This window comes from Tachypleus tridentatus, chromosome 9 (genome assembly GCF_004210375.1).
Source record: "Tachypleus tridentatus isolate NWPU-2018 chromosome 9, ASM421037v1, whole genome shotgun sequence".
Classification (NCBI taxonomy): Eukaryota; Metazoa; Arthropoda; class Merostomata; order Xiphosura; family Limulidae; genus Tachypleus; species Tachypleus tridentatus.
Genome location: NC_134833.1, coordinates 157,903,670 through 157,956,486, shown reverse-complemented (window position 1 = coordinate 157,956,486; position 52,817 = coordinate 157,903,670). Strand labels below are relative to the sequence as shown.

The window sequence follows — 52,817 nt, the reverse complement described above, 5'->3', positions numbered from 1 at the left end:
AAAAATATCTGCATAATATATAGCAAATACCAAATAAGTTTAAGTTGACCAGGAAAAAAGAAAAAGAAATAGTTGCTAATTGAAGTTATTTGACTTTAATGATTTAAATATAATTGTTTTTATACAAATTAAAAACTAATATAATTCGTAGGTGTAGAAAATCACAGTTATGATATCGCACTGAATAACATAACTAAACCGTAAGTTAGTATTACATTATTAAAGATATTAGTTCATGCGATATATGTGACTGATTTTATTTATCAACGACATATTGAATTATGATAGCATATGATATCATATCAAAAAGGCATTTATCGTACTCATTTATATCGTTCATCATTATCACAAAAGAATAAATCTGGACTGTCTGCTTGCAATTAAGCAGAAAGCTGCGCAATGGGATATCTATGCTGTGTCCACTACGGGTATCAAAACCCGATTTCTAGCATTGTAAGTCCGCATAATTACTGCCGTTCCTCTCAAGGGGAGGGAATCTGGATTAATTCCAACGTTTAATTCAAAATCAGAAAAAAAGTAAGAAAAACACAGGCACTATAGTATTGGTTTTAGATTTAAATAGGTTACCTGTACTCGACCACTGCGGGTATCTAGCTCCAATCTCTAGTGTTATAAACTTATTTTGTTTGATTGTTGGAAAGCTTGACATTAGGTTATCCTTGATCTGCAGGTGGGAAGCGAATTATGACCGCTATTTTTATCCGGAACTACGACTGAGTTGAGAAAATATGAAGTTAAAACAAAAAAAAAAATATATATTTAATTAATAACATTTAAGAGTTGATAAAAAAACTAGTGTGAGACGGATTAACAATCATAAAATTGAATAAATCACAAATCTGTGGATGAAAGTGTAGTTTTTGTCGTTTAACAAATTAGTTTCATCATGAATACTCTGCTTAAACAATCTGTCAAAGTAAACGTTTACTTCTATTGTAGTTGGGATAAAAACATTAGATTTCTGAGTTCAAATCCTAATGTTCTACTTTGGGAATTTTTTTTCCTCTTTAACGCATTCCGAATATTTTAAATTATAAAAAACTCGCTTATTAGTTCCAACTACTTCGAACTAGATTATTAACATAAACTCTGATGAAACCTCATTACAAAAGAAATTTACAACTAAGAGGAAATATATCTATGTTTACTCAGTAGATGAGTCTTATAAAACCACTCACGTCTCTGGTATCTCATGTTATCAATAGCTTCTATCTTTGTTGTTCCAAGACATAAAGAAAGTGTATATAGCCCTCGTGTAACTTTGCGCGAAATTTAAAAACAAAACAAATATATAAAACAAAGGAAATGTTGAACGTCACCAGAACATGTACAATTACACTAATCATGCGTGTCACAACAGGTTTTGTGTTTTTTATAAACCTTTTACAATTTACTTCTAGGTGGGTAAAGTCCTTTATTGAAAGGTTTCACTGGTAAGAAAAGTTTCTTTCTCTTCAAAGTCCCCCAGTGGCTCAGCGGTATGTCTGCGGACTTACAACGCTAAAATCCGTGTTTCGATACTCATAGTAAGCAGAGCACAGATTGCCCACTGTGTAGTTTTGTGCTTCATTCAAAACAACAACAACAACTTCTCTTCAAAACCTGTGTTCTTGTAGAATGAAGTAAACTCACATCAGTTAGATGGCACTGCCTTAACTGAAGTTCCTTAACAAAGGTTAATGATTTTTGGGATAATTAATACATGATCAAAGATAAAATGTTAACTTTCATTACGTATCACTAATTTAAATATTTAAAGATAAACAAAGGGATTTTTATTTCGTTTTGAATACAAGAAAGGGTGGTTTTACAAAACACAAAACATTGTACAGTAGTTTTATGTCCCTTCTAGTAGTACACTCGATATTGTACAGTAGCTTTATGTCTACTCTAGTAGTACACTCTACATTGTAGAGTAACTTTATGTCTACTCTAGTAGTACACTCTACATTGTAGAAAAACTTTATGTCCATTTATGTGGTACACTCAACATTGTAGTGTGACTTTATGTCCATTCTTGTAGTACACTTGATAATGTACAGTAGTTTTATGTTCATTCTAGTGGTACACTCGACATTGTAGAGTGACTTTATGTCCATTCTTGTAGTACACTCGACATTGTACAGTAGCTTTATGCCCATTCTAGTAGTATACTTGACACCAGACATTGTAGTGTGACTTTATGTCCATTCTTGTAGTACACTCGACATTGTGCAGTAGTTTTATGTCCATTTTAGTTGTACACTCGACATTGTACAGTAGTTTTATGTTCATTCTAGTAGTACACTCGACATTGTATAGTATCTTTATGTCCATTCTAGTAGTACATTCGACACCAGACATAAGTGTACCAGTAATAGAACAACTAAATAGTTTCACTGATAGTATGGTTGTACACTCGACTCGAGATGTTAGTCCACCGTTAATATAACCACCAACACAGTACAGTAGGTTACATTAAACAGAATGAATAGGACTTCTTTAATATAACATTACATATATTCAGGTAATAAAGCAGCAAAGGTAACAGTTATTCCGCTGAAAAGTTCAAATAACTAATTCTCAGTTTCATTTCACTTCAGTAACCACGATAAAGTTTCGTTTTGTTTGTTTTGAATTTCATGCAAACAAGGTGGTGAGTGAGTTTGATCTTTACATCAGTTTCGCTGTTTAAATGAAATGATATCTTAGCTTTAGGCTCAGATACGTTCGTAATCTATAACTTTATATGAAAAATGTGTACTGGTTCTTTCTTAGTTAAACCTCTTTCATTGCGTATTAACCTTCGATTGCTCTCCGTTAACAGTCTCCATGAAGTAAGAAAAACATTATAGTTCGATGTCTGATGTGTTTCAGTGGCACAGCAGTAAGTTTGAAGGCTTAAAACGTTAGAAACCGCGTTTATATACCTCCTTGCGTAGCATTATGATTATCTTCAAACAAACCATTCTCTTCTAAACGATTCCTATTTTTTATCGTAACAACAGTACCTGACATCTTCAGATATTTCTATCTTCATAAGAAATATTACTTACTTAAATTGTACACTATTTCTATCTTCATAAGAAATATTACTTACTTAAATTGTACACTATTTTCCATAAAATTGCTCAATTAGTAGTAGCATTTGGTATTTGTGTCAAAGCTATTAACATTACATGGCTCTATCTATGACTTTAGACTACTGACCAAACAGATTAAGGACTGGTTGTCACTCTTATTACGCATCAACATCTTAAAGTGCGAACAGATTTGAACCACATAGGTGAGCTCCCATATCTTTAACTTTACCACAAGGACAACCTACGCCTTTACTGAATTAAAATATAATCCATAGAGAATATCTAACCGTTTCCATCCGCTCATTCCACAGACCTGACGCACACGTAGTAAGAGGCGGACACGATTGAGATATTCTACTGGGAAAAAGCTAGACTAGAGTAGGTACAATTATATAATGGAAATAACCAAAATTAATACCTAAAAATATATGTAATTTGATATTAAAACAATAAACAAACATAGTTCACATGATTAGTAATTTTGAAAGCATGGAAGAGTCCTTCACAAAATAGGATATAAAGTCTTTAACAGAAATTGTTGTCCAGTATTGATTCACGTGTTTATTGGTATAATCAATAGATGTGTTGATTAAAATATTAATGTGATGGCAACTGGCAAATAACTACTTCACGACTGTCCAGACGGGCCAATAATCAGTTACTTTTCAAAACAGTGTTACACCCCCGCCTTCAATATTCCATTTCTCAGCACAAATCTGAATTTATGTGGACAAAAATTCTATCCTTATGTGCCTGGTCTATCTGTGGGGAAAAATAAATAATTTATTGTTGCGACAGCTTTTCAGATAGTTAGAACAGGTAGTCTGCTAGAACAGCTGTACGTTTTACTGAAACACATACAATCAGAACAAGTATCTTCTAAGATACTTCTAAGATGTATAGTTTACTGAAACATAGAGAGTCATAACAGATAATTTATAGTTCAGTTGTATGGTTTACTAAAACACAGATACAATTAATACACTACAGACTGGTTCTCGGTAAAAGAAAAGTGATACACTTCAGGTGATACACATTACACACAGCCAAGATATCGTTAACACTTATGGACCAACTTTATTAAGAGCAGTTTCTAATCTGGTACGTAAGAAACATGTATTTAAATTAGCTATGCTATAATCAAAACGTTGACATTATTTTAGTTTCACTCTAAATAAATATGTAGCTTGCTGTGATCTCAAATTAATATTAAATAATAGCTTTAGTGTGACAAGTACAATTAATTTTATCTAATATTTGTTTATTGTTCGCCTTAAGTACATTTCGGTCGTCGGATTTCTACATCAAGAAATACAGCCTAGGTGTCGCGTGTTTCGCTGTTGCAACAAAAACAGAGAAAACTGTTGCACTCTCTAAAACTTCATCCACGTGCATGGATATGTAATTAAGAACGACAGATGTTTTAGAGCTGCACGTGCCGCATGCAGTAAAACGAGGGTATTGCGCCTCGTGTTGCAGTGGAGTCCTTCAGCTGGGGACAACCTGCTTCCAACGCAGCAGTTGAGCGCAATGCGACAACACAGACCACCGGATTTCGTGGAGAAAACCGTAAGGGGTGACTCTCACCTTGGAGCCGGAGGAACAAACACAGAAGCGATCGTAAAAATAGTGACATTAAAATGCGCTCAACGAGTCAATGTCACGTGCAGCTAAACAAATCAACTAATGTACAGTAAATATTAAAATAACTTCTGGTTTCAAACTTGCAAGAAATAAGCGAAACATTGTTGTGAGGTCTTAAACAATTACTCAACAAACAAAAGAATGTTTGTTTTTGGTTTTAAGAGAAACTGCAGGCAGCGATGAATATTTTCCAATGAACTGCCCTCTACCTTGCACACCTCACTGGCACAGCATAAATCTGCGGACTTAGGACGCTAGAAACCGGGTTTAGATATCCGTAATGGGCAGAACACATATAGCCCATCGTGTAGCTTTGTCCTTCATTACAAACAAACAAAATCTACATTATTTGGAGACGGCATCGTTGTTTATTCCACGTTAGTACAGAGTTCGAAACATCGGGACAGAGGACAGGAGCAGTCCCTAAGTCCAAAATGGTGGGCTAATGTGGGCTTACCCGATTAAGTGGGTAAACTTCATGTTATTAACCATTTTAAATGCATGTTACGTTACAAATATAAACTTACATAAAACAAATCATTACGACAGAAATATTGAGCTTCCACTACCCTAAACTGAGTACTATGTTTAGGATGTAGGAGTTTCTAACGTTGATTTCTGATGAATTTATTTTAGCTGCAAAGCTGTATGCGAGGAGAAATAATATGTTACCGAGCAGCTACAAAATATATTATATATACGCGTATGTTTCATGTTTTATCTTCTGTAGTTTGACAGATTTTTGAGGTACCAGCTAATTCATTCCTGACGGGCCTTTCATCGAAATGATGAGTTAATTCTGCCGTATATCCTATAGTTCACCTCTCTATTTGTTAAGGAAACTAAAACCGTTTTCACCTTGTTAACTCACATCTTACTCTTATCACCAAACACCTAGTATCGAATTATATTGTTTCTCAGTTGCACCACTAAGGTATAGCGATCCAATAAAAAAACAATAACATTCTCGTGACATTAGTTGTTTTACATTATTTTTGTAGCTCACACCTTTACCACTGGAGTCACCTTGGTTCAGTTCATTCTAAGTCGTTAAACGTGATTCTACAGTGTAATTCATTACTGACAAAAAAGTAATGTTTTCAATGTGTACTTCCCTCAGATTACAGATTCACATCAGAGTTATATTACAATATCGATATTAGGCTTAAATCACAATATCGATATATTTACATCAGAGTTATATTACAATATCGATATTAGGCTTAAATCACAATATCGATATATTTACATCAGAGTTATATTACAATATCGATATTAGGCTTAAATCACAATATCGATATATTCACATCAGATATATATAACAATTTGATATTAGGCTTAAATCACAATATCGATATCAGGCTCAAACAAAACATTGATATCAGGTTTAAATCACAATACTTATATCAGGCTTAAACAAAACATTGATATCAGGCTTAAATTACAACATCGATATCAGATTTATATCACGAATAAGTTCCACGTCATCATTATAAGCTTCATGAAAGGCTACAAATTTTATATTTATTTGTTTATTTTGTTCTTAAGCACAAGGCTGCACTGCATCCATCGTGAGTATCGACACCTGATTTTTAGAGTTATAAGCATTCAGATTTACCACTTAGCTACTAGGTGAGGGGAGGATACACATCATTGGTTTGGTTTGTTTTGAATTTCACTCAAAGCTACACGAGACCTATTTTTCCATCTTCGTTCCTAATTTTGTACTGATAAACTAGAGAAATGCTAGATAATCGACAACACCCACAGACAACTCTTGTCTTATTGACTAGTATGTGACTGTCACTTTCATAAAGCGTGACTCCAAAATGCAAACCTCATTTTTGCGGCAACGAATCACAAATGTTGAGGATCCCCGTTATATTGTATTAAATGAAAACGTGAAAATAATTTTACCATACCAGTTTAATTAAGAACGGTGCCTAACCCTCTGAGCCAATCAAAATACAACATTTATTTAGTTAAGGGCAGTTGGAGGTTATTATTGGTTAGAGTTTATAGTTTTTGTTAGTTAAACAAGCGAGAGTTTTAAATCGTGTTGAATCGAAATATTTTGAACTAGATGTATAGATAAACTTTAAAAACTGTCATTAAACCGTAAGAAGGAAACTTTCCATCACAACAGAATCGTTTCGTGTATAGTATTCCCTAAAAAGACAACGAAGTACAACACAAGACATGAAACTACGTCACATGGCAACAAAGTAGGGCAACAAACATTAATTTACTGCCACTTTCGGATTAATACGTTTAAGGTAATTAATATCAGTTGAAACACAAGCGTACCGGCCACCTATAAAATGGTATCGATGTCTTACAGTAACAACAAATTGTTAACAACATTAATAAATATTGTCTCTTCTATGTTATATTGGCCACTAAATATACTTCTAGAACATTGTTAGCATTGTTTAAGTATTTTTATTTTTGACTTTCCTTGAGCTATCTCTCTACTATCCTCACACATAAAAGTGACTCTTTTAAGTTCTTTGTTTCACGTACGGCGAATTAAGTTCGCATTGGAAAGTATGCAGTCAAGAAAGATGTTTTTCCAGGAATACTAACCCTTGTTCAGTTCGCTGTTATACAAATGATTTGTTATCATCTCTCGTGGCTCATTTAATCACCTTTTGTATTTGAGGTGATATAATTTTTTTTCACTGTGTTGGAATCGAACCTTAGACCTCGTGGACACCATCTGGGATAAAAGGGTTAACCTACTAGTCGTTGTTAGTAACGAGTCCAACTGCAATATTCTGTCCCTCTCTTAATAAACGGCCCGACATGGCCATGTGGTTAGGGCGTTCGACTCGTGAGTTGAGGGTCGAGGGTTCGAATCGCCGTCATACCAAACGTGATCGCCATTTCAGCTGTATTGGTGTTATAATGTTACGCTCAATCACACTCTTCGTTGGTAAAGAGTAGCCCAAGAGTTGGCGATGGATGGTAATAACTAGCTACCTTCCCTGTAGTCTTACACTGTCAAATTAGGGACGTTCAGCGTAGATAGCCCTCGTGCAGCTTTGCGCGAAATTCAAAAACAAACACATGTATAATATTAGCAGTAACGTAGTAGAAATAGTCTTCGGAGACGGAGCTGTTGGACAAATCAGGGAAACGTAAGAAAGTTATACAAATAACCTTTTGTGAAATATTAAGAAAACATTAATAACCAATAGCCTGTCCTGGCTATATTTATGGTTATTACAAACCCGGTAAGACACAGAGTAATGCATTTTCTTATATAAATATTTCAGAAAAATCTTTTTTAAAAACCCAAATCACTTTGGTAATTTTCGAGTTTGTAAATCTGCCACACTTAATCCTGTTAAATCTGCAGTTATCTAGAAAACGCGTTAAAATGTAAATAAAAGTATTTGTTAGCAGATACAGTATGCATACATGTAATAGTTTAAGATGTTAAAACGTTTCTTACTAGAAAACGCCAGTAGCAGAGTTTTGAATTCCATTCCAAACTCGGAAGCTGACCACTGAAAGAATGACTGTTCCAAAACTCTAAGATAAGGCCCGAAGATGTTTTTTTAAGAGTTTGTTTCTAAGCAGTTAGCCATCACCACTCACCGCCAACTCTTTGGTGTGTGTGTTTTTCGTATAGCAAAGCCACAAAGGGCTATCTGCTCAGCCCACCGAGGGGAATCGAACCCCTGATTTTAGCGTTGTAAATCCGGAGACATACCGCTGTTCGAGCAGGGGGCAACTCTTTGGATTGATCGTCATATTACACGCTTCCACGATCGAAAGGGCGAATATGTTTGGTAACATGGGGATTCGAACCCGCAGATTGCGAGTCAAACGCTCTAAGCACTTGGCTATGCCGGGCCCAGTGTTAGGGAGGGGGCAGGTAGTTATCTATGTATGTTTGTTTAATTGTTAAAGCAAAGTTGCATAAGAAGCTATAATCTATGCTCTGTCTCGATTTTTAGCGTTAGAAACCTATAGACTCACCACAGAGCCGCCAAGGGGTGGTCTTGCTTTCCATGAAACGTGTGTCACGTGGAGACAAGATTCTGAAGACAAAATATTTCGGGCCCGGCATGGCCAAGTGTGTTAAGGCGTTCGACTCGTAATCCGAAGGTCGCGGGTTCGAATCCCGGTCGCACAAAACATGCTCGCACTTTCAGCCGTGGGGGCGTTATAATGTGACAGTCAATCCCACTATTCGTTGGTAAAAGAGTAGCCCAAGAGTTGGCGGTGGGTGGTGATGACTAGCTGCCTTCCCTCTAGCCTTACACTGCTAAATTGGGGAGGGCTAGCGCAGATAGCCCTCGAGTAGCTTTGGGCGAAATTCAAAACAAACAAACAAAATATTTCCGCTCGGAAAAAATTTACTCTAAACCATGAAACACAAATATTAACTCTCAGATTGCGAGTCGAGCGTCCTAATCACCTGGCCTTACACTAGAGGGAAGGCGGTCCTTCACTAGCATCTACTTCAAGTCCAAGGATTCTTTTTTTAACCGAATAGTTGGATTTGATAGTAAATATTGTATTACATTCACGATTCCAAAGTGTGGAGTACGTTTTTGCATCAACAACAGTCAAATAATGAATTATTGGATTGTTAATGTGGATCAAACCAAATAATAAAACATTTAATTTAGAACGTTATTTAAAACTATATTGCGGGTATGCATATTAGGCTTAATGACTAAAATCATGGGATGCTTTAATAAAAGAAGAAAACAACTCAATTCCAACAACACCTTCTATAGGTTGGAATTTCGAGCGCTCGATTCGAAATTTGTGGGTTCGAAGCTCATCGTAAAACGTGCGCTTGGGTAAGTTATAATGTAACGATCACTTCCACTTTTTGTTGTTAAAGAGCAGCTCAAGAGTTGCCTTCCCTCTAAACTATCTAAATTAGAGACGATTAATACAGATAGCCCTCGAACTGGTTGCACGAAAATCAACAACAATCAGAATTTGAAATATAAAAAAAATCTGGTTCTGGATATCTCAATAGAAACAGAAACTGAAATGAAAAAAAAAAATGTGTTCGGGTTCTGGCCAGAGATTGGATTCAAAACTTTTAACAACCGGTTCTATTTCGCTTTGCACACCCCCATTTTTTGCAATGAAAAAAATACAAGAATATCTTTCTGCATACTTTAAATATTTCCGAATCGTCACTTGAACCCTTATTCCTTCCATGTTTGACACTGTTGTCATCAGCTGTGTGGTTTTTTTTTTAGCCGTGTTGAAATTGAAAAAGTGCGATCCCATGAATCCAATAGGAGGCGAATCAAATTTACTGTCATCAGGTTTGCCACATTTTCAACTGTAATGCGGCTTCTTCTATCTGAATATATGATATTCATTAGTGAAAACCCCCCTTCTGCCTCTGCAGAACTAAGATCAACAGTATTTATGATATTTTAACCTTTTGTATAGTTCTTGGAATCTCGTGATCATGACGATTTCGTGGGATATTTTCCACACAGTCACGGAAATCATTAATGCTGATTTCGTGATGAAAGAACTTACTGAATTCATACAATTTTTCTTCAACAGCTTTCCAAGGGACAATAACATCACCAATATTCCAATGTTTACCAGTTCATAGATGTTATTGTCATTTTCTTGTGTCTTATGTTTTGAATTTATCATAATCCATCAATCTGACTTTAATATTATTTATTACTGCTTCGTTTTGCTACATTGTAGATTGTATTAAAAATATTACATGCAAAACTGATATATTTTTGGTTTATTTTATCCAGGCATTTGGTAACTGCATCATCTGCTCGATCTTTCAATTGCATTGCGCAAATATTGTGTGCCTTCGATGAAAAATATTCATTCATTTTTTTCTGAGAGATTCTTGCTGGATGGTTTTATTCCTTCCTGATGTTTCAACACACGTGAATTGCCTTCATGTTTATGGAATTAAATTTGGCACAGTGATCACAACCAAGTTTCTTGCCGCGAACAACCAAACCATCATATTTTTTCTAGGCTTATTTCATACTCCAGCAATCTGGAAGAGCAGTTGCTGGATCTAGTTTGAGCAGAATTAGAAGTGGAAGTTTCATCGCTTCTTGAAGTTGTTGGTGTTAGATGTTTAATTGGATCTTGCTTTGAAGTTTCAGTTCTTGGGGTTTTTCTTACAAACTCCAGTATATCATGTTGCCGTTTCATTTTAGGGGCTGAAGCCTGAAATGCCAAAATTCCTTTATTCAAAAATAAATGTATTAATATAACTTCTTATTAAAATTTCATCACAAGGGCTAAAGATATACAATTATTTTTATACATCTTCATATAAAAACTATTTTTATAATCGTCTTTTAATTTTTTGGCGGCATATAAACAAAGAAAATTAACTTAAAGTTTAACTGTTTTGGCAAATATTATTTTTAGGTGATTCTGTGCTGCTTATTGTGGCCCGGCATGGCATAGCGCGTTAAGGCGTGCGCTTCGTAATCTGAGGGTCGCGGGTTCGCGCCCGAGTCGCGCCAAACATGCTCGCCCTCCCAGCCGTGGGGGCGTTATATTGTGACGGTCAATCCCACTATTCGTTGGTAAAAGAGTAGCCCAAGAGTTGGCGGTGGGTGGTGATGACTAGCTGCCTTTCCTCTAGTCTTACACTGTTAAATTAGGGACGGCTAGTACAGATAGCCCTCGAGTAGCTTTGTGCGAAATTCCAAAACAAACAAACTGCTTATTGTATATGATAAGTATGTATCAACAAACATAAATATAGTGAAATATTGTTTTACTGTCTCAAAGAATTATAACACAAATGTAGTGCTATGATGTTATGGTTCATGTTTATATCTATTATTGGAATAGTTTTTTTACGTGAGTACTAGCCCACTAAGCCTACTATCCAAGTTTCGTATCCCGCCAGTATGAAAATACAAAAATCAGTATTCCCAACAAAAACATGAGATGTATTTTATTCCCTTACACGGTCAGACGCCATCATGTACTACGTTTAACATTTTTGGTAGTATGCATATTAAAAGAACTTGTCCGTGTCTGAATAAATTAAATGTTTAACTGGCACAACTTGGCTTTATAAAGGTGAAAAACAGCAATATCAGCCAACCAGTACTGAAAAGATCGACAACGAAAACATCAATCTAGGCTAAACCTCCAATCCATGAACTTTAATTTTGCTCTAGAATAGTAAAACTTACAAAACAGCATTAAGCCTCGCAGTATAACGTTAATTTCGTACAAGTCTATGTAGATTAAATCATTTTTCAAACTCACCTTTTTTTCTCTGTCTGCTCCAACTATGGCAAACGACTAATATGTTCACACAGGAAAATGTAGGCCTACATTAGTCTCCAGCAGTGCTCTTCGTCTTTCGTCTAAGATGGCTGATCAAATCCGGCCTCAAACGTTATCGTACTAATTTACAATTATGTTATTGTGCGTGACTTTACGTAGCAAGAATCCCCACAGTGACAGTCAGTTATGTAGCATGGATTCCCATAGTAACAGTCGATACATTGTACATCTAGCATCAGAGGGCTAAGAGCCGGTAAGAACCGATTCGGCGAACTCGTTATATTTTAAGAATAAGTTCTTACGAACCGGTGCAAAACGGCTGAATCCCACCACTAGTTTTGGCTATCTCAAAAGAACCAGAAACTGAAATGAAAAAAAAAATTGTTCGAGTTCCGGCTATCTCAAAATAACTTGAACCTGAGATGAAAAAAAAAGTTTGGGTCTCGGCTATCTCAAGAAAATACAGAAATTGAAATGAAAAAAAAACCTTTTCGAGTCCCTGCTATCTCAACGCTAGAAACCGGGTTTCGATACCTGTGGTGGACAGAGCATATATAGCCCATTGTGTAGTTTTGTGCTTAATTTCAAGCAAGCAAGTGAAAGGCTATTTCGAAACAACCCGCAACTGAGACGAAAACTAAAATTATTGCGAATACGAAAATCTTAAAAAAAAATCAAAAAAAATCGGGTTTTGGCTGTCTGAAATAAACTATAAACACCATGGCTGGCTATTAACTGATTACTACGACATGTTGTAGCGAAAATTCTAATAAGTTTGTGAAACTTGTGTTTTATTAATTTTGAGACATTTGTATATATATATATGCATATACATAAACCACATACAAATAATTTCATGAGCATACAGTTTAGAAAATATATCTGTATTAGTGCCAGTTATATTTATTTCTCCAATGAGCGCATCAGTTTTGAATTTTATTGTTCTTTACCTGTCCGTCTGCGCCACCTGTCACCACACCCAGAAATTAAGAACGTTAGGATCCGTTATGTTATTCTAGCTTAGATAAATATATTGTCCTTATGTAATCTTCCTTTAATGTTGTAAATTGTACAGAACATCTAATTATTCAGTGAGGGAGTTATGAACAATCATATTTACAGTAGTAAATTATTATTCACTAAATAAATTACAAACTAAATCACACATTACTGAAATTACGTGGCCTGTCCTATATTGCAACTTTATTATAATTTTCAGAAAACTCAATTATATAAGTAAAAACACAATGAAAGTGACGTGTAATACATATTGCAACTAAAACGACTAAAAGCCAAAAATTTGTTTTATCAGTATTTGGAAGCACTTTGGTTTGGAGTTTCTTGAATGCACAGCTAGATGCGTTATGGTTGTTTTGAGAAGAAGCTGAAATTTTATATATATATATTTTCTAATGAAAAGCCACCAAGCAATATCAAAGTACTTTCTGTCGTTCATTAAGACATTTGTTGTGTGCTCATGTATAGTTACCCAGAGTAATTATTATGGATATATACATATGCAGTCTTGTCGTAGTGAGCAAACCTTACTTAACTGTTGCAGTATTTTATGATATATTTTCTTACTTTATTTATTCCTCCTGGAAAATTTCATTATAAGCTTGCCCAACTATTAACAACGGTTACGACACTTCCTGTAAAGGAAATTGCTTCTCTGCCAAACGTCATCCTGCACTTGACGTAATCGTTTCTTTATTTGTTGTTCAAGGTTTGAAACATCAAATAATCACAAATACGACAGTATGAGGTGCATCTCTTGATTAAGATTCTCAGAAGACATGTGAACGTTTTATTAATTTTACCGCATTCATTGTAGAATAACGCTAAGGGCCTCATACTACTATTATACGTCAACACTTACTTAAGACGTACATGTATTACACATTTTTGTTTGTTTGTTTTGGAATTTCGCACAAAGTTACTCGAGGGCTATCTGTGCTAGCCGTCCCTAATTTAGCTGTGTAAGACTAGAGGGAAGGCAGCTAGTCATCACCACCCACCGCCAACTCTTGGGCTACTCTTTTACCAACGAATAGTGGGATTGACCGTCACATTATACACCCCCACAGCTGGGAGGGCGAGCATGTTTAGCGCGACGCGGGCGCGAACCCGCGACCCTCGGATTACGAGTCGCACGCCTTACGCGCTCGGCCATGCCAGGCCTGTACTACACATACTAGACTATTTTGTTCTATAACAATATTACTATTAATTTCTCAAGCATACTGTGAACGTTTTGAAAATAATCATTCACATATAATATGCTTCACTTTTGAACTTCATATCTTTTAGTTACTTTAGTTTTTTGACACTACATCAAGCTAAGTAATTGCAGACCAGTTTTCGCACAGTGTCATCCTCACAAAGTGCAATGTATCTGTTATTTCATTGAAAAGGAGCTTACTGTTTCTGATTAATTAGTTAAAAAAAATCACATGACGAAATGATATTTAACTTACATAAAAATCATGTTTTTAAAGATAATTAGGAACTAAAACACTATATTTAAACATTACAAACACTAAAATGAACAGCAAACTCTACCACTGCTTCCAAGTCTAGATCTGCATCAGGTTTAGTACAGGCGCATTGCAGTTACTACGGGACCAATCGTGTTTCTCAAGTAAGAGGCTGTTCTATAGTGTTCACCGCGACCAGTAAGCCGTGGCGCACCTATAAGTTTGTCACCACTAGGGTTCTCCGCATTGAAATAAAATTCCCTGTTTCATTCGAATACATAACAGAGGGACGAAGTACACTAGAAATTAGTGTGAGTGTTGGAGTATAAAGTATTCAGAGGGCATTCAGTGTCGAGACTTCTTCGAGATTAACTGTTTTAGTCGATGAGACTCGCTTTCGTGTAGGAATACACAGAACTGAGTGGCATCTGTAGTTCTATTTAGAATTGTGTGAAGTTGTGAACCTAAGAAGGTCGAGAGCGACTGGTTTTGTTGAGATTGGAGTGAAATTGCAGCAAATAATGGTATGTGTTTATACAATATTTTATCATGAAATGAATAGCGACTTGTCTATAATTTCGACGTGATTAAATTTATTGTTTAAACAACTAGTATTAACTGTTTAGTGGCTGAGTAATTTTAGTTAATTTAAAGGCCAAAAGTTGCTGCCGGTGATAAGTCGTGAATTAAACTCTGGGAGTTTAGTTACTATGGTTTAATTAGAAAAGTCTTAATTTTGAGCTGTAACGTTATTGACTTGTAACGTAAACATCTGGGGTTCGGATCCCTGTGGTGTACAGAGCACAAATAATTTGTATAGTTTTCTCTGAAATAACGAACATTTAGTGGTCTAAGACTTATCGTGTAAGTTGTAACATTAAACTCAAAAGTAAAATAAACTGTAATAAGTCCTATGTTTAACAAAAGACTCTAGCAGTTGTGAGTGAGATAAAGTTTACTTGTGGTTTTTATAATTAAGACTAGTTTCTCCTTATTACCTTTTTAATGAGACTTCAACTAAAGTTGTATTTGGTTTAGTCTGATATTAACAGAATGACCTGTTGACAGTTGGAAATTTGAGTTATAATACTGAACCTTGGAAAATATCTTTAGGCTACATTACGAAGTTTGTTTTAGTGGGTTTTGTTAGAATTAGATGTGTGTAATATATAATCTTGTTTCTACATTACTTGTTTATATAAAAAATATCAATTCTTATTGTATTTGTAATACAGCAAATATTATACACACCATGGAACTACTATATCTTAACTTTTACACACTTATTGTAACATGGCAGTGCTTTTTAACGTATAACAAATATTACTAGTAATATTATACAGGCAGTAAAGTATTGCTTTCTAGTTTAGAATTTCTATTTATGTGGCTATTATTTTATTGCAGGCAGATCAGTTGACCGAGGAACAAATTGCAGGTAAAGAACAGCAGTGTTTCCCTTGTGGTCTTTGGACTTGTCAAGTCGACCAAGTATTTTTGCTTCTGCCTGGATAGTATCTGCTACATGGATACAAAAGCATATTATAGCAGTTCCATATTTTGTCCACATACCAGTTTCTTTCATTAAAAACCAAACGCTGAAGCTTCATGCCGTCAATAATGTACAAGTTTTTTTGTTTTTTTTTTCAGTAACCTCAACCTGTACTTAAAAACCTAACAAAATTGTGGCTGTAATATTTACCTTTGTGTGCATGGAAAATAGGCCTAGCATGGAAAGTCGGCCACGTGTTTTTGCACGATATGTAAATTTCTCGTATTAAAATTGGCGTATTTCTTTGATCATATTATGGGCATGTCTAAACGGAAATGTTGGTATGGCTTGCATACACAACTTTTATGTATTTGTGTATTAAAAAAAACAAACTACAAAAAATATCTTATTTTTGTTTTTAATCCTATTAATCTTTTTTATTAAGCTTATGAAAATAACTAGTTTCATCTACCGAAATGGGGACTTGCAAGTATTTTTCTTGTTTTGTTAGCTGTCTTTTAAGTGTAAAGCATGGATAGAAGACTTTACAACATTTGAAGTAAATTGTTATATTTACTAAAATATTAATGAAATAAATGTCACCATGATTATCTATACAAGTAGCCATTCAAAGAGTAGTAATTGTGTAGGTTTTAGCTCTCAAATAAAGCTTGTACCTCCTGATTTATCTATCTTATTAAAATAGTATGTTATTTCTATTGTTACATCATTTATTGTTATAGCATAATTACATTTGTTCTAATGGAAATGTCTTTTGTGTTGCTTCTAACATTTGTTACAAAATTTTGGATACATGAGAATTTAGGTAGCTCTTGCCAGGCATATAAAAACTTCCTGGTTTTAACTCGCTTCATGATATTTAAATTGGGAAGGTAGGCATTGGTGCAGAATTAAACATTAGTTCATTAAGTTCTCACTAGGTGATTGAATATATGATCTTTTGTGCAGCATTATATTTCCAAATCTTGCATCAATACCTGTTTTAAACTTTACTAGTTTTACATTTAGCATAACAGTGACAAAAGCTGAGAGTAACATAAACTGAATGTTTCTCAATTCTGATTTAATATAATTTTAAACTATATAATTTGAGATTAACATAATTGAAACTTCTCCCTATGTTTTATAACAACACAATAATTCATTTTCTTTATTGGTAGGAACTGTTTCAGAGAAATATATTTAATTTAAAATTAGTAACGTGTGCACAAAGACAAAATGAGGCTGTAGAAATGATTCAGGGTAAATTAGATGCAAAAGAAAACATAACCATGTTTAGCATATGGTTTTGAACAGTAATTGGATTAGCTGTATTAATGGTGGGTTGATTTTTAGTTTTGCTATATCTAAACCGCATACTTCAATTGTAAGTTGTTTTATTATCCAAGTTGAAATTTTTCTATCCTTCTGTAGAGTTCAAAGAAGCCTTCTCACTGTTTGACAAGGATGGAGATGGTACAATTACAACTAAGGAACTAGGAACTGTAATGAGGTCACTTGGCCAGAATCCAACTGAAGCAGAGTTACAAGACATGATTAATGAAGTTGATGCAGATGGTGTGTAGATTACTGGATGTTTTGTTTTATATTGTTCTTCTAAGCATATCTGTTTATTATTAATCGGGTCTAGTCAGCCACTCATGGTAGGTTGGTTAAGTTTCTTTAAATTGATAGGAACCACTGGACTACATAAACACTAAAGTATTCTAAGTTGTGGCTTCCAGCAAAATCTTCCTCAAACATGAGCCATTGTTTTCAAAATTATTAAAACTATTATGGGTGGAAATCATTACTTAAGAGAGTTGGACATTTTTGGGATTGTGGTGAAAAGATTGTATATTTTACCTTATTGTTTATTTAAAGGTTGAAATGATACATTAAATTTCAGTGTGTACCCTAAGATGTACTGTTTGGTCTGATCTGTATGTTTTTCACTTCTAATTGTTTTTAAAAACGTCTCATTGGTTCATTTACAGGAAATGGTACTATAGATTTCCCTGAATTCCTCACAATGATGGCAAGAAAGATGAAAGATACAGATAGTGAAGAGGAAATCAGAGAGGCCTTTAGAGTGTTTGACAAGGATGGTAATGGTTTCATCAGTGCAGCCGAGCTTCGTCACGTCATGACGAACCTCGGAGAGAAACTAACAGATGAAGAGGTAGATGAAATGATTAGAGAAGCAGACATTGATGGTGATGGCCAAGTAAATTATGAAGGTATGCATCCTTTCTGATTTCAGTTTAAGATGGTTTAAGTCTAGAGTGCATGGTTTGGTGCATCCTGTCATGGATGAACTTGCACTGTTGAATTAATCTTGTAGAAAGTGAACTAATATTCACTCTTAGTGTTTTTGAAGTAATTCACAGTTGAAATTTATTCAATTATTTCTAATTTCAAATTGTGATCAGATTTGTTTTAGTACACCCTAAATGAGAATATAAGTGTTAACTTTGTCACTAAAATAATACTGAACTACTAAGTTTAGTTTTGAACCATATAAATGTTTCATGATAGAGAAACCCACTCAAAGTAAAAATGTATTCTCAAGAGAACTGGTATGGGTATTAACATTTCAAAATAAAATCCAGAACGTTTTGACCTCCTTACATCTTCAGATTAACAAAGATGTTAACCTGAAGATGATCCAAGGTCAATACATTGTTCTGTATTTTATCTTAAAGTTGCTAATACCCATACTAACCATCTTGAATATGTACAAGTGTTTTATTCTATGTATCTTAACCAGCTATTTTCCAACCTTATTTATCATTGTTTTATGTAAACTGTATATCTTTTCCATGAGGACCATAGGTTTGTGGTTTAAATTAATAAAAACTGTTCTTAGTAAGTCTTCCAGTTGTGAGAGGATTGTATGAAGGTGAGGACATTGATTTAAAAGCACAGCTCGGTTATATTTTTTAGAATGTTTCAAAATTGTAGTTCTGACTTGTCTTAAACCTTGTGAAATTATAGTATTTTATACTTCATTGGAATTATCTTCTTGCATGACAGTCTTTGTATCCTATGTTTCATTCTAGCAGCCCACAAGTGAACTCATTACTCCAAAAGTGGCCTAACCAGTGACCTATACAATTACATCAGTATAACTTCTTTTTAGACTTGTATGATTTTTGGGTTGTATCTTCTTGCTCCTACCACTAGTAACAGCATACTACAGGATAACTTTAGGACCTGATCAGTTATTATACAAAGACTCTTTTGGTCATTTACTTTGTGGTTATTCCTATGAAACTTAGTAGCCACAAAATTTATGATGGCCCATGCATCATTTTTTATAATTAATTAAAACTACTTGTAGCACTCATTGAGTGATCAGTTATTTTGTCAGTTGGCAGCATCCTTTGCACACACTAACACTTAACACTGTAATATCAGATTCAATTGTTTGACCATTCTTTTATTTGTCATTGATGTAAATCAAAAGGACAAGGGCTCTAACACTGAACCCTAAAGTATCCCAATTGTGACATCTGATTCATTATGACTAAACTGTTTTTATACAGCCAGTTTTCAACCTAATGAGCCAACCTGCCCCCTTAAATTAGGGGTAACTTTGTTAATGTCTTTTGTAGAACCTATTCTAATGTTTTCTGAAAGCCCAGGTACAGCAGATTCTTATCCTTGTTTACTTACCAAGTAACCTCTTCAAAGAATTTCAAAAGATTAGTGAAGCAAGTAATTTATAACTGACTCGTTGCTTGAGGGCTATCAGTTTTAAATGTTTAACTGTTCCAGTTGTTTGGAGACCATCAAAGTAATATTAGGCTTTAATGAATTATAATTATAAAAACAGGAAATTACTTGTCTGTGACATTTACTAAAATACTGTTGAACTTGTTGCTGAGTCTAACAGAAATCCATAGTTACAAAATTTTTGGTAAAACTGAACTTACAATATAAAATTTATTGTATTAAAGTATTGTTTTATTTTTTTCTTCAGAATGTAAATATTGCAGAAAGAGATTTGGTATACTTGTACAAGATGTCTGTATTACTAAATGTCCTTTTCCAAGTGGTAACCATCTGCATAATATGCTTGGTGGCTTTCAGAGAAGTCTCATTAGTTTTGATGTGTTTCTTGAGAATTTAAGACTTGTTTATTGTGACATACCCATCTAGTGAGGATTTGTTTAGCTTTTGAGGAAATACTTCTGTTTCTTTTGAACTTGTGTGTTTTGGAATTCTGGATAACTGGAAAGCTCTGAATCAGCAATGTCTGCTTTCATTATACTGTGGAATTGATTTGGTTGTAACACCAGCTGTTAAGCTGAAAACTGGTGTAGTAAAGAAGTCTGGTTAGTTGTATCTTTCTTTAGTGTGGGTTGTGTAGTACAGAAGTCTGGCTAGTTGTGGGTTGCTGATGGGTTTTTTCTGATTTATTGTTCCAAATAATCTTGTACATGTTGCACTTCCATGACTTCTTATATAAGATGAACCAGTGTGATTCAACTGCCAATGTTGGTTTGTTCAGGTGTAAAAGGTACCAACTTTTGAGAAAGTCTCTTTTCAAAATGTTTGATTTCCTAATAGGAAAACTTCTAATTTTAAATGTTACAGTATGATACTATTAGTATATCATAATATCTAGTGTTGTATGGGTGATAAGAAGGATACTTTGTTTTAGAATAACCAGTTTTAGATGGTAAAAATACAAAACCCTACAACTGACAATAGTGATTCGTCACTGTTTGTTATAACAATGTTCTTGTTACTCTCCAATAGAACTGAATAACATGTTTTTAAAGTTAAGATTTAAAATTATTTTATTGTTTGTTTGGTTTAATTTAATATCTATTTTGCAGTATGTTTTTTAATGAGTTTCGTAATTAATGGATTCATATAAAGATTTGTAACCAATAATTGTTTTTTTTTTTCTTGCAGAATTTGTTACCATGATGACATCAAAATGAGTGAGGCTTCTTCTCAAACTTGTAATTAAAATGTTAAATATTTATACTGGTTTTCTGCTTTCCATTTTTATGATTGGTGTTAATATAGGTTTAACACCCATTTGGTCTTGGTATTTTCCTTGTAAAATCAAACAAATTTTGTACCATATTCCACAAGCAAAATAGTGTGATTAGCTATGGCTGTATCCTTTACCATTGTAGACCATCCTAATCCACACTACTTGTATAAAATTCATCATAATCATAAAATATTCAAATTCTGTTTAGTTTTGGTCTCTTAAGATGCGAACAAGAAAAACGTGCATTCCACACCATTGTTTACTGGTGTAAGTTTGTATGTGGGATTTCAGTTGATTATTTAGTACTTTTTGTTCAGTTATGCATTGGCTAAAGTCAAAACTTGTCTCCTGAACTGAAAACAAAACATCATACAAATCATCTACAGTTGTATCATTGGAATTTTCAATAAAATACAAACTTTAATACCTGTCTTATTCTAAACATTTATCAACATTATAACTTAAGTTGTTGTGGGCAATTGTTTAAGTTTATTTTTTTTGTTTAATATCCTAGTCATAAACATATTCACAGGATATTCAGCTATAGTTCATAGTAGACTTAGTATAATGTATTCAACAGACATATAGTTTTTAAAAATAAATACTGTTTGAAGTTATACAAGTGGTCTAGATTTCATTTTACGGTATTAATGCAACTTTTAAATGTTTGTTTTACAGTACTTTACCCATTCACAATATAAAAGCACTTTGAAAACACTTTCCTTTCTTACTCTAAGTAGGATTTAAATAAATATTTATTAAAATATTTCGTATATAGTTGTGATTCTTAAATAAAGCTGAAACATACACAGAACTTGGGTTTCTCACTGCTTAGTGGTTTAAGACCACAGGTGATGAAATAATCTTATTTGAAAAATGTAGTTAAAACAAACTCGTTAAATTCTTGATGACAAGAAACACATTTGAAATAATGTATCTCGGAACGGCAGGTATGGGTATTAACACTTATTGATAAGATCGAAATATTGTTCTGTCTTTCCTAAGTCAAGATCAGATTAAGAAAGAGTTCAAACATGACTGTTAAAAGACACGTCTTAGGTGAGTGCGTAGACTGGTAAGAGATTGTAGGGGGCGTTGCAGGTGGATGTTAGGTTATTAATTAGTATAGGTATGAAGGGGTTCCTTTATATTGGTTTAATTTTGGTTTTAGTTGCTGTATGAGTAGGGCTTCTCTGATAGCTTTAGAACTTTATATCCAAGACCCCACCCTATTGATACACATCTGCAGCAACCCTTATAGAATTCACTACCACCAAAATTAACTTTATGTTCTATAACCAAAAACTACCTACAAATAACTACCATGACCTAAGTATGGGGAATCCCGTGTCACCAGTTCTAACCAACATTTTTATGACACAGATTGAATCACAAGCGATCAGTTCAGCTTTACACCCACCACTATACTGGTACACGTATGTTGATGATGCAATTGTGGGATTCACATCTACAGAACACATACTTAGTTTTTTCAATCATGTTAATTCAATACACCTCAACATTAAGTTCACCTGTGAACAGAAAAAAACAACTAACCAAATAGCATTTCTTAACCTCAAGATCACTAGAACTGATACACAATTCAAAACAGAAATCCACAAAAAAATCGCCCATACCGGATTATAGATTCCCTGGGATTCCCCTGGTTTCAGCACATGAAACAAAAACTCAACATATTAAGAAACAAAACAAACTCAACCACAAAACTATGGATAAAATTAATGATGAAATCAACAAAATAAAACAACACTTCATCAACAAATTTACTCTAAAAACCGTGGAAAAAATTATACGCACACATCGAGACCAACAACAAACAGTAAATCCTAAGAACAAACTACAAAACCTTATACTGCTGAATACCATATGTTCCTGACATTAGTGACAAAATAACCAACATTTGGAAAAAAAAACTTCTAACAAAACACAACAGTCCAATAAACCAAATTTATTTATAAATCAAGTACAAAACTAAAGTCCATACTATGTAAAAACTACACTGACAAACACAACACCAACATAATTTATAAAATACAATGCAACAACTGCCACGACTTCTATATTGAAGAAACAAGCAGAAAATGGAAACCAGATTCAAAGAACAAAAAACACGTTTTTGAACACTGGAAATCAGATAAACATAACATAACCATAGAAAACATCCAGATACTAAGTAGGGAAACAAATATAAACAAACGGAAAATTGAGAAAGCTCTGCTGACACAGCAACTAAAACCAAAATTAAAGCAATATAAAAGAACACCTTTATATCTATACTAATTAATAACCTAACATCCAAGTGAAACGCTCCTTACAATCGGGTACCTGTTTATACTCTCGTCCCAAAGACGTGTCCGTCAACGGTGACATTCAAACTCTCCTTTTTGACCTATGAAGGTTGAAACGTTTTTCTCTCTCTATCAGTAAAAGTGTTAATATCCCTTCCAGCCGTTCCGAGATACATTTTTAAACTCTGAATTGTGTTATGTATTATAATCTTATTTCGGAAGAGTCTCTGGTTTATTACATTATGTATTATTGATTAAACGTAAAGTTGAGTTAGTTAAATGTTAATATGCATTAACTTTGTTTCGTCAACACGATTGATACACGCAATTTTATTTTTTAACAAATATATTTTAATATATAAACATAAAAACAACTTAAAATAATTGCCATTACCAATAGTTACAAGTGATGTTTCATATACAAGAGTTTCGCAAACTGAGAAAAGACTGAGTCTTATATCCGCTTTAGAACTAAATATTTTTATCGACGGTCTAGGTCCACGACGAACAAATTAATTTTGAGTTGATATTGTCACACACCTCACCTAAGCTAGCTACGCTTCATTAGCTACAACTTCATTTCATACCGATTAAGATATTTAATGCCTTCGTAGAAATAATAACGTCTGAAGTAATTCCCTGAAGGCGGACGGTTTGTAATGTTCGAAATCGATAAACATTCCTGGTGAAATTATGTAGTTTTTCGGTTAATAGACGTTAATCACAATAACTGTAGCTCTCTCGCTGCTAGCTGCTTTTATATATAAACACACGAGACCAGAACCTTCACCAAAGTTCGCGAAAATACTGTCAGTCACTAGTATTATTAAATTCTTGGTCATTACTTGAGTATTCTCTACAAGTTTCGAGAACGCGCTGGAGTTGCGCAGTACAGAATTAAAAAATACACGTCACAGGCAAGAAAGGAATCCATGCAAAAACGAGCGTAGGTTCTAAAGAGGGCCTGGCATGGCCTAGCGCGTTAAGGCGTGCACTTCGTAATCTGAGGGTCGCGGGTTCGCGCCCGAGTCGCGCCAAAACATGCTCGCCCTCCCAGCCGTGGGGGCGTTATAATGTGACGGTCAATCCCACTTTTCGTTGGTAAAAGTAGCCCAAGAGTTGGCGGTGGGTGGTGATGACTAGCTGCTTTCCCTCTAATCTTACACTGCTAAATTAGGGACGGCTAGCATAGATAGCCCTCGAGTAGCTTTATGCGAAATTCCAAAACAAAACAAGGTTCTAAAGTTTTTTGGTTTTAATTTCGCCAAAAGCTACAAAATGGCTATCTACACTAGCCGTCGTTAATTTTGTAGTGTAAGACTAGAGGGCGACTCTTTTACCAACGAATAGTGGGATCGACCATCACATTATAACGCACCCACGGCTGAAAAGGCGAGCATCTTTGGTGTGAGGGGGATGCGAACGAGTCGCCCGCCTTAACCCAACTGGCCATGCTGTGCCTTATAGTCAGTCGAGAAAACCCACTTATAGAAAAAATATATATGTCTTCGGTCATCGTCAGGTTCACAAAGAAGGTCGAAACGTTGTTTGCTTCTCTACGTAAAAAATTTTCTCAACCCAAACGAGCCGTTTTTACATATCTGTTTGTGACTTATAGTGTTGTAAAGTTTTTGTTATCTAGATAGATCTATAGCTTTTAATGGTGATCTTAAATAGGTCTAGAAAATTACACTAAATGACTTTTACTGGTGTATTCAGATATTCATCATAAATACAAAATAGCTTTTCTTTAGACTTAAAACGTCAGAAACCGACTTTCGATACTCGCGGAAGGGGAGGGGCCGAACACCAATAGCCCAGTGTGCGGCTTTGTGCGTAATAACAAACAAGAAGACTATATTATAAGTATCAAGATGATGACAGAACGAATTAGTTAACGCATTGGTTATCGAAATTTGTTCAAATGAATTGTTTTGGTTTAAAATAAGATTAAAACATTTTGAGCAATAAAAAAGAAAAAAATCAACAGTTGATGTTTTCAGTGGATATTTTGTGATCTTTGAAGCTGAACAGGAGGATCACAGTAGCTCTATTAAACATGTTGAACAGTAGGAATAATCGCTAACGTCTAACGTAAATACATGTATCAAACGAAATTCTTACAAAGAAGTAATTATTTTTAAATAACACGTTATATCTGCGGATTGGCGTATGTGAAAATAAAGGAGCTATATACATAATTACAAAGGTGTAGTACTACCAAGGGGTTTTACGACCAACATATCTTTGATGCCATATCGCGTCTCCCACGATTTGCCGCGTGATCGATATTTAGCGCTTAATAGTCCCGAATAGGTAGGTGTAAGTTTTAACTTTCGCCAGACTCGTTTACGAGACTTTTAAAACATCAAGACCCAGATGATCCGAGACCTTCCCAAGGTTAGTTTCGAGGCCTACAACATGGTAGTGTACAGATGTTCAGCTTTGAGAAATGCTAAAAGGACGAAATTAGCTACTTCGTTATAGTTTAAGTGGACTTTGAATTATTTTCATCAGTTAACGTAGATAGACCTGGCAAAGACATGAACAACGATAGAATACTGGTATCAGATGTGGAATACTTTGGTGAAAATATAATAACACTTTATATACATGAGATAGAACTTCAACCATTGAAGATAACACCCACGTGGTCATATAGTGAGATTCAAGCATTACTCGAAATGATGAAATTAAAACAAAATTATCAGGAAAGAGACACAAAATTAGAAGAAAAATAGAACATTAAAAATAACAGGAAGAATGTGAGAGAAATTCAAGAGATGAAATACAGAACGAGTCATAATATTTATAGGATAATTAAAATAAATCATATTGAGCTATTAAACTATTAAAGACGTACAGAGAGAGAGAGAGTGTAACAATAGTATTACATATATGGAAAGGCTTTAGCACAAAAGAAGTGAATAAATATATCAACGAGGTAGAAAAGAACACCTGTGGCAGAATGAAACATCTCGAAAACAAATTATTATATGCAAATTTAAAACCAGTATTTATACGTTGGCCGATGAGTTCCAACCTGAAACGTTATCTACTACTACATACAGAATAGTGGGATTGACTGCACATTATAACGCCCCCATGGCTGGGAGGGCGAGCATGTTTGGCGCGACGCGGGCACGAAGGACCCTTTATCTTGGTCTACAACTATTTCCACTACTGCCACCTGTTGATGGGGATCTTTCTGAGCTTTTCAACTATGGCATTACTAAAACCAGTTCCAGAATTTAATTGTTCACTTAAGGACACAAACCAGTTTTTCGAAGCAACTAGTTGATAATTGATTGCAATTTATACAAAATGAATAGTTGAAGTTAATTATAAAAAGTAAATTATTGAAAAATTACATCCCAACTTTTTACATGTGTAACTTACAAACATTCCCTTACCAAACACAAATGAAATGAGCAAACAATTGATCAGTGAATTATGTGCAAAAATAATAGTTCGAGACAACTATTATGGTACTATTTATTCACATTTTACATTAAATGCTTTACGTTAAGAATATTTCGTGAAATTTGATATCTTAAACGAAAGTGAAAGATAGAGCTAAAACTCATTTTTATTTTGTTTGTTTGTTTTGGAATTTCGCACAAAGCTACTCGAGGGCTATCTGTGCTAGCCGTCCCTAATTTAGTAGTGTAAGACCAGAGGGAAGGCAGCTAGTCATTACCACCAACCGCCAACTCTTGGGTTACTCTATTACCAACGAAAAGTGGGATTGACCGTCACATTATAACGCCCCCACGGCTGGGAGGGCGAGCATAACTCATTTTTAAAGCTCCACTCGCAAAAGTTTAATTTAAAAAAAAATAATTCTGTAAAATTGATTATTAAATTAAAAAAAAAAAGAACATTGATGTTTCTAATACTCGACTGGCCCGGCATGGCCAAGCGTTTTAAGGCGTGTGACTCCTAATCCGAGGGTCGCAGGTTCGAATTCCGGTCGCACCAAACATGTTCGCTCTCCCAGCCGTGGGGGCGTTATAATGTAATAGTCAATTCCACAATTCGTTGATAAAAGAGTAGCCAAAGAGTTGGCAGTGGGTGGTGATAACTAGCTGCCTTCCCTCTTGTCTTACACTACTAAATTAGGGACGACTAGCGCAGATGGCCCGCAAGTAGCTTTGCGCAAAATTAAAAAAAACAAACAAACTAGATTAATATGTAAACGTGGCTGATAGACGGCGCTGTATATTCTTTACGAAAAATGTCCGAAATTTCGTTAATGTTATGGTAAACGACATAATTTTTTGCTTTTTTTATTTCTTGCAAAGCTACGCGAGGGCTATCTGCCTGCGCTAGCCGTCCCTAATTTAGCAGTGTAAGACTAGAGGGAAGGCAGCTAGTCATCACCACCCACCGCCAACTCTTGGACTGCTCTTTTACCAACGAATAGTGGTATTGACCATAATATTATAACGCCCCCACTGCTGAAAGGGTGAGCATATTGGTGCGACGGAGATGCGAACAAGTCGCCCGCCTTAACCCACCTGGCCGTGCTATGCCTTATAGCGTTGTAAAGTTTTTGTTATCTAGATAGATCTGGTCCAGCATGGCCAAGCGTGTTAAGGCATGCGACTCGTAACCTGAGGGTCGCGGGTTCGCATCCCTGTCGCGCCAAACATGCTTGCTCTTTCAGCCGTGGGGGCGTTATAATGTGACGGTCAATCCCACTATTCGTTGGTAAAAGAGTAGCCCAAGAGTTGGCGGTGGGTGGTGATGACTAGACGCCTTCCATCTAGTCTTGCACTACTAAATTAGGGACGGCTAGCACAGATAGCCCTCGAGTAGCTTTGTGAGAAATTAAAAAAATAAAACAAACTAGATAGATCTATAGTTTTTAATGGTGATCCTAAATAGGTGTAGAAAATTATACTTCATGACTTTTACTGGTGTATTCAGAACTTTATTATAAATACGAAATAGCTTTTCTTTAGACTTAAAACGTCAGAAACCGACTTTCGATACTCGCGGAAGGGGAGGGGCAGAACACCGATAGCCCAGTGTGCGGCTTTGTGCGTAATTACAAACAAGAAGACTGTATTATAAGTTTCAAGATGATGATAGAACGAATTAGTTAACGCATTGGTTATCGAATTTTGTTCAAATGAATTGATTTGGTTTAAAATAAGATTAAAACATTTTGAGCAATAAAAAAGAAAAAAATCAACAGTTGATGTTTTCAGTGGATATTTTGTGATCTTTGAACCTAAACAGGACCACAGTAGCTCTATTAAACATGTTGAACAGTAAGGATAATCGCTGACGTCTAACGTAAATACATGTATCAAATGAAATTCTTACAAAGAAGTAATTATTTTTAAATAATACCTTATAGCTGCGGATTGGCGTATGGGTAATATGACGTATGTGAAAATAAAGGAGCTATATACATAATTTCAAAGGTGTGGTACTACCAAGGGGTTTTACGACCAACGGATCTTTGATGCTATATCGCGCCTCCCACGATTTGCCGCGTGATCAATATTTAGCGCTTAATAATCCCGAGTAGGTAGGTGTAAGTTTTAACTTTCGCCAGACTCGTTTACGAGACTTTTAAAACATCAAGACCCAGATGATCCGAGACCTTCCCAAGGTTAGTTTCGAGGCCTACAACATGTTCAGCTTTGAGAAATGCTAAAAGGATGAAATTACCTACTTCGTTATAGTTTAAGTGGACTTTGAATTATTTTAATCAGTTAACGTAGATAGACCTGGCAAAGACATGAACAACGATAGAATACTGGTATTAGATGTGGAATACTTTGGTGAAAATATAATAACACTTTATATACATGAGGTAGAACTTCAACCATTGAAGATAACACCCACGTGGTCATATAGTGAGATTCAAGCATTACTCGAAATGATGAAATTAAAACAAAATTATCAGGAAAGAGACACAAAATTAGAAGAAAAATAGAACATTTAAAAATAACAGGAAGAATGTGACAGAAATTCAAGAGATGAAATACAGAACGAGTCATAATATTTATAGAATAATTAAAATAAATCATATTGAGCTATTAAACTATTAGAGACGTACAGAGAGAGAGAGTGTAACAATAGTATTACATATATGGAAAGGCTTTAGCACAAAAGAAGTGAATAAATATATCAACGAGGTAGAAAAGAACACCTGTGGCAGAATGAAACATCTCGAAAACAAATTATTATATGCAAATTTAAAACCAGTATTTATACGTTGGCCGATGAGTTCCAACCTGAAACGTTATCTACAACTACATACAGAATGGAAGGATTTATCTGGTCTACAACTATTGCCACTACTGCCACCTGTTGATGGGGATCTTTCTGAGCTATTTCAACTATGGCATTACTAAAACCAGTTCCAGAATTTATTTGTTCAGTTAAGGACTACGATAGGAAGGCACCACAAGAGTCATAGCAAACTCAGTTTCAAATCATTTCCAGAGTGAATGGATGAAATAATAACCAATTTAAAAGAACTAGCTTTGACAACATTAATAAACATTTATGGTGAGATTTGTAACAACTACTAAGCATTGCCTTTTACCTTATTCAACAGGTATTCGTTGTACTAGGAAAAGTCTCCAGAACAACGTTTCAGAACAAAGGATGGAGGAAAGAAGAGTCATTAACCAAACTTGCAGAAGATTTGGATTGCTCGATTATTTTACTCAGACAGTCTTCGTGAAATTATGAATTCGTTGGCACGTGCAATTTACAGATACTATAACAAATGAGGGCCAGATAAAAGCAAAATATATGTACATCCTAAGGTAGCTCTACAGTAGGCAGTGGGATTATAATCCATTAAAAATGCAAGTAAACGAGAAAAGACACAATCTCGAAGTCATGAGATTCTAGGATCATCTGATGTCGAAATATAAACTCCAACTGATGGTAGTTACAAAGATGTAAAAGGAATAGTTGTACAACCAATGGCATGGAATAGAGGGAATAAATTAAAAAGACGTTTACTGTTTCGAGGATAACTTGAAAGACATATTGCTAAGAACTGCAGACAAGGTTTTCAGGGAATAAGAACTCCTCCAAAGGATACTGGAAAGAAGGAACTGTTATGGGTGTAGTAAACCTGGTCATTACATCTGAAACTGTAATGAATTAATAGTTGTTAATATACCAAGAAAACAACACTCCAAGGATGAGTCTTTGAGTCCGACCAGGTTAGAGAAATAACCGAGGGCTAACGAAATATTAGAAGATAAAAGTAGCCAAACTTATGGGACAAATTTCAGCTAAAGATGTCCTTCCTATCTAAGGTGAAAGAAGAAATTCACAATAATAATAACCTGAGAGCCAACAGTTTTATTAGTGGGAAGCTTTGCAGTTTTTTGATCAATAGTGGTTCTACTGTTACAACAGTTCGATTTTATTTAGTAAAATGAAAGGTGGAAAACATACTCCAGATAAGAAGAAAGAAGGATACAAACAGCAATTTAAAATAAGATTTCAGCAAGAGGAAATTAAGAAGTTATTCTTACTGTGGGAACTTCTCTACACCTCATGGTATGTGACTAATTGACGTTCAGAAAGAGTGCATTCTAGATTTTGACTTCAAGCGGAGATATGGATGAGAGTTAGGCTAGTTTCAAATAGCCTCACAGTTTATAACCAGGAACTTCCTGTGCACTGCATGGTAATTATTACACCAGAGAGTGAACTTTCAAGATAAGAAGATTTCCTGTCTGTTTCGTTTTGAATTTTTTGTAAAGCTACATGATGGTTATGTATGCTAGCCATCCCTAGTTTAGCAGTGATAGAGGGGGTCACAGCTAGCTAACATCAGTCAGCACCAAACTTTGGGCTACTCTTTTACCAATGAACAGTAAGATTGATCATTACATTATAACGCCCTTACGGCTCAAAAAACGACCATGTTCGATGATAGACATTTAAATCTGTGATCCATAGAGCGCAAGACGAGCATTCTAACTAGCAAGCCACGCCAGACAAATAAGAAAAAGAGCACTTCTTGGTACTGCTGAGAAGTGCTCATTCCAATACTTTTGTCAAAAACAAATTTCCATCAGTGACTGAGTCATACTAGAATCAAACGCTCAGCATGTGATGATGATTTAATGGTTGATAAAACTCTTATGGACCTGAAGAATAAAAGTTTCATCATTAAGATCATGAACATTAAAATATGTGAGGCCATAAAGATGGATCTCCGACATCAAAGATCATATGAAATAGTTATCTACGTGGAAGGGTGGAATTCATTGTCAAATCTTTACATTTGGACAGTTACCACTTCACAAGAGTTGTGAGGTTTTTCAAAGGATTATTATGGTAGATTATATAACTTGCTCATGAAACATTTAGGCACCTTATCCAATGTACCTCATGATTTTGACAAAATAAATAAAATATTTCACAAGCTTGTTATTGTGGATGCTCCCCAATACATCAGTTTGCCAGATAATTTCAACTTGCAAAACATACTGGGTTTTTTAAAGAGATGGAAGCCATGAACGAATAGGAAGCAGTAGAACCGAACATAACCTGTTGTACTTGTAATGAAGAAGGATGGATTCACGAGGTTCTTTGTGGAATATTTGAAGATGAATAAAGTTATGAAGAAGGATGTCTACTAACTATCTAGGATAATTCTACCTGGAACGCTTTGTCAGGATCAAAATACTTTCCAACAGTACATCTTACGATTGGATATCGGCTACAAGAAATGGATTGTAACACTCTGCCATGTTACCACTTTAGTTATTTAATGTTTCTGCTATATTTCAATAATAAATTAGTGTGTTCTGACTGAACCATTTGGAACGTCGTATTTATCTTCTTGGATGGCATAATCATACATGGAAAACCATTCGGTAATGCTCATGAAGGACTAAGGAAGAGACTCTCGTAATAAATGTGAATTATTAATCCAGCAGGTAAATTTCCTTGGACATATAATCAACAGAGAAAGAGTGCGTACAGATTCATTAAAGACTGACTTTTTCCAAAATTTGCTAACACCAAAGAACCTGTGTGAAATAAGAGTATTTCTTGGACTGTGCTCTTTGTGCTGTCATTGAAATCATTTTTTGACACATGTAAGTCACTTGAGATGTTGTTCCACTGCTAATTGTAAACAAGCATTCAACAAAGTGAAGAATGACTTGACCACTGCTTTTCTACTATCGATCCCAGCTCTTGAAGATTCGCTCACTTCAAAGTGACGTTAATGATTTTGCAGTGGGAGCAGTTTTTTCACCAGTACAACATCGAAAAACATGTGTTTACTTACTGTACCAGAAAAATGAATCTCACAGAAAGGTGCTATTGTACAGCTTGAAAGGAACTTTAAAGCATTATTTAACCTCTGAGTTACTTTATTAATTATTTGTACTTATACTTCAGATAGGTCATGTAACACTCAAGTGACTGGTGAACTTTTCCGATCCGAAAACTAAACAATAGGATTTGTCAAAATAAAACCAGGAGAACAACTTTACCATTGTGGATTATACCAGATAAAACCACACAAATGCTAATGCATTATTCTGAGAAATATAAACACTGTGAGAAGAGGGAATAGAAGAAACTTTTAACATAAGGTACAACAAAGTGTCGTCGAAGATCCACAAGTAATAATAAAGAACTGATATTGCTCAATATCCAACTAATATCTGCTCAGAATAACGATAGAACATTGAAACCAATTATTCAGTGGCTTAAGAATAGTGCAGGGAAATTCACATGACAAATAATCCTCTATTCAGAATAAAAACAAATATGTATCAGGCACAGTTGAATCCCTTATGTTTACAAGAAGGCTTGCTATTCTGGAAATGGAAAGGTACTACTGGGGAGAAACAATAACTACAGATCTCTAAATTTTTTAAGTACTTTGTCATCTCTACATCATTCTAACATTTAGGCACTACGATGTGAATCTACTAAATTAAATGCCAGGATCTGTAAAAAACAACAAAAAAAAACTGGTGTAAAACGTGAAATCTTCCGTGAACAGAAAGATTTGTGAAAGAAACAGCGTGGCCAATTACAGCAGTATTTTGTTGGAGCACTATTAGAGTGGGTTGTTGTTGATGTGCTCGTTCCTCTTCAGTCAAGTAATAGTAGGAATAAATAAGTCATGATTATGATGGAGTGTTTTACCAAATGGCCAGAAGCACATATTGTCACGAACTAGAAAACAAAACTTTTAGAAGAAACTCGTTAACAAAATTGTTTCAAGATTTGGTGTGATCACGGAACTTCAGTTGTATCGGGGATAGAACTTAAAACCAAGCTTTTGCGAGACTGGTATGATTAAAAGGCCAAGACAACAGGTCATATTTCATCCATCTTCTGACAGCATGGTGGAGAGATACGGTTGTGCATTGTTAAATCAAATAGTACATGTGCAAAAAAACATTAGGACGCTTGGGATTTAATTCTTCTGCTGTTAATAAGACATTATTCTATAGCGATACCGGAAGCTAATAGTAATACACCATCGTCACTATGGTCAGGCGAGAGCTGAAAGTGTCATTGGACGTTGCAATTACTCTTAACAGATGAAGGAGGGTCACTTAGTAGAATCTTACACTTGATATACAGAGAAATTAAGGGACACAATCAATGATATATATTATTTTACCCCAGAAAAAAACTTTAATAATCTTGTGATAAAACGAAAGTCGTTGTGATGTTAATGCTGACAAGACAAAATTCAATCGAGGTAACGTAACATGCTATGGTCGTTCAATCCTCACCATAAAAAGTACAAACTCCGAAGTTAAGTAGATGTTAGGAGGGGCCATATTTCATACTAAAAAGAACGAATGATGTGGTTTACATAATCGATCCACGTCGAAGTTTTTCACCATGACCATATTTGGAAGTATATTAGTGAGAGAATGACCAAGTGGGTAACTGAGCAGCCAGGAGTTCATATTGAGACAATTTAAGAGGATAGAAATAGTAATGGATTCACACAACTTCCTACCTTGGAAATCCCCTCCAGTAACAGGATTGACAATGATAACAAGGGACAGGACACCATCCCATCCATATACCATGGACCTCAGAAGAGAAAACCACCCAAAAACCTTTTTAAATAGACAAATTAGTGAAGTGTTTTATTTCTTTTATATTACAGTTGTTCAAATAATTTCACAATCTAAGAAGAGGGCAGTGTAAGCAGTATTTTTAATGTCGTAATTTGTTCGTTACCTGAAGGAATTTGCGGGTTTTAATGGTTTATTAAGGAAAGCCCTGATCCAGTTTGAAGTCGGGGTGTTTTAAATACATTTGAAGGTAGATTATAAATACGAAATAGTTGTAAAGATTATAATGAGTTTTCCGAGAATATAGTAGAAAGGACCAGTTAGTGTGTTAATGTAGTTACTTTTTGGAAGTATCGTTTTTCCCGGCGCCAAAGACGCACCCCCATTTTGATTAGTTAAATTAAAAAGAAGAAGATAAACATAAGTATAAGGTCGCAGCACTTCCACCAATCTTACCAAGATGTTTCATGGATTGTTTATTGACTTACTGTACATAAATCCTCTTGCTTACTTCTCGTTTTTTGTGAGCTATATGCTTATCTACTTTTGAAAGTGTATACCTTGTATTACCACTGGAATGTCTGCATTATTATTATTATTACCAGTAATAACGTTATTCTACGTCTATTCTAGGAGTACCTTTTCTTTTCTTTAGAAGCTAAAATATGGGCTGTGTTAAAAAAAAATGATTCAGCTAAACTGTTACTGAGAACTTCTACCGAGAACAGGTCTGTGTTTGAAATCGTAACACAACAAATGAACAGAATAGTCTGAACGCAAACAAAACAAACTTAAGATATTTTGCAAATGGCTGTCATTACCGGATAGTGTTTCCGCAATTTTACTTTACATATGTTCTTATGTTTCCTAATTATTAAGATCATTTGAGGTGAGGTTCAAATGTCATTATTTGACGGAAAACAGGCAAATTAGAACGTCGACTGGTTTACTTTAGTCTACTGCGGAAGCGCCAATGAATTTTGTGATCATTTATGATTATCTTGTTTGTTTATCTTTTATTTAAAACTAAGTAACTTATACATTTCATTCTGGGTCACATAGAGGGGCTTGGATTACCGTTTAGTATCGAAACGCTTCTTCTAGGCTTAGTTTTAGGTCTATGAACAACGTAACCTTAGGCCTGGAAGACGCTGGGTAAATTTTTGAGACTTACTTTGGGGTAAAATAGCATCTTCGACGCCGGAAAATACTGTAACTTCATTTTATCTTATACTAGTCCTAAATTGTTGAGGGGTTTGAATGTCTTTTGTGACGTAAGCCTAACAAGTGTTCATGCTTGTAAAAGCGTTAAAAGGAAGAACTAATTTGTTATTGTTTGAAAGTTAAGTTGACTATTTTGTAGAATACCTTCACCATATAAAGGAAGAACTAAACTAAATTATTATAGTTTAAGTTGATTGGATTTTAAATACTTTCACTAGATAATTTAAAATAGTTCTTGAGAAAAGATCAATGATACAACAATGCTTGTAGTTAGACGACTCGATGTACAATTAATGTTAATTGTAAACAGAATAAAATCTTCAGTGGTTCACCAGGCATCATTCACTGACAGAAACCCTTATACAAAGTTTGAATAATAATTAGGTTCTAAGTGCCAATCCCATGGGAAAAGATAGCTTTTGATTTGTGTAATACCAATTACTTAACGAAAAGTTATATAAAAAAAAATAAATAACAGAGCGAAAAATTGGAACACCTACAGTGCGATAGAGTAGACCATTAAAGTGAAACACTGTGTTATGGTAAAGGATAGAGCACATACGTACGAAACATAAAATAAATGCTGACACCAATAATTTTAATACTGTAAAAAGAATCGCGGATGTAATTCGAAATGAAGCCAGCATTAAAGCAGTTTGAACCCTTGGCACATTCATTTATTTATTTTTAGGTCTATCGAATGGGATTTTTTAAAAGCTGACAAAACCACTATAAATCTTTGAGTTCGATTGACTAGCATATGTTTTATAGCACATGATATTGTAGATAATTGACAATGTAGCTGAAGATGTTTTTTTCCAACGAGAACATAGTAGCACCTAAGTTTCTAACGATTCAAGTCACGTGATTAGAGAGCCAGAATATTTCTCACAGAAAGACCAGTATTTCAGTCGCTTATGCTGTTATTTTGTGGACTAGTAACATTGATGAAAGTAGTAAAGGTTTTGTTTCGTTTGAATTTCACGCAAAGCTACATGAGGGCTATCTGCGCTAGCCGTCCCTAATTTAGCATTGTAAGACTAGAGGGAAGACAGCTAGTGATCACCACCCACTGCCAACTCTTGGGCTATTCTTTTACCAACGAATATTGGGATTGACTGTAACATTATAACGCTCACACGGCTGAAAGATCTCGCATGTTTGGTGTGACGGGGATTCGTACCCACGACCCTCGGATTACGAGTCGAGTGCCTTAACCACCTGGTCATGCCGGGCATAGTTGTAAAGGTAACACAGAAGGACAGTTGACAAAAAGTAAAAAAAACAACATCAAACACATATACATATACGAAATACGTTTTTTTTAATATAGAAGCAAGACAACAGTTTTATGTGACACATTTTTAAACTACATGCTAATTTTTCATTTAAGTTGTACGGACAACCTGTAACTCAAAATTATTTAAATAAAATATAACGTAGTAGTTAAATAGCTTTATTAGTAAAATTAGCAGAACCGAAGGTTCAAAATCATCGCTCAGCAATGTGTTCCGAACCCTCTGATTAGTACTAGTGCTAATATTGTTATAACTGTAAGAACAGGTTGCCGTTAGCTTACGTTGCAGTTGATGGAGATGAAAATTAAAAGTTTCGTGAATATGATAAGAAAATGTTTATAAGTAGCTATATGTACATACATCATAATAATATATATAGATAACTATTGTTACGTGCTTGTGGTGTAGTGGTTATCACATCCGCCTAACACGCGGAAGGTCCCAGGTTCGAGCCCTGGCAGGCACAACATGTTTTGTACTTTCCACTAAGATGTACGTTTTCACACTAGATTGTTCAATTAAAAAATCTCTTTATTTTATCGATTTAGATTTTTAATCAGTGTTGGCGAGAAAACCCACTTGTAGAGGAATATATATGCAAAAACGCCTCGTTTGGGTTGAGAAAATATTTTACATAGAAGAGCGAACAACGTTTCGACCTTCTTCGGTCATCGTCAGGTTCACAATACTAAATAAAGAATAAACATGAACAAACGCAAAATTAAAGAAGCCTTACTTATACAACAACTTAAACCCAAAATAAACCAATATGAAGGAACGCCTTTATACCTATATTAATATAATAAAATAATAAAATTATATATTCAAACATCTAACACCACCCTCTACATTCCGACACTCAGTTACACAACCCCTTCCAAACATGTGGTCAGCTTTCGGTCAGTTACCTCTTTCTTTGTGAACCTGACGATGACCGAAGAAGGTCCAAACGTTGTTCGCTCTTCTATGTAAAATATTTTCTCAACCCAAACGAGCCGTTTTTGCATATAGATTTAGATTTTTGTTATTAATATATTTCGAACGTTACAAACCGTTTAACTTTAGCAGATTAACTTTAGTTGTTAGTGTTTTTACGAAGACATTATATAAATTCAGCTATAAAAAACTCAGGTGTGATCAGTAAGAACTAGTTAGCCCTTCCGTTAAGTGAATGTACCTGTATCACCTCAGAATCAATTCATTAGTCGTGAACTCTCAACAGACCATCAAGGAAGTTCCGACTCGGACACAAAACTCAATATTATTTGGTTTTAAAATTTTTGTATATACATCATCATTTGTATTAAGAAAGAAAAATTGTGTATCAAATTTGTAGGTAAGTATAAAAATTTAATACATCTGTACATTTAATTAACTTCTAAATCCAAATTACAGTTTAATTCACTTTCAAGCTGTTTGAAATCGTAATATGTAACAATAAATTGGAGGCTCGTTTGAAATAAATTATAATAAGTAACAGATGTATTAGCATATCAAGACGTTTACCGTCAGCCATCACGCCCAATTGTTGGATAATTATATGGACAAAAGCCATTCGCTGAGCGTATAGAATGTGGCTGGTTTTAATGAATTATAAAGTGATATAGTTCTCCTGGTTTTAATAAATTATAAAATGATATAGTTTGGGGGAAAAGAAACATCGAAATAACGCGATCTTAGCTGTTGATTAATATTGTAAATAAGGTTTCGATTATTTGATACGCTCTTCGCCATCTATTGGTCACTAGGAAAACAAGATGAAAACTTGAACTGGTAGCCCAAGAGTCAGCGGTGGGTAGTGATGACTAGCTGCCTTTCCTCTAGTCTTACACTACTAAATTAAGGACGGCTTGCGCAGATAGCAAACAGACCCCACCACCCTTGAAGGCAGCTCATTCCAAAAGCAAACCACCCTTTTTGAAAAGTAGTACTATCAAAGATACAGACAACTTCTACGCTGACAAAATTTGAATTTATGACCTATTGTTTTCACTGTTAGGTACAAAAATGGTTTGATGTATCTATATTATCGATTCTATTAATAATCCTAAACATTTCAATCACATCCTTTCTTACCCGTTTCCACTCCAGAGAAAACAAGTTTGAAGACTTTAGTCTGTCTGTACTCGTAGGACAATCTTACAATCGCAAGTATAACCCTAGTGCCTATTCTCTGAACCTCAAAAAGTGAATTCGTGGAGACGATAGAGCAAAGAAAAATAGTATGCTTTAGACGTATAAAAAAGGCACAAAAAGCAGAATCTTTAGTAGAAGTAAAAGTGGAAATATGAAGAATAGAAGAGTCGTAAAGAAGGAAATGGGAAGATGACATGAAACAGTGGACGGGCATTAAATCCAAAAAGTACACAAAAAGGGCTCAAGACAGACATAGTCGGCGGCCCAAAATGAGTCAATTAAAATATTAAAACTATTTTTGAAATGACTAGTAAATATTTGGATTCTTTAGTGCATTTCTTTTGTAATTATAAACTATTTTTGGCAAAACAATATTAAAAAACATACGTTTATAGTCTTAGCTTAATATGCGTACGTATACTCTTAAAAACTGTTTTAATTGTTATTTGTGATTATGATTTTATTATACGCCGAAAGCCAACAAAATATTGGAAAACCAATAGATTCTGATACTTCACTAAGGAAGCACATTATACTAATATGGTAAATAAGAAAACAGACCAGCCTTGATATTTTTGTATAATTCTATAATCTAGCTTGTCGTTTTCCTTACATTAAACTTTTGTATTTTTACTTATTTATAAGCCCTGTGTCGCTAAGTTACAGACAACACTTCAAGAAGCCAGACCAATGTGCTATTGAAATGCGTACTATGTTCCACCACTTCACTGTGCTTTTAAATCATTGTTTGCCTTTTTATTATTAACCATTACCTAGTAACTGTTATAAAAAATAAGTCGTCTGCAAGCTGTATTTCCCACAATCCTTTTAATCTATTAATTTTACTCGAAATCAGAAAGTGTAAAAAAACAGCGCTTTACCTCTTTTGTCTTCCGAAGTTACTGCTCACCAACTTGCTTGCTTTGGTATTAAACCTAAAGCTTCATTATTTTATTATTATTTTGAAATGTTTTTTTTTTTTTTTAGTAAATTGGATTACATAGTCCTAACGAACGAATACTATTTTACAAGGACAACTAGCAAGAGGTTGCGCCGATAGGCGCTTATCTAATGCAGAGAAGCTGATTGAATTACTGTCTCGTACTGACCTCCCAGTGGCTCATGAATGTGGACTTACGACGCTAGAAACCGGGTTTAGATACCCATGGAGGGCAGAGCACAAATAGTCCATAGCGTAGTCTGATGTTTAACAACAACAAATAAAGCATTGCAATAAATAGAAACATTTATTACCAAAGTATTTTTGACTGTAAACTGTACTTGATTTCTCACCCATTGTATCCTGTTGTATTAATTAAGCAAAAAAGAAACAACATAAACGTATATTTTAATTACGATTAAGCCTTCACACTCATTAATATTATAACAATAAGAGTAAGCAAATTGATGTTTGTTTATTTGTTTGTTTTCGAATTTCGCACAAAGCTACTCGAGGGCTATCTGTGCTAGCCGTCCCTAATTTAGCAGTGTAAGATTGAGGGAAGGCAGTTAGTCATCATCACCCACCGCCAACTCTTGGGCTACTCTTTTACCAACGAATAGTGGGATTGACCGTTACATTATAACTCCCCCACGGCTGAAAGGGCGAGCATGTTTGGCGCAACGAGGGATGCGAACCCATGACCTTCAGATTACGAATCGCACAAGCAAATCGAATGTTAGTTGGATGACACATTATTTATGTTTTTTTTAAGTTTTATAAGCTCATTATTTTCATGTCGTTTGGTGAAATACAATTTAAAGTTTTTTCAAAACGAAACTTTAATTTGAACAATTGTGTTTTGTATTTAATTAATGTAAAAGTTGTATAAATACATTATTAAACAATAAAAAATCGCCCCGTTATTCTACAGTTTATTCTGAATATCGAATTTATATTTCTGTTCATAACATAAAAATAAATATTTCTTATTTTATCTTATTTTATATTTTATACCTCGTACAATTTTGTCGTTGTGATACACTTTAGTACAGCCTGGTCGAAATTAACGTACGGAGGGAGAGCTAAGTAAGAATAATTTATCATTTTCCAATATAAGTCGTATCAAAGAAAAATATTTAAAGGTAAATGTTAATTTCAATAAAACTTTTTATTTGCGTCAAAGCTAGTCAGTGATAATAATTACTAGACCTACGAGTTTAAAACTTTTGTTATTTGTATGAAACACGCTAAGAGTAGCGACTGATATTACTGAATCACTTTACATGCGATTAGGCTTAAGACGTTACCTAGTACTGGTTACACTGGCATGATTATATTTGCACTACAGTTCAGGCCTATAATAGTATTTATTACAAAGCTTACGTAACAAAGAAAATGTTCTTATAAGACTGAAAAAAAATTTTATTCGTCTTTTCTTATTTACTTAGAACTAAAACGTAGCGATATAGTTTAAATGTATTCTAAAGATGGTTGGGCTGGGTATTAAAACTTTAATTAGAGTAAAGTACAGAACAACATCTGAATCTTCTGAGGTCATCTTCGGGTTAAAAAGTTTTTAAGACTAAAAGGCCACGTGTATTTTGTCAGCCTACCACGAATATGAGGGTCAAAACACCTGGTAAACACGGCATTGTATGTATTTTTATTTGTTCACCTTCTTATTCAGGCATTTAAGTTCATTTATCAATTTATTTGCTTTGTATTTAAGTGGTTATATCATGTTGGGTTATTTATTTCATTGTGAATGTCTGAAGAGAGGCCTCCCATGAAGTGGTGTGTGTAATTAGCACGGCTCAAAAAAAGGATTTGTGATAAGCAACTGGTAAACATGGAACATATGCCAATTTATTTATCACATTAGATTAATTAGTGTTGTTATGGTGGGACATTTTTTTTGTGAATATCCAAAGGGGAAAAATCCTACTGTACTTAGAAGAGCTTTGGCCAAAAGTATTTTGAGGTCAAAACAGTTGGTAAATAGGACATCATCTTATTCAATTATTTACATTCATATACCAGTTTATGTGTCTTGTATTTAAGAGGTTAAATTGTGTTAGCTTCTACTTTCTCCATGAATTGCCCGGCACAGCCAGGTGGGTTAAGGCGTGCGACTCGTAATCTAAGGGTCATGGGTTTGCATCACTGTTGCACCAAACATGCTCACCTTTTCAGCTGTGGGGGCATTCATCATAATGTGATGGTCAATCCTACTATTCGTTGGTAAAAGAGTAGCCCAGGAGTTGGCAGTGGGTGGTGATGACTATCTGCCTTTCCTCTAGTCATACACTGCTAAATTAGGGATGGCTGTCGCAGATAACCCTCGAGTAGCTTTGCGTGAAATTAAAAAACAAACAATTCTCAATAAATATCCAGAGTAATGCTTAGATATTGTTTTATGTTGTCATGGGTTTTGCTTTTTTCTCGGTCATTTTACTCTGCCATGCTGTTCCAGTATTCATTTTTATTAAGTGTTTTTGATGTTTTTTCCCACTACAGCTGTTTGTAATAATTTTTATTGACTTGATATCAATCAAATGACATGTTACAACTTGTTCTGTATCTGTGGCACAGCTATATGTCTGCAGACTTACAGTGCTAAAATCTGGATTTCAATACCCATGGTGGGCAGAGCACAGATATCCCATTGTGTTGCTTTGTGCTTAACTTCAAACAAACTGTATCTGCAGTTGTCAGTATTTTGATATGAAGATGCACTGAGGTCATTTTTTGAACTGGGTTTTCAGTTTGTCCTATTGTTGTTTTGTATGCTGCTCAAAAGCTTGTATACCTGTGTGGTTTATTATACCAAGAACAACCACCATTGCAGTTACTTCATTATGGCTTTTTAGTGTTCTTTATCAATGTAATATTGTATTGGATGCATCAATTACAGTTGCACTGTTCTCTTACAAGTCAATAAACATGCTATCTTTTCTTTGAGTGACTACTTGGGGGGTGTTGGTTTCTGCCCATGCATCTCCAAAAGTAACAGGCCAATGTACAAGAAAATTTTACACAATATGGGAAGTTCGTAAGGGACCTCACCAAATTTGAAACACTTTGAAGCATTTTTTGTGTGATGAGAAATAGGGCATTTTCAAAGTTTTGGGTTAATAACTCTGTGAAGTGTGATTGTACTTGCACCAAATTTCATGGCTACATTAAGGTTGAGACTTTTCCTCACACTACAAAAATGATTGGGATTGTTAATCATTCTGGATCTGAGAAGGTCTTGCTGAGTTTTTAAAGGTGATATTTGACATTATCCATTATAAATGTATGCACTTGTGAAAAGGAGTGGTGGGGGAAAGAATGTGACTCTCTCTGATTGCTGCATTTTTAATTGTAAAATGCAAGATTTATTTGATTCATTTATCTTCTTGCACATTACATCATTTCGATCTTTCTTCAGAGTATGGTAGCCTTTTCTTCTCTGCAACTTTGTCCTGTTCCTCCACCTAAAGACTGGGTGTGAAATGTCACAACATTTTCAGTTTTGCCTTTTTCTAACTGTAAAGTTCACTGCAGTCTTTGCTTTTGTGGCAATAGTTTATAGCACTGTCTACAGATGCAGACTTATTTTGTGCCTGTGGTGTCCAAGTTTGATTTAGTCATATGTGGTTTGTCTTCTTCATGGTTGTTTCCTATGTTCAGTTAGTCAGGAGTAGATTGCAGGTCATGTTGAATGTCTTAATCATATTTCTGAATGTCAAAAGATTCATCCTGTCACCAAATTTTTTACCATAATCTTGCAGAAGCTTTCCAGACAGTACTTTTATAAGGATTGATGTAACATTTTTCTTCTGTTTGTGTTTCCTTCAAGAGTCTGTTAACAATAGTATGGAATTATGCTTTAGTAGCCAATCTAAGTGTGGTTAAACTTCTCTTTACACTGACAGGCACTCAACTCACTATCTGAGAGTTACAGGTTTGAATTCCTTGCACCACCAAACACACTCACCTTTTCAGGTGTAGGGGAGTTATTTTGTGATGGTCAACTCCACTATTCATTGATAAAAAGAGTAGCCCAAGAGTTGGCAGTTATTAGCTGCCTTCTCTTTAGTCTTTCACTACTAAATTAGGGATGGCTAGTGCAGATAGCTCTCTTTTAGCATTACATGAAATTCATAAAAAAAACAAGCCTTTACATTAACAAACTGTGGACAGGATTTATCCTGGTTGTCTTTCTGTCTGTGGGCAGTGAAGTTGATCTTTTCCATCGGGAATTCATATTTCAACACCTTTTTGACCTCGCATACTATCAGCACAAGAGACATCTTCCAGATGTGGTAATCCATGACCTCAAGTTGTGGTTCTTGAATCTATTTGTTTGAAGGTCTTCATGCTATATTATCCTATAATGAACTTTCTCTATGATAGCCTTCTTGGTCCAAGAAGATAGTTTGATGAAATAGCTAGATTATTGTTTTTTGTTGTTTTTTTCTCTGAATTTTTTTTTATTGGAAAAATGTTTCTGAAACATTTGGTGAAAGAAACAGATTCTACATCCAAACCATGATCTAATGAACTTGTGAATATGATTTTTTTTGTAATATAGGCCTGCTGCTGCTACCACTATCAGTAATAGTAATAACAGGTGGAGGTGTAATGACTTCAATAATTTTGAACTGTAGCTGGAATATTCTGTAAATAATAGTTGAACTGATACCAGTTACAGACACCTTACCATTGTAGTGTGGGACATGTTATGTTTTTAATGTCACCAGTTTAAAGAAAACTTAAAATCAACTACCCAAGGACTCCAAGATTATAGAGATTTAAGTCAAAACCAGTTAAAGACAAATAACTTCAAACATCCATTAATCTGCACTGTTGGTTACCATAAACATACTAGTAGCTTATTATTATATAATCTTTAGGTCTTTTCTCTGTAGTGTATCATTGGGGATGTGTTGATTTGGTTAGAAATTTACATGTTAATCAAAAATGCATAACTTCTGAATTGATGTATGTGATCGAAGTACAATGTTGGAAAATACATTATTTGTGAAATGAAATAACATTGTGGTAAATATGTAATTTTCTCCAACAAAAAAACAAACTTCAGATGTACAATCTGGCCAACTCTCTGCAGGTTATTTTTCCCATAATAAGATAGTTATAATAACTACAGCATTTTCAGTTTATATCAGTATGAAGTTAAGATATGAAAAAACCCTGTTGTTACAAGTATTGAAGGTTCTGTGACATATATGATTGGATGAATAGCCACTAAGAAATGAAAGGCTAAAAGTGTTTCAATTTATTATGTGCAAAATCATTTATTGAACTTTTAATTATTACTGATAAAGACAGTTGGCAGACACCAAATTTGTCAGCTGATTAGGCACTAAAAATCCATGAGTGGAGGGGCAAAAACAAAAAAACATAAAGCGACATCTGTAGGGTGTGTACGTCTTCAGAAACTCAGAGGTAAAAGTAACCCAGTATTTTTATTCTTTTTTGTTTCATGTCAGAACTAATTTGTGACTGCTTTCTGTCTAGAAGGACATTTGTGAAACAAGTCATGATCATAAAATATGTATTTACTCATTCAAACTCTAGATGTAAATGAACTAAGCTTGTATGAATTTGACAGGTTAACCCTTTTGCAGTGGGATTAGTATAACACACACAAGTTTGTATATACATTTGCACATGTTAAGTATTTATACTATAATTTTGGATGTAGTGTGTGCATCTTAAAAAAAAACTGGTAAACTTTTAGTAAAGATTGTAAGTGTTCTGTACACAAAAAAAGTTACATTTTTAATAAATTATATTTAAAGATTTATTTATGAAAGTATGGAGTTTCTTTCATTACTATTCCAAGCACAAAGAGATATTATGACTGAAAACTATTCTTCATCCCAGAAATCTCAAATATGATTTGTTTATCATCCCAAAAATCTCAAATATTATTTGTTTATCATCCCAAATATTATTTGTGTAATTTTTAAAATCTTGTAAATATATTTCAAATGTTTGTTTTCAGTAAGACCATATAAATTTGTGTAATTTTTAAAATCTTGTAAATATATTTCAAATGTTTGTTTTCAGTAAGACCATATAATTTGTCTGTTATTTTCTGCACCATAATTTTGTGGGGTCTGTCAGTATGTTTGACCTCATGACCAAGAATATATAAATTTTGTTGTTGTTGTTATAGAATGTCTACAAATGTTTATATTAAATAGCTAAATCTCATAACAGTATACATTTAAATGTATTTATTATTTTTATTATATTGACTTTGCAGTGGTACACATGCACTCATGTTACTATACCTAATAATATAAAACTGACCTTTAGTTTTTACAAAGTGACTCTGTCTGTTAGTGGATTAGCATATTATAATATACAGTCATATTTCAATTATTATACATGCATATAGGTTTTTGCTATTTAAAAGTAACTTATTTTTTCCTTAAAATACAGAACAATAAACAAAGAAGTAAACCAAAGAATTATCTCTTCTCACTATAACCTTTGAATTCATTTGTTGCTTGATGTAGGTTGCTAAGCTTTTTAAAATTTTGCACATGGAAAATATGAATTTTTCTTTTTTTTAGGTTTTATACATGCAATTGAATAATTGAAAAAATTGCACATTACTATATTCATACCATAGAATTCCACTATAATTTATAAAACACATTAACTGAGATGTATTTAGGTCAAGCAAACTAAAAGCACAACTTATCTCTTGAAATCTTATTTTGAAAGAATGAGGAGACATTCTAAGCTGTGATTGGTTATTCATGTCATATATTGAAGTCAGTGTTGATAAGGGACCATTTTAAAAAAAAAGAGGTAAACAGGGCCACTGTGTTTGATAAACCATATTTCAGCAAAATGAAAAGATACAAAGTTCTTATTTTATATTCTAGCTTGTTAATATTTGTTGCTTCAATTCCTAATTTATACAAAACTATCAGTTTGGTACTTTAACACCACAAACACCTAATTTGAACCAGTGCATCATTAAACATACCATGTGACTCACAAAAATCAACATTTAGGTGTCTCCTTTTAATATTTACTTTTAAATCAAGAAATTATCTAATGTATAAATATATTTCAGAATGGCCAGTATGGGTATTAGCGCTTTTACTGATAAGCAGAAAACAACGTTTCAACCTTTCTAGGTCATCTTCAGGCTAACAAGGTTAACTCTTTCTTTGTTAACTTGAAGATGGCCTAGGACGATCAAAACATTGTTTTCTGCTTATCAGAAGAAGTGTCAATACCCATACCAGCTGTTCTGAGATACATTTTTATTTCAAATGGGTTTCTGGTCATCAACAATAACTAATGTATAATACTAAAACTTGAGTTATAATCTACTGTTTGTTACCAAACTTATTGTCATAAATTCATAAAATAGTAGTTAAATAAAAAATTTGAATACATGTCAACAAATGCTGTGACATGGCCTTTGACTGGTGATATGTCATGATAGGGTTAACTTGGTTTCTTTGTCTCGTTAATAATGTTACTTCATGATTTTTATTCTCATGTGGTATTAGTTGACTGATATGTATAGATATCAACTCAGCCAGCAAATGATATTGTGGTGCCAGTTCTTTTAACATGAATGGTATATTCTACTATATCATTATGTTGGGTAAGATAGACATTACCTAGTATAGATAACAAAGAAACAAGTTATTAAACAACTTTCTATACCATGTGTGTATGCCAAAACAGCATAAGCACATGACAAATAAGTAATATTTTTAAATTCCTGTATGTAGCTCAAAATAGGTAAAAAATATGTTTGTATTTGATAGTAAATCATAACTTAATTCCATAAATATGAATCAAATAAATTAGCATTTGAAGTTAAAATACCAGTTAAGAAACTGTGTGATGTCATGCTTGTCAGTTGTCTTGATCCATCATGTTTATCTTAGATAAGGCTAAACACATGGTACTTGCAGGGTGGATGCTCTTGTTTGGATGCTTGTGGAGAAATATGTTGCTGAACATGTGTAGGTAATTAACAAGTATTTGAATGTGATCATACATTTAATGTAGATGGAACCTCGTCAATAGGATGACTGAAGTAAAGAATCTCGGCAAAGTGATAAATAAGTCATTTGAGCCATTGAGACCGTGTTATGTTGCTTGTAGTAAAAGTAATGCACGTTTAAACATTGATTACAAGTTCACAGATGTAATTTTCTTTAAACAAATCCTTACTTAGATATCACTTGAAATGATGTTCAAGTTTTGATCTCTTTATCTAAGAAGGGTTAACGACTTATTGGACAAGGACTCGGTGTGATTTTGGAGATGAAAACCTTATTTAATACCTTGAACCTTTTTCTTGAGATAAGTCTAATAGGTGATGTTCACAGTATTGTATGGGGGATTGATAGGATAAAGACAGTTTTATTCTCCTAACAGAATGAATACCATATCAAATAAGATGAGGTCAGTAGTCATAGAGGTCAGCATCTTATAAGAGGGAAGTTGATTTTCTGAAAATAGTTTAATTTTAATGTCTGTTTATGCACAGGAATGACTTGACATTAAATGGTCCTTTGTTCTTTAGTTTTGTTAACCATTTGTACTGATGCTGGTTGTGGATGCCAAAGGGTGAAATGTTTAAATTAGGATTATAAATGACCATTTCACATTCACTAATTCTGTTTTATACCATTGTAATGCCACAAAATTATAATTGTAAGTTTACATTTATTATTCACTTTATGAAATTACTTTGTAAAATGTTTTTTTTTCTGTGGAAAGGTTTCTTCTAAATGTAATTTAAAATAATGTTTACTTTTATGCTTATGATGGTCAATTCCACTATTCGTTGGTAAAAAGAGTAGCCCAAGAGTTGGCAGTGGGTGGTGCTGACTAGCTGTCTTTCCTGTAGTCTTACACTGCTAAATTAGGGATGGCTAGCTCAGATAGCTCTTGTGTAGTTTGTGCGATATTAAAAACAAACCAAACCTTTTTGCTAGAGATGTTTGTGTAGTGATGAACAGAGGAGGACGTGGTATTTAAAACTGTAACATTCTAAAACAGTTTCTGTAACAAGTAGAGGCTTGCTGATATGTTATTGAAGAATTATTCATTATAGACCAAACTAAAAATTATAAGTTATTCAGTTAAAAAGGTTTCCAAGTTGTGTTACTTTGAGAAGAAACGGAAGTTAAGGCTATTCTTACCCTCAGGTTTTCATGCTTCCACCTTAACATCTGTATAAATTTAAGAAAATTTACCTTGAGTCATATATTAATTTTATCACAATCTTTATTATTCAATTGGCTGTTCATCCTTTTTTCACCTGAATTATAATATTGTTTGTTTTAATACATCATATACCTAATAATAATTTGTCAACGTTCGTTTAGTTTATCCATTTGTTCATTTCGGTTAATTTCGCATTTTTTTAACCAAGTGTTTCAGTCATGTTTCCGACGGTATTTTGGATTGGGCAAACTGAACAATGTTAACAGAAACGGAAAACCTGGTGTAAAATGTGGATAAGTTGAAGACTGTTTCTTTACAATGCATGTTTAAATGTAACTTATTCAAAGCTGATCACTATTGAAACATATACTTTTAGTAAAGAGAAAATTTATTGTTGTTTAAAGTGCTGACATAAAACACACACAGAAGTGAGATTAATTTTTGTTTTTATTACAGTGCTGTAGGTAACATCCTAACCAAAGCAGAATGCCACAGAATGAACACATTGAACTACACCGGAAGAGGTATGGTTACCGTCTGGATTACCATGAACGAAAACGCAAAAAGGAGGGGCGTAAACCCCACGAAATGGCAGAGAAAGCTAAAAAGCTTCGTGGTCTCAAGGCAAAGATGTACAACAAGCAGAGGTTTACTGAGAAAGTCCAGATGAAGAAGACAATGAAGATGCACGAAGAAAGGAAGACTAAGCAGAAGACAGAAGACAATGTACATGAAGGAGCAGTACCAGCATACCTACTGGACAGAGAGGGACAGTCTCGAGCAAAGGTCTTGTCCAACATGATTAAGCAGAAACGAAAAGAGAAGGCGGGAAAATGGGATGTGCCGTTACCCAAAGTTAAAGGAATGAGTGAATCAGAAGTATTTCGTGTCATAAAAACAGGAAAACGTAAGAAGAAAGCTTGGAAACGTATGGTTACTAAGGTGTGTTACGTAGGAGAAGGTTTTACCCGTAAACCACCAAAATTTGAGCGTTTTATCCGACCAATGGCGTTACGTTTTAAGAAAGCTCACGTCACTCACCCTGAACTTAAAGCCACATTTTCTCTTCCAATCATTGGTGTAAAAAAGAACCCCAGCTCTCCCATGTATACGTCTCTGGGTGTGATAACAAAAGGTACTGTCATTGAAGTAAATATCAGTGAACTTGGTTTAGTAACACAGGGTGGTAAAGTGGTGTGGGGCAAATATGCACAGGTTACCAATAATCCAGAAAATGATGGCTGTATTAATGCTGTATTACTTGTATAGATCAGTATTGTGTTATGAATGAAATAAAGGTTGACACTAACTCGTTCAGTCCATCCGCTAACTTTGATCAGACCAGTGAATCTTTAATTATATTGACTGAATCACATAAAATATATTAAATACAAGATTATAGATTCTAGCCATACCATCCATTTAATATTTTTAGTGACGTAGTTTAAAGCTCAGTTATTTTGGTTCCTTTCATTGAAAACGCTGCCGAGTTAAAATGACCAGTTTGGTTTGGTGAACGTGTTGAATGTTTTCCTTGGATCATTAGGCTGCTGTTTGCTTTATTCCAAGACTGTGATGTTTAATTTTAAATAAATCATTCTTAAAGTTTAACTGAGTAAAAAATGAAGAGATCACAGAAAATGGTAGGTTTGATGTTCACTTGCGAAATGTTTTAGAATTTTCAGTAATCTGAAAGCAGGTTTACTTTACATATTTTTTCATTCTAAGATTCGTGTGGAATGATTTATAATGGTATCAATACTTTTTCCTTTCAAGATTCACATTATTTTAAATTTTTAATCAAGTTTATTTAGTTACAAATGGATATCACATCTATTTAAGGCCTGATATGGACATGTGGTGAGGGCACTCGACTCGTGATCTGAGGGTCGTAGGTTCAAATTCTCGTCACATCAAAGGTACTCTCCCTTTCAGCTGTGAGGGCGTTATAACGTGACAATCAATCCCACTATTCGTTTGTAATAAGGTAGCCCAAGAGTTGGCGATAGATGATGACTAGCTGTTGCCCTTACAGTCTTGTACTGTAATTTACTGTAGTAAATTAGGGACGGCTTGTGCAGGATAACCTTTGCGTAGTTTACGCGAAATCAAAAACAAAATTGTTTTACAATTTAAGTAAATTTTAGCCTTCTGTTCAATAGTATAATCAGCTATTAGATAAACTGGTCTATAAGTTTATCACCTTTCAATCCAACGGATCACGCAAAGGGGTTGATATGGAAATAAAAATGGGGCATTTTGTTGAATATCTTTAATTTTGCGCAGAACCACTAGTAGCGTTCTTTAACATCAATACAGTATTTAGTGAGAACAAAATAAATACATCAGTCTACTCTATAAACATATTTTTTCGTTTATGAGATATGATTCCTTCATCCAGTTAAGACAATTTGGTCAATTTTTCTAGGCTTGGGAGATTTCACTCCAGCGACACGAAAAACAGCATCTAATGAAGTGTTTGATTTACTTACTGAAAATGGCTACGTTTGTTAAACTATCTTGTCCAAAGCCGTTTCAGACGCCTTGAACATTTCCTATAAGAATATTCTACCCATCAAGCCTAAAATAGCAACTACAGACCACGAACATTTAGTTATGGCTTGTTACTTCACAGTATACCCCATAATATTCTGTCTCCCTGTAACATCCAACAGTTTCTTGATTTTTTTTATAATATGCCTTTGACCTGTTTCATACATGAAAAGACCTAAACAAGTTACTACTTTATTTAAAATTAGAAAATAATCAAAACACTCACATATACCTAGGTGTAATGAACATTAGTATTTACGTATCATTAACAAGGTCGAAATCGACCTTTTAAGTAAAGGATTTGTCGTGTATCTCAACATGCGATGTGTTCCAGATGCAATAAATTATACATCGATTAAACTTACGTAGGCAAAAGTCTCGATTTCTCGAGCGTCTTCAACAAACCAAAAACTTTTTTAAAAACTCAAACGGTTGTTTCCAACTCATCATCGTGGGCAGCCAAACATGCAGAACGGAAAGATAAAAATGGAACTTTAAGTAAAAAACGGCCTTCTAGAATTAACAAGTCTGTTTTCTTCAAATAATTGTTGTTGTTTCAGCTATTTATATACTTGTATATCTGTTTATGGGTGTGATTTTTCTCGAACGTACTAACGCACCAACAATTTCGCAATCTCGTTTGCTTTCATATTCTTGTAGGTTGGTGGCGCTTTCGATCTTAGACAACTTAATTAAAAGTAATTATATAATAAGTACTATACATATAATACGGGGTGTCCATAAATTATTCACCTTAATATTGGCCTTTATAAATTCGTTATTATATGAGCTATCTTAAAACGGTTTACGGTAATTAATCACATAACTCAAGACTTTTTTTTTTAATTTTATTTCGCAGAACGTCCGCGCAAGACATGTTTCTCAATGTTTGGAACGAAATCATCCACCACCTTCGTATTCTGTGTGCTGCCAACGAGGATCGCGTGGGAGGTTATTGAATTATTGACTGAGTTACGTTGCTAATTGCCGTAAACCGTTTCAGGATAGCTCATATAATAGAGAATTTATAAAGGCTTATAATGGGGTGAATAATTTATGGACACCTTGTATATATCACAGT

At 34.4% G+C, this 52,817-nt stretch overlaps 2 protein-coding genes, 1 long non-coding RNA gene and 1 other non-coding gene across 6 annotated transcripts; 3 read left to right on the top strand and 1 right to left on the bottom strand.

Annotated features, from left to right (window-relative positions):
* Nucleotides 1–10,389: 10,389 nt before the first annotated feature.
* LOC143226772 (uncharacterized) lies at nucleotides 10,390–14,710 on the bottom strand. The gene is made up of 2 exons (XR_013014733.1): nucleotides 14,571–14,710; nucleotides 10,390–10,922 (listed from the first exon to the last, which is right to left on the bottom strand). It is a non-coding gene; the product is annotated as an uncharacterized LOC143226772 (long non-coding RNA).
* On the top strand, nucleotides 13,804–21,412 carry LOC143226771 (calmodulin). The gene is made up of 5 exons (XM_076458169.1): nucleotides 13,804–15,009; nucleotides 15,890–15,920; nucleotides 17,409–17,552; nucleotides 17,972–18,214; nucleotides 20,901–21,412. The coding sequence occupies exons 1-5, from the start codon at nucleotides 15,007–15,009 to the stop codon at nucleotides 20,927–20,929; spliced, it is 450 nt and encodes a 149-aa protein (XP_076314284.1). The 5' UTR covers nucleotides 13,804–15,006; the 3' UTR covers nucleotides 20,930–21,412.
* Nucleotides 21,413–37,269: 15,857 nt separating this feature from the next.
* TRNAV-AAC (transfer RNA valine (anticodon AAC)) lies at nucleotides 37,270–37,342 on the top strand. The gene has a single exon. It is a non-coding gene; the product is annotated as a tRNA-Val (tRNA).
* Nucleotides 37,343–40,944: 3,602 nt separating this feature from the next.
* Ip259 (NSA2 ribosome biogenesis factor-like IP259) lies at nucleotides 40,945–50,492 on the top strand. Of its 3 annotated transcripts, XM_076458166.1 has the most exons (3): nucleotides 40,997–41,103; nucleotides 45,289–45,409; nucleotides 49,640–50,492. In XM_076458166.1, exon 3 carries the CDS (start codon nucleotides 49,670–49,672, stop codon nucleotides 50,450–50,452), a length of 783 nt encoding a protein of 260 aa, XP_076314281.1. In that variant the 5' UTR covers nucleotides 40,997–41,103; nucleotides 45,289–45,409; nucleotides 49,640–49,669; the 3' UTR covers nucleotides 50,453–50,492. The 3 variants fall into 3 exon arrangements, with proteins under 3 accessions (XP_076314282.1, XP_076314283.1, XP_076314281.1); XM_076458167.1 differs by lacking the exon at nucleotides 45,289–45,409 and having other exon boundaries at nucleotides 40,945–41,041; XM_076458168.1 differs by lacking the exon at nucleotides 45,289–45,409 and having other exon boundaries at nucleotides 40,979–41,097.
* The last annotated feature ends 2,325 nt before the right edge of the window (nucleotides 50,493–52,817 follow it).

Excerpts from the sequence above, each read along its gene's own strand:
- LOC143226771 (XM_076458169.1), top strand. Across the intron at positions 15,921-17,408 it reads GACCGAGGAACAAATTGCAG|AGTTCAAAGAAGCCTTCTCA; the intron begins GTAAAGAACAGC and ends ATCCTTCTGTAG. Across the intron at positions 18,215-20,900 it reads TGGCCAAGTAAATTATGAAG|AATTTGTTACCATGATGACA; the intron begins GTATGCATCCTT and ends TTTTTCTTGCAG.
- Ip259 (XM_076458167.1), top strand. The coding sequence starts at position 49,670 with ATGCCACAGAATGAACACATTGAACTACACCGGAAGAGGTATGGTTAC.